Source organism: Tetrao urogallus (genome assembly GCF_951394365.1).
Source record: "Tetrao urogallus genome assembly, chromosome: 12".
NCBI classification, from domain to species: Eukaryota; Metazoa; Chordata; class Aves; order Galliformes; family Phasianidae; genus Tetrao; species Tetrao urogallus.
In genome coordinates this window covers 2,299,209-2,368,719 of record NC_136825.1, presented here as the reverse complement: position 1 = coordinate 2,368,719, position 69,511 = coordinate 2,299,209, and the positions used below count along the sequence as shown (strand labels likewise).

At 52.8% G+C, this 69,511-nt stretch overlaps 6 protein-coding genes across 6 annotated transcripts in view; 2 read left to right on the top strand and 4 right to left on the bottom strand.

Annotated features, from left to right (window-relative positions):
* Positions 1 to 17,948: 17,948 nt before the first annotated feature.
* IRF8 (interferon regulatory factor 8) lies at positions 17,949 to 23,318 on the bottom strand (the record flags this gene model as incomplete). Its single annotated transcript, XM_079541672.1, has 8 exons — positions 17,949 to 18,293; positions 18,988 to 19,103; positions 19,432 to 19,818; positions 19,941 to 19,988; positions 20,338 to 20,449; positions 20,901 to 20,989; positions 21,851 to 22,034; positions 23,145 to 23,318. The coding sequence occupies 8 exons, from the start codon at positions 23,316 to 23,318 to the stop codon at positions 18,126 to 18,128; spliced, it is 1,278 nt and encodes a 425-aa protein (XP_079397798.1). The 3' UTR covers positions 17,949 to 18,125.
* Positions 23,319 to 26,339: 3,021 nt separating this feature from the next.
* Positions 26,340 to 35,508, bottom strand: LOC306950897 (dual specificity protein phosphatase 22-A-like; the record flags this gene model as incomplete). Its single annotated transcript, XM_079541295.1, has 7 exons — positions 26,340 to 26,513; positions 28,128 to 28,299; positions 28,741 to 28,815; positions 31,319 to 31,368; positions 34,154 to 34,236; positions 34,441 to 34,474; positions 35,488 to 35,508. 7 exons carry the CDS (start codon positions 35,506 to 35,508, stop codon positions 26,340 to 26,342), a joined length of 609 nt encoding a protein of 202 aa, XP_079397421.1.
* A 2,291-nt stretch (positions 35,509 to 37,799) lies between these two features.
* On the bottom strand, positions 37,800 to 41,278 carry COX4I1 (cytochrome c oxidase subunit 4I1; the record flags this gene model as incomplete). Its single annotated transcript, XM_079541431.1, has 4 exons — positions 37,800 to 38,057; positions 38,789 to 38,920; positions 40,153 to 40,320; positions 41,200 to 41,278. The coding sequence occupies 4 exons, from the start codon at positions 41,276 to 41,278 to the stop codon at positions 37,921 to 37,923; spliced, it is 516 nt and encodes a 171-aa protein (XP_079397557.1). The 3' UTR covers positions 37,800 to 37,920.
* A 996-nt stretch (positions 41,279 to 42,274) lies between these two features.
* EMC8 (ER membrane protein complex subunit 8) lies at positions 42,275 to 48,519 on the top strand (the record flags this gene model as incomplete). The annotated part of the gene is made up of 5 exons (XM_079541408.1): positions 42,275 to 42,484; positions 46,203 to 46,279; positions 47,580 to 47,649; positions 48,148 to 48,242; positions 48,360 to 48,519. 5 exons carry the CDS (start codon positions 42,275 to 42,277, stop codon positions 48,517 to 48,519), a joined length of 612 nt encoding a protein of 203 aa, XP_079397534.1.
* A 9,766-nt stretch (positions 48,520 to 58,285) lies between these two features.
* Positions 58,286 to 61,840, top strand: GINS2 (GINS complex subunit 2; the record flags this gene model as incomplete). The annotated part of the gene is made up of 5 exons (XM_079541344.1): positions 58,286 to 58,375; positions 59,335 to 59,449; positions 60,092 to 60,191; positions 61,261 to 61,387; positions 61,715 to 61,840. 5 exons carry the CDS (start codon positions 58,286 to 58,288, stop codon positions 61,838 to 61,840), a joined length of 558 nt encoding a protein of 185 aa, XP_079397470.1.
* A 2,471-nt stretch (positions 61,841 to 64,311) lies between these two features.
* GSE1 (Gse1 coiled-coil protein) overlaps positions 64,312 to 69,511 on the bottom strand; it is a gene marked incomplete at its 3' end in the record, with an annotated part of 12,390 nt that continues 7,190 nt past the window's right edge. Inside the window, 8 exon segments of the mRNA XM_079541671.1 lie at positions 64,312 to 64,446; positions 65,493 to 65,596; positions 65,788 to 66,054; positions 66,292 to 66,642; positions 66,729 to 66,836; positions 66,957 to 67,227; positions 67,381 to 67,493; positions 68,149 to 68,728. Coding sequence (XP_079397797.1) covers positions 64,312 to 64,446; positions 65,493 to 65,596; positions 65,788 to 66,054; positions 66,292 to 66,642; positions 66,729 to 66,836; positions 66,957 to 67,227; positions 67,381 to 67,493; positions 68,149 to 68,728 — 1,929 coding nt within the window.

The window sequence follows — 69,511 nt, the reverse complement described above, 5'->3', positions numbered from 1 at the left end:
ACAGGAATATGTCCTGCTGACCCATTAGTGGCAACAAAAGGCTGAAAAAGAACCTTTCCCAGTGGGTGTTCAAATCAGCTCTGTAGCACATCCGAAAGGATGACCTTAGCTGAAAGGATTCCAGGAAATCCACTGTCAGGAGGCAACTCGTCAGTGTTTAACTGCAGGTTGGTTGTGCTGCTCTCAGTGCACAGGGGAGGACGTGTTCCCACCTGGTAATTAATCAGGGTTAATTAAGAGCAGCACATCTAGCTGATGGGTGCTTAGGGCTGCTCCTTGCCCCAGGTGGGGATGGCCCCATGCAATCAGCCATGCTCAAGAGGCAAAGCAATGACAGCTCGCTGCATGTGCTTTCTCACCACTTTATCCAGAGCTGCTTGCTATTTGCTTATTCTTCCCCCATGAATCTCCAGCTCCCAGAGTCCTGTTGTTACATCAGAATCATTCTTCCTTTTTCTGCAAAACAAGAACTTCACAGGCTCTCAAATGGAGAGACAAAGCCGAGCAGGCGATGGGTGTTTGTGCAAAGGCTGCGCCTTTCAGCATGAGCTCCATGTGTCCTCCGGGCTCTGACCTGTGTCATTCTGGGACACGATGATTTAGGAAAATTACTGACCTTGGCCGAAGCAGGATGACGTGGTGGCCAGAGAGATAAAGCAATTAGGAGGATGAATCCTGCTCTTTTTCATCCTGCCAAGATTCTTAAACCGCCTGACCTCTGCAAGGTCAGAGCCTGAAAATGAAAATAAAAGCAAAGACAAAGGTCATTTGTTAGAGGAAAAAAAAAAATGTGCTGGCCTTTCACAACCCCCCTCCCAGTAGCTGTATGAATGTCTTCTCGTGCTTGTGGGCAAATCCCACGTCCCCAGGAGACCTCCAGCAGCTGGGATGGGGCCAGACCAACTCATGGGGAGCAGGAGGGTCATGGCAGCAGCACAGGGGGGGGCAAAGATGGGTATCCCCATCCCTGCACTGCCTGGAAATGAGATTACCTTCCCAGTCCATAGCTCTGTGTAAGCTCTCCAGGTGAACAAGCAATTGCTAAGGGGAAACAAACATGACAGAGGGCTTTCACTTTCCTTTTCAGCCCTGGGACATCTCCCAGCATCAGGAGGTGACACGCGAAGGAGAGCAGCCTGAACACCGAGGACCTTCCCATTCAGCACTACATAGGACATGTCCACCTTCAAGCAGTATTTTCAGGTCAGAAGCAGCATCTCTGCCTGCTTCTTCCCCATTGCTATTGGTTTTAAATCAGAATTCCTGGAATCTCTGCTCCTGGTTCCTTCCCGTGACCTTCCCCCTCCCTAGGGGTTTGAACAGGAGTCCTCAGATTTTACCATCAATTTTTTCCCCTCGCTATTCCATTCTCTCCAATCAGCAAAACATTTTACTCTCCAGAGTGAAGTCAAGGCTAAAATCCTTAAATTGCAGGCTGCTGCATGGTCCCTATTGGAGCTGCTGACCTGGAGGCTCAGTGGCCAAGGGTACAGCTCTGTGCTTGAGGAAGGATGCCCCAAGCTGAGGGTGAGCTCTGAGCACCACATCCCTGCTGCCAATGGAGTGAACAATCTGCATGCCAAGCAGCAGGGCAACAGCACTTCTCCATTTCCAAAGCTCAGTGCTGTGCTCCTTTCAGGCTGTCACTTTCCTTCTGCACTACCTGGGGCTGGGGAGGGATTTCTTTACAAAAGAAGAGCATGCACAGCAGGAGCAACCTGCTGCAAGCAATTGGCCATCCAGCAAGGTGCTGACAACCTGCTTGGGTTGCCAGCAGATTGAATTAAGTGGCTCCACTCCCGCTTTGGGCTGCATGAGTCTCTCTTACAGGAAGCAGATTTCCTTGCAATTTCCTCGCAGTTTCCTCCTCTGCTGCTTTCTAATGGGATTTGAGGTGCAGTTTGCTCGCTCTCCCTTTCCGTGCCAGCATCCCCCCGCACGCAGCCCATGCAGGGCAGAGCCGTTTGCTCTCTTGCAAAGGCACATCGGTGCGGTTGTGTTTCCTTTTCTGGCAGAGAAAGCGAGCAGTGAGCTGATGCCAAGAGCACAGCCACTGTATTGCACAACGCCAGGACAACGCCAGCTCCAACCGTCAGGGGCTGCGTGGTGGCAGCGGCGGCAGAGGAGGGTGTGCAGTTGGTGCCTTTGCGGCCCCCGGGGTCTTTTTATACTTTTAGAGAAGTTGGGCTCATCCTAAGTTCCTCTCCCACAGATTGTTCCTGTTGTTGTCGCTGCTCCGACCCCGCAGATCATGTGGCTTGGCATGACCTGGTGCCTCACTGCACTCCTGCTAGGCCTGGGCTGGGGGGGACGGTGAGGACGGCAACTCCTATGCACCTACAGCTTTCCACCTCGCAGTCCATCTTCCTTTCAGTCCATCCCCTTAGGGAGCTCCTTTGACTTCTGACATGCAGAGAGCTCTCTGTTCCCCTGGGCAATGGCATGCACATTTGCAGCCCCAACGTGTGCAGCCATCTCCTTCCCCAAGCAAGCATAGATGGATGGCATGGTAGAGTCGCCGCAGCTTTTTTCTGCCTGACCCAAAGGTATTTGTCTATCTGAGCCCAGCCTGTCTCCCCTTTGGGTCATTTGTGCATGGAATCAGCTTTGCTCCAAGGGACCATCTCATTATCCCAAGTGCATTGGAAGGCTGTGGCTCCATAAGGAGAGCTGTGGAGAGCTCCATAAGGAGAGCTCAGGCTGTGTCTGAGGGATAAAGGAGGATAGAGCAATGGGCAGGGACCCACAGTGCCATCCTCCAGGGCATGGAAGGCACCCTCTCCACTCTCCCCCATGTTTTCCCCCTGTACCACCCGGTGCACACGTCTATTTTTTGCAGCAGTCTTCGTTGCTTCCAATGGTGGCAGAGCAGCAATGAGTTTGAGGAAGTGGTTTGCACAGCCCTCAGACTTTCTCTGAGGTGCAGAGCACCCCAAGGCCAGGCTCCTGCTGCAGGTGTGCAGGGCTCTGCCTCCAGTGGGATAACTGAGAGCGTCTCCATCCTCTCTGTTTTCATAGAGTCATGGAGTGGTTGAAGTTGGAAAAGGCCACTGAGATCATCTGGTCCAACTGTCACCACATCATCTTCCACCTTTTGCTGCTGCAGTGGCTTCTCTATCCATCTCCACGTTCCTGGGATGCCTATGAGAGAGCAAACCACTGCCTCACTGAGCTCTGTTGGCTGCAAGCAGTGCCCACACAAGGAGCAGGCAGACAGGTCCACACTAAATGCAATTTATGCAATGCTCCATCACCCAGCACCATGGAAAATCCCACCTGCAGCCCAGCGCTCTCTTTCCCCCAACCTTGCAGCACGTGGCTCTCCATGACTCAGCCCTGTGATCAGAGCAGAGCTCAGCCAACCTCTGCTTTCAGTCAACAGCTCTAATTAATGCTGCAGAGCCTTTTACTGGCTGGGGATCATGAATATTTCCATTGCTGCTCTCCAGCTGTTAATTCCAGCGAGGTCCTTTGCACAGTGATCCTCACGGATGTCTTCCTGCAGGATTTGTCCCTCCTAATTTCAGGGATGGCATTTTCTTTTTGCAAGTGATGTGGTAATATTTTGCACAAGCAGAAAAATATCATTTTTTCTTCAGTAGCAACTGCTAAAACTCATTGGCCATAAAGAAATCCATGCACTGGACAAGCTTCTTGTATTTTAGCTGCACGAACTTGCAGCTCTGTGGCTGAGCTTCATCTCATCTCAGGGGGCATTTGGTGCCAGCAGAGGCTGATGCATACTGCCTAAAAGAGCACAGACGATTTAGCAAGGACATCAACACCTGGAGGGGTTCTTGTTGCACAATGGATGCCATGCTACTGCAGCAGTGTCAGTCCCACGGCATGCACACAGGCCACAGTGGTTTGCACAGTGTCAAACTCACACTTCTGAGCAATCTGTGCAATGCTCCATCTCCAGCTTCCATGGATCTGATAGAGCCAACGCTGCGTGAAAGCGCTCAGCAGAACCAGCCCAGCTCTGCAGCTCTTGGTGCTGAGTAACCCAGCTTTCATGTGTGGGTCCTGGCCAGGAAATGATTCGGAAAATGGAAATCAAGTCACCCTCCCCAGCAAAACTACAGCAGCAGGGCTGATAATTTTGGGTGAGAGCTGCAGCGGAGCAGAACGGCGTGGGCTGTCCCCCGCCCTCATCAGCTCATGCTCTCACCCCTCGCTGCTTCCTGCCTTCCCCCAACCCTTCTGGGATGGGTTTTGCATGTTTTTCCCCGATGGGGTAGGATGAGAGGGGCCAGCGTCGCCCCCAGCATCACCCCAAGCATTGCCCCCAGCTCTGTCCATGCCCATCAGTGATGCAGGGCTGCAAAATGCACCTTTATTTCCTAGCAATCCCCTTTATCGCGATACAGAGCTTTGTTTCCCCTATGGATGCAGCTGGTTGCGTGCAAGGAGCCATATAAACCCTTTCTCAGGAAAGTGGCTCTCAGGGGGATTTTGCAGAGCCAAGCAGCTCCGCTCAGCAGAAGGGTGAAATGGGGAAACCCTCCTGCTGCGCTCGGCTGGAAGCTTTTTCGTTTCTGCACTACCTTGTGGCTTTCTGGGAACTCATGGGAGCCCTCCTGCACTGAGCGTTTTCATTAAGGAACAAGAATCCTGTTTTCTTCCAGTCTTCCTCATCACCAAACCCAATGGGGACAAGGGAACTTATCACCCAGGAGGTGCCAAAAGCCATTTTGCTAAATACGCCGCCTCCTTCTGTGCCACGCGATGGATGCAAACAGTAGGGGCAGCCCCTGTGCCCGTTTGGAAGGGACCAAACCTGCTCCTGCTCAGCTCCATCGATCCCAGAACAGACCTCTTGCGTCACAAGGAGCCCCCAACCCCTCTTTCAGTCCCTGCAAGGCGCTCCGTCGCGTTTCATAATTGCCTTTTTGCAGAGGTTCTTATTGAGTAATGCCTATTTTGTTGAAAAATTACACCGCAAACAGCCAGCGGGGAAGGATATAAATAATTGCTAATAAATGTCAAAGTAGATTAGCAAATGAGAAAGGCCAAGAAAGAACTTTGCTTTCTTTCTTTCTTTTCTTTCTTTTTTTTTTTTTTTTTTTTTTTTTTTTTTTGCCTTTTTGTCTTGGAAAATAACGATGGGGTTACTGCAGAGATTGTATGTAATGAATACCTTGCAGGGGAGTTAGTGCTTGATCATTTCCTTAGCTGGCTTAATGTTGTCTGCCTCCTCTGTGGGCTACAGCAAGCCTGGAAAATAGCCTTTTCTTCTGTAAAATGAGAAAAAGCAGACAGAACGTGGTGGGTTTCTTCTGAGCACATTGAGAGTCATGGGGTAAATGGTTCTGCCTGCTCCCATGTTGGAAAATTTGGGGTTATGGCATCCCCAGGGCTCCTGTATCAATGATATTTGATGTTGACTTCTTGAAAAGAAGCCTCTAGGCAAAGAAAAACTGGGGAAATCAGAACTGCAAATCTGAAATAAAGATCAGAATAAGCAAGAATGGTAGTAATCATCGTGAATATGACAGCGCTGTTACTTTGCTGGTGTTTGGGATTTTCAGCCCTGCACGGGGTGTCTCTGCATTTCTGAGGTTCAGACATGCCGTGCACCCACAGCCCATCCCCTTCTGGAAGGAGAAGCACAGAACCATTTGGCCAATGCACTCCTGCAGTGATGCCTTTGATTTAAGGACCCATTAAGATCAATGCGAAGCTGCGCTTCCCAGAACTGCAGCAGATTCACAGCTGAGAGCCATAAAAGTAAATGATGGAGCAGCAGAGAGGGGAAGAAGGGACACAGCCACCTCTAAATCTCTCCTGGAGCTGCCCGCACTGCGTCCCATGCGTCGCTCTGCTTCCCATGGTGACCTCAAGCCTCAGAGCTCAGAAATTCGCCCGACACGAGCTGCTTCAGCACAAATCCCTGGCACTTTTCCCTTTCCATTGCCCCCTCTTTTACTCAGTAGAAAGCCATGTTTCCTCGCTCTCGCCTTGAAGAAATAAAAACCTCAAGAGCATAGAGGATGCAGAAACAAACAGCGAGCCCTTCTCTTATTCCTCGTGGCTCCCCTGACTACTGCCAGCTCAACTTGTGGTTGAGATTACAGCCATAAATCACAAGCTGCGCTGTGAAATAACAGCTCTGATTTCACCCGGTGTGAGGAAGGAGAAGCAGCAGGGCTTGTGCAAGGAAGGGCACAGCGACCCGTGGGCTCAACCCAGGCTCAGAGGGGAGCCAACCTTCAAGCATGGCACCACCAAATGGCTGAACTTGCACGTGACTGCCAACTGGAGCATCCTCTGGGCAGGAGGGTTGGCATGGGTGTTGTCAGCTGCGTGGAATCATAGGGAGTTTTGTCACCCCAAGAGAAATTTGTGAGTATGGCACAGATTTAAGAACTCTGGTCCTCAATAAGGCAGCCCCTTGTGCTGACCATGAGCCCCAGATAGCAAACATCAGTGGTTCACAGAGGGAGAATGATCATAAAATCGTAGAATATCTTGAGGATTCCCCACTCTGCATGAGCTCCCCAGAAATAACACCGGTGATGTAGGGAGGCAGTGATAATGCCCTACTAAACCCATGTGTGAGCCTCACACAGCAAACCCTAGATGATCTTTGAGATGTGGCAGATGATCTTTCAGGACCCTTCCAACCCAAGCCACGCTAGGAACCTGTGAAATCCGTGCATGAGCCTCACATAGCAAACACTGGTGGAGCAAGGAGGTAGTGGTAAAGCACCACTAAATCACAGAATCATTCAGGCTGGAGACCTTTATGATCACCAAGCCCAACCTCGACCCATCCCACCATGACCACTGACTGTGTCCCTCAGTGTCGCATCTCCACGGTTCCCAAACACCTCCAGGGGCAGCGACTCCACCACCTCCCTGGGCTGTTCCAATGCCTGACCACTCTGCTGGAGAAGCAATATTTCTTAATATCCAACCTGTGCTACACGCATGAGTCCCACATAGCAAATACCATCGGTGCAGGGATGTAGGGAAGATGCCCCAATGAATTCACACACCTCATGCTCCTCTATTCCTCCTGCATGAGCAGCGCTCAGCCCTTAGCCACACTCAGCTCACGCAGACCAAGTTTCATCCCACATTGGGTGATCTTCTGAAACTGGCCCTATTTTTAGCCCACCCCTCAGTCCCAGCTGCAGGACCCTCGGTAGCCACACGGTATTTTTAGCCTTGTCCATCTGGGTGAAGGCGCTGTGGTTTGAGCATCTGCAGCGAGGTGGCCGGGCAGCGGGAGCGAAACGGCTCCAGGGCTTTTTGGCCGTGGCCATTGTGGGGGGAAATGTGGAAGTGGCTCCTCGATCCTGCACTCGGGGAGGGTTAAATAAAGAAAAGAGCCGGTGCGGCCGGTGGGTGCCCTTGGGTGCAGCTGAGGCCAAGCGCATCAGCAAGACATGAGCATGTAAGGCAGCAATGGAGGTGCCTCATACCCAAATCCATCCATGTAAGCCCTAAGGGCATCACCCCTGCGTCCCATCCTGCAGCACCTCCCAGGTTCCATTACAAAGACCTCAGCATTGCCCTCTGCATCACCCCAGTGCTCACCCCTCTTTGCTTTCCTGGGGGGTCATGCGGAAGGGGCCAGGGGACGCACAGCCCCAAAGAGCCAATGGCCCCCATGCTTCCCCTTTCTCAGAACAGAGCACGACGTTTCTCCAAAAACAAGAGCGACAACAACAAAAAAATAGCAACACTGGAGCTCTTACTATTTTTTTTTTTGCTCCCTTTTAGGTGAGTTTTGCTCCTTTTCGGGTGGGATTTGGGAAGTTGCCGCAGGTTTGGTAGCTTTCGACTTCGCGTTTTCACTTTTTAAAAGTCTGTTGCGGTGACTAATATCTGTCCGCCCGTATCACACTACCTTGCTCTGGAAATACCCGCCAGTACATGGAAAATATAATTCAAAAAACATTTCCAAAGGGGTCTCTCGCTTTCCTTCACGTCTCACAGAGCCCCCAGGGAACTGACACCAGTGGGGACCTTGGTGACTTTGGAACCGAGTGGTGACGTCCCCAAGCGCTCACTTGCTACAGTAGCCGTGGTCTGGAGATGCCACTTTCCCATCCCACAGCCCTCCATGGCCACACAGCACCAGGCAGATGCTGTCTGTTTGTGCCCAGCATCACCTTCACACCACCGTGACCTTATGAGGCTCTTGTTGGGATCTCCACTTCCAAACTCTTCTGAGCCTTGGTGTCTGCACCACTGCAGTGCCTCGTTGTTGGGCTGTCCTAATAGATGGCATCCCGTAATGTTCTAACAGCTGGACCAGGCTCTGAGCAACCTAATCCAGCTGCAGATGTCCCTGTTCGTTGCAGGGAGTTGGACTAGGTGGTCTTCAAAGGATCCTTCCAACACAAATGTTTCTATGATTGTATGATTCTTTGGCATCCCATAATGTCCCATGGGGCATCCAAGCCAAACTCTTCACCCAGAGCCATCCAGCCATTGCGGTACCACCTTGTAGGACTGTGATGGTGCTAATAGATGCCATCCCATAATGTCCCACGGGATGTCCACACCCGGCCCAACCCCACAGCAGCACCAGTTTTCAGACGGACGCTCTTCCCCTTGCCCTGTGCACTTCCTAGTAAAATAAGAATGTGTGTGTCTGCCTTCAAAGCAAAAGGCTCAGGATTTATAAATAAAATAAATAAATGAGGGGTTTTTTTTTTGTTTTTTTTTCTTTCTGTTCCAAATTAGCCCCGGGCAGACAATGTGTACATGCAGCAAGACTCGGTTTCCTGTCTGTTTGTCAAGGCTCCTAACAAGCTTCCTCTGTACAACAAACCCAGCCAGGGGGCGGAAAGGGTAAGGATGGAGCTGAAATGTGTGCAGTGATTGCACAACCACCCTGGCTATTAGGGGCTGTCACTGGGGGGCTTGGGGGCAGTGCAACATCCCCCCTGCGGCCACCCATGGGGATGGATGCTCGCAGTGCCCGGCGAGTTGCTGGCATAGGGCTGAGCCTTCCTCCCCTCCCAAAATAGTTCTTCAGATCCACGGATGAGTCATTTGATTTCTTGGCCAAAAATATCTTCCTGCTTGGCGCTTGGGTCTTAAAAGGATGGGAATGGGTGGTGGGGCAGTGCTGCTGCATGGGACTGCTGGTGGTAACCAGAGCAGTGTTGGAGGGATGCTGGGATGATCCATGCGGGAGTGTGGGAAGCACGGGCAGCGCTGAGAGTGATGACGCAGCGTTGTTCTTGTGGTATTTCAGGCTCAGCCAGAAGTGGGAAGTGTCAGAAATCTCATGAGATGTGGCCTGGCCTTGTGAGATTTCCAGCTGTATTGCAAAGCCCTGAGGTCTGGATTCATCTCTGACCCAGTTTTCTCGCTCTTTATTGCTTATCCCCATGGATATTGCTGCTCATAGTTCCTGCTGGGGCACTCAACTGTTATCATCTCTGAGGGCACCCCAGGGTGAGCTGCTGCCAGTGGTGCCACAGAGTCCCACAGGGTGGGGATCCACGCAGACCCCATGCAGAGAGCCTGTAGGGACAACACGTGCAGGGCTGATGCACATGGGGCCAGAGGATGCTCTTGACTTCCTGCACTGAGAGCTTGCAGGTGCTTCCTCACATATCTGCACCTGCCTCATGAACTTGTGGCTACACTGGGAGCTGCTGAAAATCAAAAATGCTAAATCGCTACAAGCAACAGCAAAAAGAGTGACCCCTCCAAAGGTGAGGGGGAATCACGTGCCCAACCCTGATGCTAGACACCTGAGAATCCACTCAGCCCTCTCTGCGTGATGTAAACGGAACCGGGGACCAAATTCAGCACACTGAGTTTCACCCTGTCACTGCTGCTGCGAGAAACTTACAGTAATGCCAGAAGGGAAAGCATGGAAGGAAATTCTGATTGAAGCAGGGGCACCCCCGGCATGGCTCACAGCAGCCCCTGCAGTATTCAGGAGGGATTTGAAGCGAGATCTCACGCACGGCATCGCAGAGCCATCCGGCTGTGTCGTGGTGTTTGCTTTCCCCCATCTCAGAGCTGCATCTCGGGCAGTCAAACACAGCTCCAAATAGCTGAGGTCCTGATAAGAGCCGTGCAGTGTGCTCACTCCTGGCACAGGTTGAAATCCAGCTCAACCCCGAGGCTTGGTTTGCCATCAAGGCGGTGAGTGTTGACGGATGATGAGGGGATGCAAGTTGGCTGGATGCAATATTCCAGGTTGGAAATGGTAGAGCGATGCCTCATTGGGTTGGTCGTTGAGTCAGCACGTGTCCCCTTCCCTACACCAGCCAACGATGGGCACCAAAATTCACCTCCTGCTTGGCACACCCATTGGAAATCGGGTGGCAGAAGACTTGGAGAAAAGGCCTTTTCACAATGATTGCCCAGTGCCATGCGAGCGACAACACACGCTTATCTCACTGGAGTCTCTCTAAGTGAAGCCGTTGCTCCGATGTGACTAAATATGGACCATCCAAACCATCAGCAGTGCACAGCAAAGAGCTGCAGAAAGAAGAGGGGCTGTAGCGTTCACCGAAGCATTTGGGGCAGCTCTTTGCAGTGAAACTCCACATTGCCAGAATACAAAACCGAGAGCAGCTCGGTGTCGGGGGGGGGGGATTTTTGTAGCTTTGTGGATTTTCGGAGCCGAAGCGCGTGTCTTCCGGAGGGCTATTTCGGAACCAGCTGAAATTACTGCACCTGCAGCTTCAGATGATGAAGGAAACAAGGGCTGGAAAGGTAACCATCTGGGGGATAATTGGGTCTGTTGTGAATACATCCTGAACAAAACCTGAATTTTAGTGCAGAGCCAGGCGTCGGGTTCAACTGTCCCTTCCAAATCGAGACATTCTGCCATCCTTTGCTGCAAAAAGATCTCTGAACAAAGCAAAAAATGCCTCTTTCTGATGGTGAGGGCCCTTCCTCTGATGCATCCAAACCCCGTGCCGAAATCTGGGGGTTGATGTGGAACAGGAACTGCCCTGCTTTTCACCCAGGGAAGTCACGCACCGTGAATCTCGCTGCCCAGCACGGTGACTTGTAAAGCCCATTAGTTTCTCACAACCTACAGCCAGGTTATAATTACCCCAGAGTTTCCAGTGGAAACTGAGAGTTTCCCACATTCACCCCAAGGGCAGAGCAGTAGCCAAGAAGCACTGCATGCTCGCTTTCCTCCTGCTTGGCCTGATACTCATCTCCTTTCCCCATACATCCATCTGAGAGAAGACAGCACTGTCACTTGTCACAGCCAGCAAAGGGGAACCAAAGCAGCACTTCCCATTGAAGTCACTCTCGGGCACATCAGAAGATCCCTGCTTTTCCATGCACGACCAGTGCCATACTCAGCCCCATGGAGACAGTTCCCTCTCTGCCCTCGCCCCTGCCCACAGCCCCTTCCTAAACATCACCATGGGGAGCTCATGGGGTTGAGGGCACTGACCAAGAAGAGCTGTGCTGGGGGCCACCATCCAACACCTTGAAGGCACAAACTGCATTCTGGGCTGCCCATGTCACATTGGGTTCAGGACAGCAGGTTGGCTGAGCTCGCGGACACCCAATATTGGCTGAGGTTGGTTATGGAACATCCAGCTGGCCTTGGTATGGAGATATTTACCCTTATCTGTTGACTTGCATCCATTATCTCCTCCTTGGCTGCCTTCTCATTGCCTGATTTCCTCCACTTTCTCCATTTCCTGCTTGATGGTGAAGACCACAGCCCATCATCACCAGCAAGCCACCCCCTTGTGGAGTGGGTCTGCTCCACGTCCTGGGGAACCCCATGGCTGGACAGGCAGCCATCCATTCATCCACCATTGGTGATGAGCACTGAGGAGCTGAGAAAACCCCGCAGCAGGAATTTGGGTAGGAGCAACAAACCAAATCAGCAAACATTAAATGTTCAGGATCTTTATAAAGGAGGTGCTGAGACTCTCCTCCCAAATGAAACCAGGGCTAAGAGTTGAGACCGTCTCCTAGCTTGCCCCTTTCCCTGTTCTATAACCATTCTCACTGGGAAGACCAACCTGCAGACACACCACCTCCAGCACCCTGCAGATGCGTCCATGAGCCAGATTTATCTCAGGGAGAAGTGGTTACTGCTCAAAAGAAATACAGAACAGAAAGATCCAGGCGAGGGAATCACTTGTTTCAAAGCCCCGTGTTGCTTCCACCTACGTGCTTCTTCCCAGTGGGGGCTGCTGTGCAAGTGCGAGGGGCTCCCCTCCACCATCCAGCATCACTCTGCAAAAATAGGGAAACGTTGATTTTGGTAGGAACCTCACTGGGGATCTTGGGCAGTTTCGAGTCGCAGAGTGGATTTAGAGCCACGCGCATGACTTTGGTCCCAAGACATGAGATTGGGCAGGGAATTGAACTGCTGGGGATGAGAAGGGCACCAGTGGCACAGCAATGGGGGCCTTGCTTATGTGCATGGAGCACTGACGTGCAGGAAATGTGAGGTTTTTTTTTTTATGGCCATGGTGAGCAAACAGATCATTAGCAAATTACAGCTCCAATTCCTGAGCTGGAGATGGTATTAAGCTGAGATCTAGATGCAATTCTCAGTCATAGCTGAGGCCTGATAGGAGACTGCTGTTAGCAGGACAGTGCTGACATCACCCTCCAGCTGGGTGATGGAAATTGCTCTGCACCCACACCCATGTACTTCTCCCTCAGTTCATAGCAATAGAAAAAAAGATTAAGATCCAGGAGACATCTATACGCCAAGGCAAGGCTCCCTTTGCAGCTCATCAGAAGTCGAAGGAAGAGCCATAACTTACTGCTAATTAATGCCATTGAGATTCATAGCTTGTTTCAAAATTCAAAATCACGTTGCAGTTTGTGGTTCCTGGCCTATAAAAGATCAAGAAAGGAAGTTTTACAACTGCCACTCATGCAAGAAGCAGGACAAACACTTTAACATCCACCTACTGTCACGCACTGTGGGAGAAATAGGGAAAATGAGTTTTTCTCCAACTTCATATTCATTGGTCTCTTAATCACCACGTTATAAAGATTTCCTTGTGCAGTGACCTGGGATATTCTTTATCTTTTTTTTTCCCTTTTCTTGAGCTGGCTCAGTTTCAGAGCTGAGTCTAAGTTCTTCTTCGTTCTCCTTTTATTCCTGCCCAGGTTCTCTGCTATCTGGGTGGGCTGGCTTGTGACTGCCTGCCTGCCTATATTTGACACTCCTGGCCATGCTGTTGCATCAGGGTGTTTGCACCGTTGGTAGCAAATTGCACCCAGCAAAAATAGAGTAGGACACAACATCTAGACACATGCAAACTCAGTGGGGAGGGAGGGTATTTCAACCTGGGCCTTGGTTTCACAGCCACGGTGTCATAATAAACCCAAGGGTCTGACAAAACAAAATATGTATCATGGTATTTCTCTGCATTTTCACAGCTGTGGCTTAGGTGGAGCTTGTTTTTATTGGTCTTATATCTGGTGTTATGGCAAAAACGATCAGAGAAATGGATTTGGAGAAATAAGTGGCTGTCGTTCTTGCTGGAGTCTGGAATCTCCCTTCCTCCATGTGAGCCCTAGTTTTTGCAGACACATTTTGCTTGGGGAACCCAGCACATTGCCTGCCCAAAGGTCTCAGAACGCAGTCCTCACCCTCAGCTCTCCCCACTGCCTCTTTGGCCCAATTCTCAGCCAACCCAAGGCTGGCAAAATGCTTTCAGAGCATCCCTCCCCTCCCATTACCTGCACAGGGTTGATTTTATGAAGGCTGTGATTTCATGCGTGAACCAAGAACCACCAGCAGGGTAGACTAGAAATCCAAATCTTTGAGCTCTGCCACAGATGACTGCAGGTGAGTTATCCCACCAAGCTTCCTTCATGAGGCATACAGAGGTTTCCTTGGCGTTAGGACTGGCCAGCTCTTTGGGGCAGGGAGATGTCCTTCAGCTGGTGACCATGCAAAGCAAGGTGCTTCCCATATTACAACATGCTCACAGGAAGAGCCTGGAGATGCTCATCGTGGACAGGCTGCTGTGCTGAAATGGGACATTGAGCAATCAAACCAGTTGGAAATCCTGGTGTCTAGAAATAAAAAGTGACTGTTTTTCTAACGCCTGTAGGGGCCGGTGGGGCCCAGGCCAAGCAGCAATGGGTTGGAGGAAGCAGCTGTAGCTGGTTTGTATTGTATTCCTGAGCAGTTTGACTGTGAGTTTGGACCTTCCATTGAGCTGTGGTTGTCTATACTTGGCCTGCAGAGGGATAGGGATGGCTTTAGAGCTCTTCCTGTTTCTACAGAATGAGACAGATAAAATCTCAGAAGTTAGCTGGATCCAGACCTCAACATCCTTCTAACCACCCAGTTACAAGTCTGTTTTTCACACAAGAGTCTTGTCACCATGGTATTCCACTAATTCTGACTTCTTACACGGTATTTCAAGCATGTCGTAGAGGTGAATAGGTACTGGTTGTACTTACAAAATTCTGCTTCTGAAGCCATGGGTGGTGGATCTGTCTGCATTTGTTGAAGGCTATGTCATGGGAATCTATGGGAACATCACACAACATTAAGGATCAAGGCTGATAACACTGCAGGATATATTTTTCTCCCAAGAAAGATTATTCCTAGTGGTACAAGAGACTTCCAGCCTGACATATCTCAAGAGACAGGTTGGCTTTGAACCCAAATAACATTCCAGGAACCATCAGCTGGGGGAGACATGGGCTGCTGTGGGGCTTGCTGATGGATGAGCTGTTGATGAAGAAGAGCCAACACAAGGCACTCAAGGCACTGAGGTTTCACTTCAGTAAGGCCATAGAGAAGAACCCAAGTGAACAGAAACCAATGAAAGTCTTTGGGCTCCAAACCACTGAGATTCAATGCAGCTGCAGCGAGCAACTCATGAGGTCAGGTGAGGTGCAGGGATGGGTATCCAGGGTGCACCTTTGGGTCAGCGTGAGATCTACAGAAACTACTTAGAGCTTGTACAGAGGCCACAGAAAGTCTGGGCCAAAACAACGTGCAGTGTGGCACAGGTACCTCGAAACCTTCCTCTGTCTGCTGCGGCTTCTGGTCCTCTGCCTGTGAGTGAGCATCAGCCTCGGATGCTTCTCTTGTGTTACATTTTGGAGACGGGCAAAGCCAGGGATGCTCACCTTACACAAGGCATCAAATGTGATCCCAAGTCCTGCCAAAGCCTTCGTCTGAAAGAGGACAAACCCTGCATCCAACCACGGACCCTACATCGTTGTTCTTACAACTGCCCTCTGCCACCCAACCCCATCCCATGGTCTCCTTCCCAGGCCTTGGCCACCCACCAGCTGTCTCCTCTTGGTCCGGATGCTGTTTGGATTGGGAGCTGTGCTGCTGGCTTGATGGAGCAAGATGCAGCAGCAGTCCTGAACCGCACTCTTGGCTCTGAGGCAGCATGGCAACACTAAAAATAAAGCACAGAGTGCTCCAAACAAAGGTACCTCTGTTCCCCTTGCTCTTCCGCGGTCTTGGGGTGGAAAATGAAAGAGCCCTGAATACATAGCAGGTGGCTCCAGGCAAGCCCAATATGGTGGTTTCTGAGGAAGGACTGGCTCTGGGACATCTGGGGAAACCGCAAGCGGTGTTTTGGTGTTCAAGCCTGCAGCCTGTCATACGTTTCACAAGTGGGCACGTGTTGTTCCATCACAGCCGCACAGACTACAGGGTCACCTCGCTCCCTCCTCCTTCAGCACCTTGCCTGCAGAAAAGATGCTTCTTCATGAGCCAGGGGGCCTAAAGGGAAAAATTGCCCCCGGTGGAGGGATGGACGATGTGGGGTGGAATGGTTGATCTAAAAGGCTTGGAAGAAAAGGGGAAAGGTTGGCCCTCTTGCTCGTGGTTTTGTTCGTTTGATATGGGCTGCAGCATGACACACACAAATGTGTCGACCCTTCAGTTCTGCAAGGGATGAAATAGGATTAATCACCACAGGGACCCTAAGGACAGGAGAAAGGCTAGAGGGGTGCATGCTGCTGGTACAGTACCTCAGCACCCACCTCTGTGATTGAGCACCTCGTAAGCCAGAGCTGTATTTGTAGCAGGAGCTGTGGAATTCACTGCACTTGGGCTCCTGACATGTGTACAGGACTCTTGGTCTGCAGTCATTTCTTCTCATAAGCTCCAAAGCCTCAGGCTGTAATGCCTGCAAGGGATGCACACAAGGGCAGACGGGACCACAGGTATCCCACTGTTACAGCTGGATCCCAAGGCGTGATTTAGTAGGATGCTCATCGCATAAATATCCATCCCGTGTAGCCCAACAGGACAGATTGCCAAAGGGGTCTCACCCCAGGACAACCAACAACGCAGGGCCATCCTTTCATCCTAGTGTAACCACTTTCCAGCTGGGTTTGCCATCTCAAAGCACTTTCTTGGCACTCTGAAGTCAGAAGCATGTGAGATAAGCAGCTCTTCAGGACACGGGAACAGAGAGGCTGCGTGCTTAGCCTGGAGGAATGCAGCAGGGTCAACTTCAAACCCCTGATGACTTTTTTAGTGGCTTTCCCCCCCACCCCTCAAGTCTCATGATCTGCTTTGACACCCAAGCAAGGGGGAGGACAGCTTTGCATCCATCTCCTCAGCATTTCCCTACAGCTGCCTGGATCTCAACGCATCCTCTGCCCAAGTACCTGTGAACCCCACCCAGTACCCTGGGCATGAGGGTCACACCACAAAGACTGTTCCTTCCCCAGCCAAAGCCTTTGGCAGGGCTGGTTCAAAGCAGTTTGTTGATGTTTGCCCTTCACACGGGCAAGGACATAGATCCAACAAGGTCTTCACAGTCTTCCAGAGCCTCCTGTATTACCCCAAAAACATGCTAGAAAGGAAGGCAGGTGAGGGGATGAATGCTCAGCCACCATTCCTGCAGTGTTGACTCGTAAACGAATACAGGCAGATGCCCCCTTTCGACCCTCACTTCTTCCCAAACCCCTCCCACAATCCCCCAACAGATCAAACCCCGAGATGGATGTGGACAAGAAGACAAGGGGCAACGAGGACCATCAAATCAACCCTTCCCATCTTGGAGCATTGTGGCTCAGGTCTGCAAGGTAAGGGCACTCAGGACAGCACCACAAAAGACAGGCAGGGACCTATCCTTATGGTCTTTTGTATAAAGGCCCAACAGATATTGCATTTTCCCCCCTCCTCCATTGCATTATTGCACATTATCCCCTGAGATGAAGCCAGTTACAGAGCAGGATCTCCACAGACCCCACGCAAGGGAAGACTTGGGCAGGAACAAACTAGGAACCCCTCCACCACGATTAGGAACCCCACTGACAGCACCAACAAAAAACACTTTGCAAGACAAATACAAAACATAGCACTTTAATTGCAGGAAGGTACAAAAAAAAAAAAAAAAAAAAAAAAAAAAAAAAAAAAAAAAAAAAAAAAAAAAAAAAAAAATTACAAAACCATTTAACAAAAAAAACTTAGGCATAAAATAAATAGGCAGCCTCACTGCATGCACATCTGCAAGGTCCTTTGGTCCACGGTGCTTTGTGGCTGCTGCAAGGCATGAGGCCATGCCCAAGGAGCTCCCCAGCACTGGGCAAACACAAAGCATGTTAATGAGGGTTGACACATGGAAGCTGCTGCCTGCTCACGCTTGGGAGAGACCAACACATGCATTTTTGGGATGGTGAAGCCAACCTATTAACACTACGCTGCTATCTTTAAAATAGAAGACATCTCTTTGTACAAACTCTGGTTTTGGGTCAGAAAAAATTAAGATCCCTATGTTCTCATAGCCAACGTTTACATATATAATTTCTGCATCGCTCTCTGAATTTCAAAATACTCCCCCCTATGACAGACAAAAAAATATAAACTTCATTGCAAAAATAAAGAGGGATTTGAGGAGGTTTTTCCCCACGGAAAGCATACCACAGACTTCAGCAGGACGGCAAATTCTTTGGGGGGGAAAAATAATTACTTCTGTTAAGGATTTACTTGAGCACTGTAAGGCCTTTCCAGGAGTCACCACCTCCTTCCAATGGTGGTTCTCAAACCAAGTGGGGCTGTTGCTTTGGATCGCTGCGTTTACACAGATTTTTGGACTGAAAACAGCAAAGATCAAGAACCAACTCGCCAAACAAAGGGAAAATTTGAGGCATTGATGAATCCCAACAGGTCTGGAGTCACCCAGACCCCTCGTTGTGCCCACGGAGGCTCACACAGCAATCTGTTGATTCTCTCTGAACACTGGCCGTTGGTGTGGCCCACAGATGTCCTGGAAGATCCTGTACACCTGCTCTTGCTGCACCTCATCAGGCAGCATGGAGCTGCTGCAGGTCTTGCCAGCCTCCTCCATCACCTGCCTGACACAGAGCTGCTCCACCTAGACCAAAGAAAAAAGAGAAAGGAGTTGTGAGGGCAGTGGGAGAAGAACAGCCATGGCCAGGCCTACCAAAGCCTGCAGGCCCAACGCCACAATGCACCATAAGGCACAGCCACAGGAGCTGTCATAGGGAGGAGAGGTCAGGCTGCCATTCTATGATTCTGTGACCCACTCAGAAAGTTGGGCAAGGATGAGCAGGACTGGGCTCTGAGCTTGGAAACCCCCTCCTTCCAGAAGCTCAGAGGTCCAGTGGGTCTTGCTTGCTGTATTGCCCACCCCACAACACAGCCTTATGCCTTCTCTGCCACCCATAAGGTGCTGTGCCTGCTGTGGACTCTTGAAATGCCCCATGCCTTGCCCCAAGGAAAGGCTGTAGGGCTGAAGAGCCAGTCAGAGGCCACCAGTTAATGCAATCATTCCAGGGACTTATCCCCTCATTTTCCACAACAGAGAGCACAGCTCCCAGAGCCAAGGAGCAGGAACAGAAGGAAGCACTGACCAAGCAGCAGAGCAAAGCAGAGGCACAGAAAACAGCTTTTCCAAACCAGCAGCAATATCTCAGGAGGCTCACACCAACCAGAGACTGGAGCCAGAGTCCCACTTTCAGGAAAAAAAATGAGCAATACAGTCCAGAGAAGAGGCACAACCCAGTGTCAGGGACCAGGAGCAGGGTAGATCATAGCAGCTGCCATACCTGGACGAGGATGAGCTTACACCGCAGCGGCACCGTGTCTGGGAACTCCTCTCCAAAGCACAACATGACCCTGCTGTCCGGGAAGCGGCCCTGGTTGTTGTAGTATTGCTGCAGCTCTGCAAGGAGAAAAGCACAGCTGGAGGCTGTCTGCAAGTTGTGATGCACAGCATGGGGTAAAAAAAAAAAAAATCAAGCACCCTGACACAAAGCAGGCTGGTGGCTCTGCCAGGAGAAAACCTGCTGCAACAAAGCCTCCAGCCATGAAGCCTCTGCTACGTGACAGTGCACTGCATCACTCCTTCCCAGATCTGATATCTGGAGTTACTCATCCACATCACTTAGGTAAACAGCAGTGATGCACAGTTATAACCCCAAAAGCGCTCCAAGAGGAAGCGGAGCAAAGTCAAGAACAACATCAACCCCTCCTACAGTGCTCATACCAACCTCTAAAGAATAAGTTGGTGTCAAATATCTTCACCACTTCGTCACGGTCCAGTTTGCTCGGCCTGTCTTTGTACACCAGCGTGTTCCCACTCCAGAAGACCCTTCCCTGGCACAACCTCTTGATGAAGATGCCCTGCTTGTTGCTGTGCAGCAGGACACCCCTCTCCAGATGCCCAAAGAGCTTCTTGGTGATCTGCTTCTGGCGGTCATTCTGGATGGCTTCAGCTGAGGGGAACCTCACGTGCTCCAGGCTATCAGGGGCGTAGAGCTTCTCACTGTGGTTAGAAGGCTGGCTGAGCGACAGCCTGCAGCCCTCAGGATATGAGGTGGTGATGTGCCCCACCAGCCTCCCGCTGTAGAAGAAGGTGATCACCATCTGGGAGTAGCCTGGGAGAAAAGGACAGGTGAGATAGAGTCACTGCCTGCCAAACAGCACACGCTCACAAGCTCCAGAGAGGAGTGTGATGGCCACAGCCCAGCGTCACACAGGGGAATGGGAGCTGCCTTACCCGAATGCTGCTGCTCGTAGCCAGTGTACCCATTCACCAGGGGCAAAGCTGTGGGCAGAAAGAGTAGAGATGTGCCCAGCTCCAGCACGCTTTCCCTTTCCCAAAGCCTATAATCCCACCCTCCCACCATCCCCATGCTCTTCCCACTCAGCAAGCACATCAGGCTTCCCATCTCCTGGATGGGAGACACCAGCAAACACTCCCAGGGTAATTAGAAGAATTGTGCAATGAACCCTGCACTGTGGGGCGCCCTATATCCACCAAAATGCTGACTTGAAGCACTAGGGAAGGTAGAATACAAGCACTGCCCAGAGGGAGCCTACACCATCCATCGTCACAGGCACTGCCCTTGGACGAACGGCTGGGTCCCATAGAACACCCCACACACACTACTCACAGGGGCTGGGCTGCTGCATCCACCAGTCTGGTATTGGGGGGTTTCTGCAGGTCTCCTGTGGGGGTGAGGGGCTTCTCTTGATGATCCCCAGGTATTCATCCACACAAGGAGGCTGGAGCAGGAAGGGATACCCATTAGATCAGCCAGGGGCAGAAAGCTGGCTAGGGCCTGAAGAGGGGCTTAAGAGGCAAAGCAAGAAGGCAAAAGGGATGCCCAAAAGGCTGATGAATGCTTTTTGGTTAGAAAGAGCAAGTTTGGGATTCCCCAGGCTATGCACCAAGATAACCTCTCAAGAGGCATGGAGCACAACAGGCCCCACACTGTGCAACCAAGAAGGGGAACAGAGGCACAAGAAGCCTGCAGCCCCCACCAAACACAAATGCAAACGAAGCATGCTCCAGCCACGAGTAACCACACCGAGACCTCAAGCTTGCTCAGATGAATGACCACAGCCAGTGCAGCTGCAAAAGCACCGTGCTCATCATGAGGCAGATGTAGCTTTAAACACGACCAGGCAACCGGACTTTGCCTCGTCAGGTCTGTGTCCACGGAAGAGGGCTCACCTCTTTCATCAGGTCATCGATGGCAGAAGGGCTGCAGTCCATGTCTCCAACATCAGCCAGGCTGCTCCCGTTCCCAACGCCGATTTTGCCTGCAGAGAGCAGTGAGGATGATGCAGCAGGGCAGCCGTGGCCTCGCCACCAGATTTCAGAAACCCCACGAAAGTTATGAAACTGAGAACCGCAGCAACCCCGCGTTCCTCTTCCCCCCCCCCCCCCCCCCCCAGCAGCTGCATTTTGGGGCCAGAAACCAGCCTGCAATAAATGGCACTGGTACACGGTGATGAGCAGTAGGGCAAACTAAATACAGCTTGGGGCTAGAGCACAGGAGAGGGGTTTTTCTGAGCACCCCAGAGACTGGTGCTGCTTCTCTTTTTTCCATGAGCCGTGCTGCCGGTGGGAACCTGCAGTGCCATTTGCATACAGGGCCCCATGTGAACACACAGAAGGAGACAAGATGCTACAGACAGATCTGCATGATATTTCTTGTTTTCTACCCCCCTCTCCTCCTTTTCTCTAAGCAAGGAAAGTAAAAAGGAAAAGCACACACCAGAACAACAGCAGAGAGATGCATATTGCAACCTGTGTCGTACCCAATACTGCAGTGACTGCTCTCTGGTGAGCTGCTGTTCCTCCAATAAGTGATAGCAAGAGGGAAAGGATTTACTGCAACTCCCTGCCAGGGTGGGTGTCAGGAGGACAAAGGGCTGGGAGGGCTCAAGCAACCCCAAAGCAGAGGAAGGATTCAGGTTTGTGCATCTTTATTTCCCAAGCAGCAGTTAAGCATGGAGGAAAGATAAAAACATTATTGCTCCTAACAGCCCAGCAGCTCCTTGCCCACCTCCCAGCACTGCAGTGACACAGGACATGTCCCCAAGCCATGGGGCCAGCCCCACACTGCTGGGTGTAGGTCAGCAGCACCCAGCACCCATGCCCTTCAATGGGGCACTCACATTTCTGCTCCTCCTCTGGCACGATCCTGTACACCTTGTAGGGCTCAGAGATGTCCAGCTGGGACCTGTCTGTCACCTCCTCAAAGTCAGGGCTCTTGTTCAAGGCACAGCGCAGCCGTGTCTTCCAGGTGGCTGGCTCTGCTTTGTCACCTTCTTTGAATTTGCCTTTGAAAACAGCCCAAGCCTACAGCAAAACAAAAAGGAAATCACCTTCCATGCAAGCTCTGCAAATCCCTTTGGACCAAAGAGCAGAAGAGCAGCACATCTTGGGCACGCTGGTGCTCAGGAATGGGACACCTCACAGAAGTCCCCAGAAGTTCAGGTATTACCACACACCCAGCTCTGCACTGGCCACATCACACCAAGCTAAGGGAGCTGGAGTTGGTTTCAAGCCCTTCACAGCACAAACCAGAGCCAAAACAGCAGTGTGCAACTTCACTTTAGCACAGACTGATGCAAGGATGCACATCCAAGCAATGATACTTGTCCTGATTCCAGAAACACCCAAACCCATGCTAAAATACACCTCATCTTCCCAGCTTCAGACCAGTAACTGACAGCTGGATTCTTTAATATCAAAATGTTATTTGTGCTTTCATGGGGAGGTGGGACAGTATATTTTGGACTCGATGATCAATAGAGGTCCCTTCCAACCCTTACAATTCTGTGATTTTAATACAGATAACAGATATGAATATATTTATATAAAGCCATCTCTACAACCCATTGCTCTGGTCAGTGCCCCGAAAGCCATCAGTCACCATGGATAGAGCAAAGTATGGGAATAGAGCAGAGGGAAGGGAATTCCTGACTTCTTGGTTCAGGACAGAATTTTCCTATTAGATCTAAAATGTAAAGTCCCTCCTCTCTGAGAAAAGCTGACACTTCCTTCCTTCCCTTTCTTTTTTTGGTAAATGCACTCTTTATCAGAAAGTGCCCAATAGGAAGCTTAGGGCAGGTCACAGAGCACATCAGGCCAAATCATACTACATATTGGGCTACAGCTTGATACATCCTCACTAGATAAAGAGGAGGTGAAGAAGGGGCAGCAGCCGCCCCTGACTCCTCACCAACGTGCCAGGAACAAACCTAAACCTGGCACCAACACTCAGCAAAAAAGGAAAAACCATCCCCAGATGATCCCAACAGGGATCCTACACGTGCTTGCAGACAGCAAGGAAATCTCCCACCAGCTGAGATCCAAACAACCCAGAAACCACTGACAGCGGGGACGGACCACCCCACCTGATAGCCCAGAAGCCATTGGTAACAGGGACAAACCATCTCACCCTACCTTGAAAATTGAAGCGTCCACTTCCTGGTTGTAATCCTGTTTCCCTGCATGCTTCCACGGGATGCGGAACATGGTTTTCTCCTCATTCTCCCAGATGAGCCCTGGGTACTGCTCGCTGTCAATCTGCTCAATCAGCCACTGCCGCAGCCGCCTCCCACCGTTGCGGTCGCACATCTTAGGCAGAAGTGGGAGCTGTCAGTCAGTCAGTCAGTCAGTCTGTCTATCTATCTATCTCGACACCCCTCTGCCCCCTACTAGCAGCATCTAGGTCTACACAGACATCTTAATGCATTCTAACAGCTGCGTTTCACTTTCAGGGCACCCGACTGGAGAGCCAGCGGATTGCAGTGATGTCTCCAAGTAGAAAAATAAAGCGATTTTAGACGCAAGCAATCGCTCTCTGCTGCACTTTATCACGTGCAGCGTTGGCAACACACTGCCTGCAAACAGCAGCAGCTGCCACGTGCCCCACCGTGCACCAAACCTCCCTTTTTTTTTAACATGGGAAAAGCCACAGCAGCGATTCTACAGCTGTCCCACATCGCTCCACCCCAGCCATGTGGGCAGGCACTGGACTGGTGCCCACACCCCATTTACTGAATATGACGAAAGCACTCGTTAGCCTATCTGCAGCCTGCGTGGAGCCCTGCTGGAAGGCACCTTTATCCTCTTGCTGCTGAGGAAAGCTCTGTCACAGCAACAGGCTGACTTGCAAACTCCTCTTTTTGGCATCAGCCCCGTAGGAACTACGCTGTCACCTAAAGAAGTGACGCTGTAGAGGCAGACAGCTCCCAGTACTATAGCAATGGGGGAGGAAGGGGGGGGTGAAATAAAAGAGGGTGAAGCCTCTTGCAGCAAGGAGCAGCGCAGGTAGCAGCAGGGTCACCGCAGGGAACAGGGCCATGCAACCACATCCTCTCCAGGACAGGACCAGGGCCCTGCTGGGGGGGAGGTCACCTCATTTCTGGTCTCAGCTCGTTTTTAGCAAAAACGGCTTAGCGGAGCAGCCACGAGAAAGCCAACTCAGCCCATCTTCTCCTAAGCTTGTTCGCATTACCTTAAAACTTCACATCCCAGCACCCAAAAGATCCTTCCCGATGCAATCCCAGCACCGTGCAGCCCTATTTCCTGCACACCCAGCTCCCTAGAAGCCACCCTACAACCCCTATCTCTTACAACCCAGCACCCTGCCTGCCCTACAGTGCACACACAGCACCCTAAAACTTCATCCCAAGAGCCCACAGCTCCCCTCCATCCACCCCCACGACCCTGCCTGCCCAGCACCCTACAACCTCCACGTTTTGAAGTCACATCCCCCAGCACTCCCAAGCCTCCATCCCAGCACCCCCAAACCCCACCTCCCGCACCCCCACCAATCCTAAAACCCCCACCCCAAACCCGCACCCTGCTCGCTCCCAGCACCCAATACAGACCAGCACCTTACAGCCTTGCCCCTGCACCACCCTCACTCTACATGCCCCGCTCCAGCACCCAACGACCCTAAAACCACGGCGACCCTAAAACCCTCCAGCCAAACACCGCACCACAGCCCTCACCCCCGACACCCCCCCCCCCAGCTCCCGCACACACCGCACCAATTACCTTCCGCACTCCCCGCTCCGCACCCCAACGCGCGCCCGCGCCCGCACCCTTATAGCGCCCCGCAGGCCGCTCCCCACGTCGCCCCGCCCCCAGCGCCGTTCAGCCAATGGCAGCCCTCTCCCTCCTCCTCTTCCCGCCCCCTTCTCCGGCTGCCCAATGAGGGGGCGCGCCAATGGGGGGCGCGCGCGCGCGCTCGGCTTGCGCGGCTTTCTCCGCAGCCCGCGCCTTTCCGGGAAATCAGCCCGGAGGCGCGGAGGCGGGAGGTGTCCGTGTGTCCAACGTCCGTCCGTCCTCCTACGGCCCATTCCACCCCATTTCCTCTATTTCTTCATCCCCACGCTGCTCCTGGTGGTGCTCGGCCAAACCCAGGGTGCTTGGCTTGTTTTCCTTGCCCGCAGGTGGCACGAGGCGGTCACCCGGGCATCCCGTGGCAATGCGATGAGCTGCAGGTGTCATAAAAATAACGAGCCACGGTGCAAAGCCTTCACTCCGATGCGTGACAAATAGCTGCTGGGAGAGCCTGCGTGAGATGTGGGGAGAGCCAAACACATCCTGATGTGATGAGGGTCACTTGTAGCGGGGGGGAGGGGGGGAGATTGCACTGCTGACCCCCTGCATGGGTGATGTGGGAGCTGGCAAAACACGGAGCAGGGCTGGAGAGGTGGTGCTGCTTTCCACCGAGGACAGAACGTGCAGTCGTGTGGGAATACAGCTGCCTGGCACCTATGTGGGGGTAGGAGGTGCTCTTTGGGCAGCAGATGCTGCCGTGATGCTGTAATCGCTTGGGGCATCCCCTGTGGTTCCCACAAGCCGGGGTGAGTTAGGGGAAACACTGCAGTCTTGGGATGCCCACAAGGCAGGGCAGACTGTGGGATGGGTGCTGAAGTGGCAGCATGAGGTTATCACACCTACTGCGCATCTAATCTCTGCTTATCACAGATCTGCGATGACTTCCTATTGACACCAGAAACCAACTTTCTTCTCTTTTTCCTGTGCACGAGTTCCATTTTTCTGCTTCCTAAAATGATAAGCGAGGCATTCGATGCAATGTCTACAAAGTTTGCTCAACTTCCCTCCAGCTCCCTTGATCATCAGCACTTATTGGCCTTTTCCCCACTGATTGCCCAGGGTGCTTTCCCAGATACTGCGGCACTTCTATATAGAATAACGCAGCCCATCCCTCCATCCCCGCAGCCATCCCCATGGTTTTGATCAGTCCCCTGTTCCTTGGCAGCTCAGCACCAGCTTTGTCCCACTCACAGGCTCCAATACCCAGAAATTTCCACTAAGGGACTTCCTAGAAATACTTGAATAAAGGATTGGATCCTCTCGTGGTGACCCTGAGAAGGGCTTTAATGCAGAGTGAGGCTCTGCCTCTCTGTTTCTCAGTAACAATTGATTTTTCCCATACGGCAGGGCTGGTGCATGAGAAGCAGCAGCAGAGCAGCCCCTGCAATAACTGCAGCTGTGGGGTCCTGCCCCAGCCTTTACCCCACCGCATCCCACTGCAGCTGCACCCCATGGGCGCTGGGCACGGCGGCTGTCACGTTTTGCAAGGCACAAAGATAGTGTCCCTCTGGGAGCAGCTGCTGCCTATCTGTCCATCCACGGGCTCCTGCTGCTGGGCAGTGGGTGGTTGGGTGCCGGGGGAGAGGTGCAGGAGCCATCCCTGCTCCCACTTTGCTCCTGCTGGGCCAACAAGCGCTGCAGCTCCTCCTGGTCCTGGAAGGGGTTCCTGCCGTAATCATGACGGATCCAGGCACGGTACTGCCAAAGCAAAGCCACAGAGGGTGCCACAGTCAGTAGGTGGACACAGTGCAAAGCCCTGAACTAACCCCACGCATGCCAAGCACAGCATAGGTACAACAGCAGCCCCATTTTGCAGGAGCTTGCATGCCACGCAATAAGAGATGCAGCATTGCGCGCAGACCAAGCGTTAGCTGCATCACCAAGACAGAGAGCAGCTTTGCTGGTTGCTCCCAGGAACCAGAGAGCTGGCAGCAGCCCCAACAGCTCTATTGACTTTATTTAATTCAACTTATTTACTTTGCCCTGCCAAGAAGCTGCTGTTGTTCCTTACAGCCACGTAACCATACGCAAAGCGTCCCCACGCTTTCTCCAATGCAGGGAAGGGCTGCACTCCCTGACCCCAGGCAGGTCAGCTCCTGTTTGCAGAGTGCTGTGCTCACCCACTCTGCTCCTGTCCCAGGGCCAGCTGGCACCCAGCAGAGAGCTGGAACCAGCCCTGTGGAAGTCATTCCCGACACTGCTGGGGCACGGCCACGCTGCGTGGGGAGAGAGCAGCAGTACTGCTGTGTGCTGCTGACACCCAGAAATGGGAAGCCAGCAAGCAAGGAGCAGCACTCAGAGCACCCAGCAAAGCAAAATGCTTGCAACGAGTTGGAGGGTGCAAAACCTGCAGGGTGCCAAGGAGCAAGCAGCAAGGATGCAGGCAGCACTGGGATGGATGCGGCTTCAGAGGGAGGAAAGGAGCTGATCTCACATCCCTGGTTTATGGGCATGGCAGATCCCTGTGCCCTGCTCTTGATGTCCCAAGATGGCCATAGGGCTCCAGCCTCCTGGGATCAGGTGAAGGCTAGGGGAAAGCCTGAGAGCAGTGCTGGTGGCAGCCCCCTCCTGCAGCTGGGGAAAGTCAGCTGGGCAGAGGGGATTTCCAGTGGGAATGTCTGCATTTCCCGTATCCACTCCCCCAGACAGGGGACTCACCCGGCAGCCGCCTGCACACAGGAAGCCCCACTGCAGGGGTGGGAGCTGTGCTGGTTTCCTTGCTAGAAAACAGGCAGTGGGAGCCAACTTTGGAGCAGTGACAGCCTGGCAGGGTCACACCCCTCCAGTGACAGCATCTGTGCCAGAGCTGACACTCTGGCCACTGTCACATGCAGAGAAATCCCATGGAGCAGCTACTTCCATGGTGACAACATGCCATATATTGGGGTTTTCCCTTGAGGGATGCTGCACGGACCAAGATTAGGGCTGTTGTGCACACATCACCCATATGCATTGCCTGGTGCCAGCTCAGTGCCATTTGTGCAGCCCCACCCCAGGATGCAAGCTGAACTCTCGAGAAAACAAGAGCCCTGGGATTTAAAACAGCTTTATTCTAAGCGCACTCACATTACGCCTAGGCACTTTTTAAGTTTTCGCATGCATGCATGCATGCAAAAAGCAAAAGCCCCTGGTAATAAATAGCATGCTCGAAGGGCAAACAGCTGGCTCACACTGTTTGCAAAATTGCTGCATGCAAAACAGGCATGCTTATTTGCAAACACCGCAGATGCATCCAAAGGGGCCCTCAGCTGCACAGCTCCCCTCCTTTGGCACTGCAGGCCAGTCACTGGCATGGATGCATGCAGGACCCACCTCCTTCAGCAAGGTCTGCTCGTATTCCTGCAGCTGCTGCTGGAAGCCGAAGTTGGGGCTGGCATAGGAGCGCACAGCCTTGGTGGCGGCCAGGCAGCGCTCCCAGCCCAGCTCTGTCACCGTCATCAGGTATGCCACCACGATGGTGGTGCTGCGGGACACCCCGGCCAGGCTGGCACGGTGTGAGTTGTCAGGATGGGGCATTGTTACCATGGGAACCCCACAGCAGGGGACAAGAAGCTGTGGGATGCAGCACTGGGGCTTTCCAGCCACGGTGGCCCCCTGTCCCATCAGTGTCCCCATGAAGGTCACACGGTTATGTCCCCTCCTCTAGCCTGTCCCCTCTGTTTAGAGCTCAGGTTTACGGGACATGGATGATCTTGTTGACCTGATGCCACTCCTCATCTCCTCCACCACTACTGATGCTCAATATTGAGGACACTTATTGGGATCCCATCCCCACTGCCCAACCACAATTTGTTGGGATCCCATCCCCACACCTCCTCTGAGCACCTGGGAGCCCCCACCTCCCCAAAGTGTCCCTTGGATGACTTTTCCCCACTTTTTAGCATCACACTGAGGAAGCCCGCAGGCTGCCAACAGAGGCTCTTACCAATGGACAAGGCAGCCTCCCCCACGGAGCCGGCACTCATGGATGAACTTGATGCTCTCCTTAAAGTGCTGCATGCTGCTTGGGAGAGAGGCAGTGAGGTGAGAGCAGAAGGAGCTGCCGCCTCCTGGAATCATCCCCAGGATTTCCCTGGGGCCAGCACAGAGATGGGTCCCCTGCCAGAGGAAGGGACTGGCCTGCATCAGCCAGGAAGGAAAAGCAGGAGAGCCTTCTGGAGAATTTCCTGCATCCCAAGGTGATGAGATGGAGCGGGCCACCAGCCCAATGGGAGGGCAAAATCCCCGTGCCCAACTCATCCCTACGTCAGAGCTCATCCTGAACCATCCATTCCTAAACAATGCCACCCCGTCCCCTCCATGGGGAGAAAGATGCAGGACAGGTCATGCCTGGGACATTTTGTTTTACACATTCCTGAAAGCTTCCTGCTAGAAACCAGCAACTGCCAGTGCAGAGGGAGTGCATTAGACCAAACCAGTGAGTTTTGCAGCAGAACGGACAGAGATGCGAGGCTTTTTGGCTGCTCAGCTGCAATGCAGCATGGTGCTTTGCTGCAGCACTCACCTTTCTGAAAGCATCAAGACACAGAGGTGGAAAAAAGGCTAAAATAACTCAGCGTAAACTCATGATCCCAAGGTCTGTAGGAGGGTTACACGTGCTCCAATGCCATCCATCTCTCCTGTTTATTGCTGTTGGACAGCAAGCATCTCCCAGAGCTCACAGAGAGCTGTTTGCTTGGCTCTTCAGCAAACATTCGCTATAATTGCTGCCCAGCCTTGCTCACCACGGGGGAGTTTTGAAGCAGAAAACCTGCTCCTGGGTAACTTGGGGCTGTGCCTAGACTGACCACGGACTCACTGACCCGAAGCCTGGCGCACAGCCCTACATTCCTCAGTGGGAGGAGGAGAGGAGGTGGCCTCACACAGCCCCGGTCCCACCGCTGGGTCCCAAGCTTCCTCTGCTCCGCGTGACCAGGCTGGGCCAGCCCCACACAGCCTTCCTGCTTTCTCAGAAGCTCAGACACATGCTGCCACAGGAATATTCCCCTCAGCATCCTCCTGAGACCCCAACCAGGGCCAGGAGATCAACCTGGGCACAAACGCCATCCCAAGATTTCCCCTCCCTTCTGTCTGCCCAGCTGGGATGCTCGGCACCCTTCTATGGAAGCATGGAGCTCAGGTGCCCCAGTCAAAGGCATATTCAGAAATAGCCATTCTGTGGGGAGTTTTAGGAGTTCTGCTGCCCAAAAGCCAAGAAGAGAAGGAGGTGCGGAGGATTCTTTGAAGCTGTAGTCATGCTAAGACTATTTTGTCTCTTGGCCCTGGATGGAGATGTCAATCCATTGCCAGCAGAGCATCTCCTGTTGGGAAACAGGGACTTTTCTATATTGCCTACACAGCCCCTAAGGCTCCAAGCTCTCCCAGTGCCACACTTCTTCTACACCCCTTCTCTGGAACCTACAGCACTGAGCCTTGGACATGAAAAAATGTGGCTGTCTCTCCTCCCATTGACCCTCACTGATCTGTCCATCCATCTTCACTTGTGGTCCTTCCCAGCCAGCTAGAGGGAACACCTCCCAGTTGCATCCCATAGGAGAGGTAACACTGAGAGCCAGCGAGGCCCTGAGTCACAAACATCTCCTCCATAGGACACCAAGTTCACCAGGATTGTGAAATCCATGACTTAAAGTGGCAAGCAGAAAAATAGTTCCTTGAATAAGTCTTCCTTCCGGCAGCCAGCCTTGTCCTTCTTTATTTTCCCCTTTCAGTAGACGTACCACAAATGCAAAGAAACAAGAGGAGAGAAAAAAAAGAAATAAACCAGAAAAAACCCTCCTTCTTGCTGAGGCAGGGCTTTCTTGTAAAGCTTCTCTTTCCGCTCAGCAGGAGCATGAGCAAGCAGAATCATGCCCACGGAGCACAGTTTCTCCCAGGGATGCTGAAAAGTGGCACCTCCACCAATGGAGCTTGGTACAGCCATTGCATGGGAAGCTTTTGCCTTTATGGGGATGGATTGGCAAGAAAAATTCCCAGCAGTCACCCATTTTTCTGGTTCTAATGAACGGTTCTTGGGTGCCTATTGCCCTAAGCAGGGGATGATGCTACATCTGCTACAATCAGCACTGCAGCCATCAGCCCCACCGTCACCTCTTCCCAAACTCATCCAGAGCATCCTCACGTGGCCAGTGTTTAAGTTCTATATGGGTGGAAAAAATATTTCGATAAATATCCAATTTCTCCTTCCAAGGAAGAAGCCTGAAAGGCCAATACTAATCACTGTCTGCACCAATGAGCCTTGCTCCAGTTTAGAGCTCTGCCTGGTAGAATAATTCCAACATTTGATGGAAAATTGAATTTACTGACCGCAAACACACAGAGAAACAGATGTCAGGCCTTGCAAACACTATTAGCTGCCTTAAAATGAGCTACAGCTTTCATCAGACACAACGACACGAAGTTTTGGCAGTGCAAAGTGAATATTCATTCTGAGAAATCCGGTGGCTGTCAGTCGATAGGAGATCAAAAAGCTACTTTGTGAGGCAAAGGGGGTGCAGATGACTTACAGGTTTTGACTGGAAGAATCAGAGGCCGAGATACAGAGATAAGTCATGTCCTGAAATAAAGAGAAAGTTGTGGTAGAAAGATATCTCCCATTTTCCCTTTTCCTTCTACATAACCCTTCCATTAGGTGCCTCTAAGGGCAAAGCTCCTCTTTAAAATGCAATTTTCCAAAGCATCTTGGCCAGAGCCAGGGTTGCTCAGACCATTTGCCACCGTTTCAATAGGATCCAGGGGCACCACAGCCCCCCATCATCTCCCTGCCCCCCCCATCATCTCCCTGCCCCCCCCATCATCTCCCTGCCCCCCCCATCATCTCCCTGCCCCCCCCCATCATCTCCCTGCCCCCCCCCATCACCTCCCTGCCCCCCCCCATCACCTCCCTGCCCCCCCCATCACCTCCCTGCCCCCCCCATCACCTCCCTGCCCCCCCCATCACCTCCCTGCCCCCCCCATCACCTCCCTGCCCCCCCCATCACCTCCCTGCCCCCCCCATCACCTCCCTGCCCCCCCCATCACCTCCCTGCCCCCCCCATCACCTCCCTGCCCCCCCCATCACCTCCCTGCCCCCCCCATCACCTCCCTGCCCCCCCCATCACCTCCCTGCCCCCCCCCATCATCTCCCTGCCCCCCCCATCACCTCCCTGCCCCCCCCATCACCTCCCTGCCCCCCCCATCACCTCCCTGCCCCCCCCATCACCTCCCTGCCCCCCCCATCACCTCCCTGCCCCCCCCATCACCTCCCTGCCCCCCCATCACCTCCCTGCCCCCCCATCACCTCCCTGCCCCCCCCATCACCTCCCTGCCCCCCCATCACCTCCCTGCCCCCCCATCACCTCCCTGCCCCCCCATCACCTCCCTGCCCCCCCCATCATCTCCCTGCCCCCCCCATCATCTCCCTGTCCATGCTGCAGTGACAGCCGTGCCCCATCAGAACGATGTGTGCGGACGCACAGCCATGAAGTCACTCATCAATGAGTTATTTCCTCCTGGTTCCTTTAATACACAAGGAATCATCCTGCCACATGTTGGCGTAGGTCAGATTACACTTTCTTTAGAGCATCGCTTCCTCGATCCTCCCTGTTCCGAGCTAAAATTAGACCCTTTTCATCTAATTTTTTTTCTTCTTAGCAAATCGGGTGGAAATCTCACCAGACAGAGCTGACACAGCCCAGCACGGCACACCAGGGGTTGCCCCATCTCCATTCATCTCCCTATAACACCGCTGCCCAAAGCTGCTCTTGCTTCCTTTCATGAAAAGGCTGGAAAAAGCCAATTATTCCAAGTGAATGTCAAAGGGAAGGAGGAGAGCTGGATGGGCATGGCCATCACAGGGACATTCCCACATTGGAAAGACCCACGTTGCTAGGAGAAGCACACGGGGTTTCCCCAAGCATCTCCCCTCCATCCCATTGCCTTTCCCTGGCCCCATCCCACACTGATCCCACAGCCCCCAGTGGGATGGGGACCATATGATGCGTTTCTAATGGAGGTGGTGGAATCACCATACCTGGAAGAGTTCAAGACCTGGCACGCAGGGACACGGTCAGCAGGCATGATGGGATGGGCTTGGAGATTAGAGGGGTCTTTATCAACCTTAAGGGTACTGTGATATGATCCTGATCCTCTCCAACCTGCTGCTTGGTGCATTTCTACACCCAGCAAGCCACAGCACTCCGGCAAGCAAGTTGCAATGGGACAACAGAGCTGGGACACAAGGACAAGCAAGATCTCGTGGGAGGATTTCCAACTGGGATGAGCTATGATGCATTGCAGTTTCCCAGCACCTGGATGAGCGAGGAAACCCACCAAGCTGGGAAAGCCAGCATGCCAATGGTAGGACTCAATACATTCAGCTGGACCCCGGGTGGCTTCCCCTTCCCCACAGGACCATGTGCCTCCATCCCAACTTGGGGGAGGGAAGCTGGGCTGCAGGCATGGGAACGCTGCTGGGGTTTGCGGTCCCCGGCCAGGGGCTGTGATTGACACATTGCTCAACCCACCATGCTTTTCCTGTTCCCCTTTCCACTGGCTCTGTGCACTGCTGCGGGCTGCAAGCTGCCTAGGCAGGCTGCTGCCTATATGGCCATGCCCCATGCCCCAGCTGCTGCACCTTCCCTGAACAAACCAGTTCTTTGACCCCATTTTCTGCACCCTCCTTCCTTCTCTCTCCTCAGTTTCATTGCTCAATGTCTTGGCAGGGAAGACCACCTCCCATGCACGGACCCATGGGCTGCTCATCCTGCGTGCACCCAGCACACTCACACCCAGCAGCTCCTTCCTACCTCAGTTCCCCTCCCTCAACTCCTTTCCCCTTCCCATAGGACAGCAGCAGGCATCCATGAGATGGGGAGAAGCCATCAGGTTGTCACTCCCAGTAGTGACAGAGCATTACACCACTTTGGGGACACGGAATAGGATACAACTGCCTCCTACGCCCCTCCTTCACTTCTTATTTTCAGGATTCCAGGATTTAAAAGCATTCCTCAATGCTCATTCCCAAACCCAACGCCAGAAAAAGGGATCAACACTGGAGGGACGGGGATTGATCTCAGGTGATTCGGTCCTGGATGGAGGGTCCCCCTCAGGGGCTGCCCGACGTGGAGGTGAGCAGGCAGAGCCCTCCCCAAGCCCCATCCTGAGCACCGGGGGTGGATGCGGATCCGGCAGTGCCGTGCGTGGGGCTCCGCTGCCCTCTCGTGGCCCCTACCAGGGGCAGCACCATGGGTCGGACACCCTCAGCCACAGCCTCCATCAGCTACAAACTCCGTGCGCCCCCCAGCTGCTCCACCCCCAGCACTGGGTGCCAACGCAGCATCCCCCCGGTGTCCCTCACTCACCTCCAGCACCGGCTTGGCCCCGTTGTGCACGGAAAGGATGTGTGTCACGCCATGCCTCCGCAGGCTGTCCCTGTCCTCTGAGTCTGCAAGCAGGAGCAGCTCCAGCAAACACTTACAGATATCCCACCCCCAACTCCATCCCACCGCCTCCCACCCCATGGGACCAAACCCGGTGGTATAAGGATGGCCAACCCCATCGGTTTGACCTCCCCTGGGATGGACAAACCCATTTTGCAGCCATCTCCAAATAAAAAGACCCCTCTGCCAGGCAGGCTTCCCACACTCACCGCGGATGTTCCCCAGGTAGAGCCCTGCGACCACCTGCAAGGTGGCAAAAAGCAGAGCTGTTCTGTTTGACACCTCATCCCCTCTGCTTCCCAAACCCCCCCCCCCCAACCCACAGATGCTTCTGCATTACTCAGGAGCATCACCTGTGTTCACAGGCTGGGGCCCCACGGAGAAAACACCCCCAGCTAAAGATGAACCAAGCAGCTAATGAACAAAGCATCTTCATTAACAAACAGCAGAGGTTGTTTCCACCCAAGACAATCTGCCAGCGCTGGATGCCAAACCAAAACCCTCCAGGAGCACAGAGCTCAGGAAAACTCAGCACATGGATGGATTGGGCCTGGCTGCTGCGCACTTGGGTGCAAGCGTGCAACCACCAACCAGAGCCCAACCTGGAGCAGCTTCCTGCTGTGTTTGGCTGTTCTATAGCAACCAGTCTTGCAAATGGTTCCAAAGGTTTCCTCTGCCAGCAGGGTGAATGCACAGCTTATCCATATGGAGTTTGCTAGGCTCTGTGCTTAATGAACCCAGTGAGCAGCACCACACCGGGGCACTCCTCACCCTGGGTGGGTAGATATCATGGAGAAGGATGTTATGCTCGTGGGGAGCCTATCCTGAGCCCAAAAGATCCCCTGCATCTAGAGCTGTGCTCCGAGATGGATGGATGGAGAGAAATCATTGCTTTATGTTACCCAGAGGAGCAATAAAAAGACTTAGAGTGGCTCTAATTTATCCCAAGTGCTGCTCTGCTGCTATCCTGGTGTCTAATTTTAACCTGGATAACGCATACACCAGTGGTTATTTAAGGATACAAACAGACATCGATCCCTCCTGCCGGCTCTGAGCACCAACCCCAGCGCAGCCCCACTGCCTGTTTACGTTACACAGACACATCCCTATGGGGGACAAACAGGGGCACAGCTCCTGGGACCCCCAGTCAGTCCAGGGAGTTTGTGCCACCACGGCTGTACCACCCAAAGGACGAGACCCAAAAGCCAGCTGTCACCTGTTGAACACCCTTAGGCACTCAGCCCTGCCCTCGGTACCTTGCTCATTCCACTCCCCATGGCTTTTCTCTCCCCAAGGTGAGGATGTAGACAGGCTCTCAGTATCCAGGGTTATCTGCAAGAAAACACTCAGAAAGCCCACAGAGAACAGTGAAAGCTGCTTTCCCCATGGGGCGCTCAGAGCCTCAGCAAACTCAGCCCGCTCACCAACTCTGTGTCATCAGGCAAAGAGGAAAGCAGCTGCTGCAGGGCTGGGCAGGATGAAATGAGGATCTGAGGCTCAGGTTTCCGCTCCAGACTCTCTGGTACAGTGGGCATTGCTCTCCTAAATCAAGGCATCACCTCACCAAAGTGGCATGGAGAGTGGGAACACCCCACTGCCTTTCTGCACTGCTTTGGGGCCAGGTTTCATGCTAGGATGCTGCTGTCTGTTGCAAGCCCAGGGCTCAGCAGGATCTCTCTCATTCATACCAGTTTCTCCCAGTCATGGGAATGAGAGCAGAATTCAAAACAAGGCACTTATCCCAGAAAAACAGAGTGGCACAGGCAATGTGCAGCATCAGGAATGAGTCCACCTCCCCCTCCTTGCAGTAAGGCAAGACGAGCTGTGGAGCAGCTCTGTCATTCCAGCACACCCTCCCAAACCTCCATTTCCAAAGCAGATCTGTCTTGCTGCTTGCCAGCCCCCTCCCAGGTCGATGCTGTTAGCCTGACACAAGGAAAGAAAGGGAGGAAAAAAATCAAAACCAACAAAGCAAACTGCTCGCATAGTGAAACCCCTGCAGTCCCCATGAATCTGGAACCCATGGCGAGGTGAAGTCAAGGTTGCCTCGAGTGCCAGAGAGCCCAGCCTGAGCCAGCAGACATCTCCCAGCAGACCAGATCATTTCCCACACTCCATTTGAGACGTTTCCTACAGGCACTGAACCAATGCTGACACGGAAAACAGCAGAGCAGCCTCAGGACGACACTTCAAGGCGCCTGAAGCTGTGTTTGTTGCCGTGCTGTTGCTGGGTTGGTTGCAGACATCGCTGTTTTGCTGTCAGATTCACCGCTGTGATGAAGCCAGCTCTGCTGCAGGCACCTCACCATCCTTTGTAACACCCTTTGCTGCACTCTGGAGGCAAACAGGAAGGGGAGCTTGTTGCTTCATGCCTGCTGAATCACCTCACCTTAAAGCCTTCCCAGAAGCTGCCTTATTGCAAGGGAAAGGCTGGCCAGCTCCTCATGAGCAGCAGCAGGGACTCCCTGGGCTTTCCAGCAGCTAAATGGATGGAAAAAAACACAACAGTCTTGGAGGCAGGAAACAAATTAATTGAAGGCAAAGCTTGTTTTAGTAGTTTGGATCTTTGGAGGGCTGCTTTAAAAGCAAAGACTGGGATTTGCCTGGAGGAAGCCTAGGACGTGCATTAGTGGATAACCCAAGGGAAAACAAAGTTTGGCAGCTACAGACAGAGCAAAGCAAATACAGAGGCGCCAGCCTTTGTAGCTCAGGCTCTGGAAACCTTAAGCCACGTCTGAGCTGTGAGCCAGAGCTTGCTCAGAACACTGCCTTTACATCTGGGCTGCTCCCACAAAGCATGGCTTCTCTTTCCCTCCCCTCAACCACAGCCACACTCTCTGAACAGCACCCAGAGACAAGAGGCAAGGCAAGAAACACCTGGATTTACATCTAAACCCTGAGCTACAATGGGCACTTCTCTCTCTTCCTCACTTGAGCCTGCACAAAACACTTCAGCAAGCTCTGCAGCCCATGCTGTTGAGATGGGAAAAGCAGTTGAGGACAAGAATGCAGAGCCAAGTCCCCTTTACAAGGACAAGGGAAGCAGCGTTCATCTCCACCACGTGCCCTCCGTGCTTTGATTCAGCACTGCCGCCTTTTGCAGAGCTATTTCTGGTGCTGAGTTATGGGACACTGAGCCTCCCCAGGAGCTGGGATCTGCTTACCTTACATGTAGTTCAGAGCACTGCCACTCCTGGCTGCGTCCCAGAAATGCAGCCTTAAAGAGGAGTTAAGAAATAAAGGTATTGCAGCTCCTGAGGAGCTATTCCTGTGCCAGGACAGTAGGGTGACTGTCCTGAACATTCAGCAATGCCCACTGCAGAGCTAGGTGGAATTTCACCCCCTTCAATTTCAAGGCAATGAATACAAAAAACACACTTTCCAAACTACATTTCATCTTACTTATCCTCCCCCCAACGAGAAATAGAAACATTTCACTCCCCTTAACTGATTAATGCTGTCTATATAACAATCACTACAAGGATATAGGGAGAAAAAACCCTGCCCATCAACCTGCACTACAAATGACCATCACAACAAACGCATCTGAAGGCCAATAAAACGAAGCTTTCAAGTTAACCAGATGTTTATTTTCATCTATTTAGGTGGAGAGATTGTTCCAGTACATAAGCAACGAGGTCACGCACAGGTGATGGAATCATTTCATATTCAAGCAGAGCTGAGTTGCTTCATTTCTTCCACTCGTTCTTCTCATAATCCCACTGGGAAGAGATGCCCTCCACGGGATTCATCCGCATGTCCAACATCCTCTTTGTCTGCATTGCCAGCCACTCATCAGAGAAGGTGTGAGGAACAGGGCTGTACACTGCAATTAAAACCACAATGACGTCACCACACTAAGTTAACAACTCAGCAACACTTGCACCTGTGTTCCCAACAGAAAGCTTTTCCCTCTGAAGCAAACACAGCTGATCACACATGCACCATCACCTATTCAAACCTAAGATCCCCAGATCAAGTTTTGGAAGCATTCAGCTCAGCAGATTCTGGGGTTGATTCTCTTGATGAGTTCAGCTCATCAGCCAAGACAACAGCCCTCTCCCAACTTCCACCACAAGTAGGTGAAGCCTCAAGATAGAGAGCAGCTCATTCAGCTGCATGCTTTGCCTCACGGCAGCTGGAGGGCTCCCCTGAGGTAGGATCTTTAGCTGGGAAGGAAGCCAAGCATGACAGAAACCCAAATGTTTACGACCAAGAAGGCAGCAAGCTTTTGCAGCAACAGGTTTCACAGCCAGGGAAAGCTCTGGGATCATCAGCACACTGCTATTCTTTCCCCTCCCCTTTCCTCCAGAACTCTCTCCAGTAACTTTACCTCTCCACAAATCAACTGCCTGACAATTTATGCTACCTACCTGCTTACATCCAGTCAGCCTCAACTCCAGAATGGAGTTTTCAGAAGCTAAGGATGCACCAGGATGGCTGTTCCACACAGCGTTTTGAAACAGAGCCATTTAGGGAGCACTTCCTGATTTCACAATCAGATCTCAACTGCTCTCTCAAATTAGGGGGGCAGGACACCACGCAGTGTTTACTTACTGTACATTTTCTGCCAGATGAGGATGAGGCCAGATACGCCAAGAAAGAAAAGCACTCCACCAAGGACGGTCTTCCACTCATTTGTTCCTTTGTTCATTTCCGCATAGCTCTCATTGAATTTGATACGGTACACTGGAGAAAGAAAACATTAAGCATCAAATAATCTCTTTTTGCTTTTGCTGCAGCTCGCAGGCAACACATCACTTGCTGGAGGCAAACCAAAGCTTCAAGCTGTATGGAAGAGATGTTAAAATATCTTCTGAATTACCTGACACCCTCCATGCCAAGATCAATGCATTTGTGCCAAAGGAAATGAGCTGCATTTCACCTCCCCCTCATGAAGAAAGAAACGTTACTCTCTATTTTATATGTGACTGTAAAGTTGTGCAAAAACTGCATAATAGAAGTAATGGAGCTTTCCTTCCCTCCCTTCAATTCCTAGTATCACTATTTACCATAAAGCTCCTTAACACAAAGGGAATGCTTATATTTAAAAGGCTTCTCACAGCTCTGCCAACAAGACCTCCATCTCATGAAGCTCAAAGCAGCATTTGATTTGGAAAGTGCCTATGAATATTTGAGAGGGCTTTACATCTTCCTGCCATGACACTGGTGGACGCTGTGCTCTTCACAGATCCCATCAAGCAGGCTCTCACTTGCACGACACGACGGCTGTTAGAAAGATGACAGTTTTATCTGCAAGGCAGAACACCTGCTTGGCATTTTAAGCAGCTGAAATTTGGGGATGCCAAGGTCAATAACAGTAAAATATACAGGGCCCAGTTTTTCACCCTTCCAGTTTCATTGGTAGGACTTGAAAGATAGCAATCTATCCCTCCAAGCCTTCAGTTTAGTTTACTAGAGCAACTAGAACACCTCTCAACAGAAGAGAGAATGGATAAGAAATCCTACCTTGCCCTCCCACAGCAGGAATAGCTGTGGGACAATCAACTTGACTAATTAGATACTGTTGATTCTAATTTGGAATACTGGTTATAACAACTGGCTTTTCTCAGAGAAGACAGGCTCTTGGCTAAGCCTGACCCACAGTTAGCTAAAAACCTTCTGTCAGATGCACTGCATGACCTCAGGCACATAACAGAGACCAACAGGCACATCTAGCTCCCTGCAACAGCAGTAAGAACACAAGCCACACAAACCACTGATCTCCACTTGTGCTCCATCATAATTAACAGAGTCCTCTCATGGCTCAAGTCTCTGCCCACAGAGCCGCTCAGTAAAGCGGGGCTTAGCAGCAGCTTAGAGCCACCTTCTTTGAATGCCTTTCTAGTAAGTCATTGGTAATGAACACACAGCAGATCAGGTCTCATTACTGCTAGCTGTAAGGTTATTCAGAGGCTTACATTCAACTTTCTCATCAACAGACAAAGCGGTCCAAGATGCCTTTTCCTTTTCTTTCAGAGCCTTCTGCTGAGCAGAGAGCTCCTTCACAAAGGCTGCTTCTGGCAGGGGAACATCACGGCGATCAACGTATGCTGGATGGCTGAAATCCTCTGCTTTGACAACACCAGCTGTGTTTGGGCACAGAAAAGACAAGAATCAAACTTCTGACTCCTGCACAAACATCTCTCACTGGTTACAATACAAACAAAAGGCCAACAGCGCAGTTAAAGCACAACAGCAGTTAAGTAAACTTAGGGGGGAAGGAAAAAGACTTCTGGCCCAAGCCTTCATCACTGAGAAAGACAAGAGAGAAAACCTACTTGAAATGAGTGCAATTTTTAGAAGAATCAAGTAGCTATGAAACTAGTCAAAAGGTAATATGCAAAATGGCTTTAAACTGTTCATCCCCAAGCCAGCTCTGTTTCTAGCTGTCATACTGATTCCCTTCTCAATACACAGAAGTCCTCTACACTTTTCCATCCCAATCCAGGCCCTCTGCTCTCCATCAGTTAACCCCAGTGCCACCTCTGCAATGCCATCTGCTGGCAAAGGTGCTGCCCAAACACTGCCTCTGCTGCCAGGCTGAGAAACCAACCTTGCCAACCCGTTGTCCTGCATCCTACCTTACCCACACATGAGCTGCAGCAGGCACACAGGAAATGGCACAGGAAGAGCATTCAAAATAGCAATTTCTGCAAGAACATGTAATGCCAAAGAGCTGTCTCCAGCAAATAACATCACAGAGTCAGAATTACTGAACTACTCTGTGCTTTATACAACTCTTTTGGACAAGTTTCATGTTATTTGTCTCCTATAGCTGTACAGGGATACATCACTAATACATCTAACAACATAATTAACCACTTGCTTCCCTTGCTATTGGGAACCAGCCTGTAGCTGGGAGAAAGCTTTCTTCCTCACTTTCAAGGATCCTAATAGTTGCATTCTGCATCCTTCCTCTCAAACACCACTTTTGTCCCCACTAAAACCAAAGCAGTGCCACCTACCATGCCCATGCGCCCTCACACAGATGGAGGTGGAAAGGGCTCTTCTCCCAATGAGGCTGAATGCTCTTGAAGCCAACATCCTGCCAGGTCAGAACAACAACAGGTAAATAAATCATTGTCAGCTGAAGACAGTAAATACATTAAACTGAAATAATATCCCTCAGTGTTATTGCCTTTGGGCTTCCTGCATCTACTCTGAAGGACAGAGCAAACTGCTCCAAGCTTTACAGTAGCATCACACCAGCAAACTGTGCAATGCATCCCATTTTCCAGCAGCCTCCAGCATCGTGCTTGGCTCAGCCATGCAAGATGCCCTCAGCAGCCCAGTGCTGGTGGCAGGGAGCCCCATGCCGGGCCTGAAAGCACCTCACAGAGCAGCGGAGCTCCAGCACCGGGCAGCAGGCGCTCAATAACGGTTTCTAAGAACGTTCCCTGCTCCAGGCTGCGGATTTCTCTCGGGTTTCAGCATAAAACCCAACACACCCCCGCAGCAGAAGTGTACCTCTGCCTTTGAGCTGTTGCTCAACCCCCCCCAGTGCGGCGGGGACACCGCGTGACATGGCGTCATATCGCCGATATGACGTCACACGGCAACACCGATAAGACCCCTTCGAGAAGCGGCGGGCGGCCCTCAGCGCGTGGTCGCCGGGACGGGGCCGACCCAGAGGCGGCGACGAGCGGTGCCCCACGTACCCCGAGCGTCCCCGCTGTCCCCTAGGCCCTCCCGCCGTCCCCCAGGCCCTCCCCCGGCTTCCCGCGGCCTCCCAGCCCGACGACCTGCCGACCGTCCTCTACGCCGGGCTTCCACCGGAAGGAGCCGCCAGCCGGAAGCGCAGCGCACGCCGGAACTCGGCACAGGAGAACGAGAGCGGCGCTGGGGGGTGTACTCTCCCTCCGCCGCGGTGGCTGATGGGATGCGGGAGGACCGTCTGTCGGGTTTTACGACAGCGCGGCGGGCGCACTTTACGGCAGGCGGCGGTCTGAGGGACGGCGGCGGGCGCGCTTTACGGCAGGCGGCGGTCTGAGGGACGGCGGCGGGCTGCGAGGAGTGGTTGCGCTTCGCGGGACCGTCGGGATGAAGCTGACCACGCAGGCTTACTGCAAGATGGTGCTGCACGGCGCCAAGTACCCGCACTGCGCCGTGAACGGGCTGCTGGTGGCCGAGAGACCGCCGGGAAGCCGGGGCCGAGAGCAGGCCGGGCCGCCTTCGCTATTCGTCGACTGCATCCCGCTGTTCCACGGCACGCTGGCGCTGGCGCCGATGCTGGAGGTGGCCCTCACGTTGGTACGGCTTCGGCTGGGGGGCCGGGAAGGGATTTCAGCCTGGGAGGGAGAAGGGTGGGGGTGAAGTGCAGCCAGGCCTATGCTGCTCATAGCTAAGTGTGGGGAGAGAGCTTGTGGAGTGGAAAGAGCCCCGAGAGCTGCACGCTGTGATCTTACATCTGCAAGGCTTCTCTGTGCACGGTGTTGGGTAGCTGTGTCTGTGTGGGGAATCTGCTGGTTTTAGTGTGGTGTCATGCTGGGAGAAATCCAGCCTGAAGGGCCGTATTGTGCAGCAGAAAGGGTTTTTCTTTCCTTACCTTGAAGCAGCATCACCTATTTGGGCATCACCTACCTTACATCGAAGTCAGAACGTGATACTTGTGCACATGTATGTGTTTTAATTCATTTTTATCAACTTCCTTCTTAATGGCAGCAGTTTGTCTAAACAGGAAAAGAAAATGAAGTCCCTTCATTCTGCACACATGGTAAAATCTCATCCTGTGTGTCACAAGCTCACTCTTCATCTCTTATCTCCCCTGGGCAAAGCTATGGCAAGTTTACCCATGTGCAGCCGCAGTCTTACAGTACTACCCCACAGCTTGCCTGCTGCTGCAGTCCCTCATAGAATCATGGAATCATTAAGCTTAAAAGATAACCAAGATCGCCAAGTCCACCCTAAGCCATCCCACAGTGCCCACTGTGTCCCTCAGTGCCACATCTCCACTGTTCTGGAACACCTCCAGGGACAGTGACCCCACCATTCCCCTGTGCCAGTGCCTCACTGCTCTTACTGAGAATGAATTATCTGTGATATCTAACCCAAACTTCCCCTGGCACAGCTCTTCCACCACATCATCAACATCAGCACTTCCCATGTTTCAGTTTTCAGCCTCAGCCTACGAGTCATGAAGACCAGGAGCTGTCCTGGATCGTTGCTCCTTTCCACTTGGCACTTTAGGACAGTTGCTTTGTCAACAGCAGGAGCCAAAGGGAATGAAATGGGCTTGGATTTCATCTGAATGGGGATTTGTGGTGGGCCAGTGCCCCGTGAAACTGGAAGCAGGGAAACAATACTGTTCTGCTGTAGGCATCATCACCACACAGCTGAGGTGTGTGCATGATTTAAGCTGCAGGCTTTCTTACCCATTTTCAGACATGCTATTAGCTGTAGAAAACTCACACCTCCCTGATACCAGTAAGTATAACGAGGTTTTGATTCACATACACTTCCTGACCTGAGCAGTTCCCTCAGTTTAACAGATTGCCTCATCAAAAGATACTTATTTGTAAACAAATTACTGCTTTCTCCAAATGCAGTTATGGCAAGGAAGCATTAATGGTAAGATGTCTTTGGATTTGACTAAATACAGCCTTGAGACACTGGAATGCAGGCATGGTCTGAGTCCTGGCCATGCTGGTTTGCCACATGGCTGTGGAGCACACCAAACCTGGCAGCCTCAAATGGATTTACACCAGTGTAACAACACAAGAGTAGCTAAAGAGCATATGCTGCTGGTGTAGTCGTTTTCTGTCTGTCTCCACTTATTATTTTCTCTCTTATTTCTGGGAAAATGCAATAATTCTGCTTATAAATGCTCTGCTATAGGGATCACCTTTACCAGAAAAGTTTGTTTGTCCTGGAGGAACGAATAATTGCTAGTTTCTAATGAGGTACTGGATAAGATACATGGTATGCTTGAAATCTGTAGAGGGTTTGTCTTTAAATCAATTCTTTCTACAGGATTTGGGGCAGTGAACTTCTACAGGCTTGTAGCAGTTGGGCAATCAGTACAGTGGGAAAGGCATTACACCAGAGATGTGGTGACGGAAAGGACCAGCAAAGGTGCTATAAAGGAAGAGGAGAAGATTGTTCACCTGTACCAGAAGATTCCAGGGTCACAGAGGAAAGCTTCACCAAGCAGGGACCTCCAGGAAAAGACCCTTCTTTAGGAGCTGTCAGCCCTTAAATGAGGTCTAAGAGAGGTGCAGCCAGGATCCACCCCTCCTGGTCCCACACGTGAATTGCCTTCACCTGTGCTGACTGGGTTCTTTCCCCAGGTGCTCAATCAGTGGTTCAGGCTTCAACAGTTCCCATACAAAGCTTTAGGCCTTCAGTGAGATATTCTGCTGTAGATCTTGCTGTAGGATCAGGTTATTAGAAAACAAATCCTGTTTCTTGCAAAGTCTGGAATATATGGCTACATCTGCAGGAACCAGCATGTGGAATCGTTATGGAACCTAAGAAATGGCGTGGCCTTAAGTGTTTGCTCATTCTTTGATACAAAAAGGCAAAGCTGGGGAACTCCCTGATATTTCCCACGTTAATTAGGACTTAATAAAACACGCTGTAGTTTGCAGTCGCATTTGATGACTTATGGTGCTTGAAACACATCATTGGAAAAGAGCCCGTGGCCTTTTGCTCCCCTTCTTTAGTTAAACAAGGGCAAAGGTGTCAATAAATGCTGGCAGGGCAGCTATAAGTGAGCTTTTATCCCTGTAATGCTGAGAAGGAGAGCTCTCTTGCCCGTCCTGTGCAACGTAACACGTGATTGCTGAATAAACCAGTGAGGTTAGCATAGCTGAAAGTCAGTGCTTGTAACTAAAGTGCCTGTGTCCCAATAGGACTGAGGAGCTGTGGCAGCTTTGGTGGGACCTGGTTCTCTTCCAGCTCAGTTGCTGCTGTTGTTTGGTCAAATCTGTGCACTGCTGATGCAGAACCAGATCCCTAAGTTTGCTCTGCTCGTATCTGACCCGAGTTATCCTGTAACACTGATGGAAGGAGCAGGCTCCAGATCTGATCTGAGCACAGCAGAACTCAGGGTATACCTGCCTGCAGACTTGGAGCTTCTGCAATTGCAAGTGCTGCTTTACAGCAGTCTGGGTACAAAGAATCAGCAAAAGTAGCTTGTATTAAACACCTGGGGTTGAGATTGGTTGGAAATTGCAGGTGGAAACACATCTGGAAATCCAGGAGGGTTGTTTTGGGGGGTTGCTTTGCTTTGGTTTGGGGTTTTATCCCTCAGAGGGAACTGAGAACTCAAAAAGCCTTATTCCGAAGGCAGCAGAAGCTAATGTAGGGCTGAGGCCTTTAGTTTTAAAACAACAAATTATTATTATGACTGTTGTTAGTTATTACATTCTCGTGTCTGGGCTTCTGGCTTTAATGCCAAGCTTTCACCAATTAAAACCATCACTCTAAACCCTCAGAATGGGTTCACGATTGAAACAGCAGTTAACCCTCAGCTGCAGCACAGCCTTGATTTTACTGTGTAAATCCATGTCATCCCTTGGAGAGGAGGGATTATTCACGTGGCTTTTTTGTTGATGCAGTCTGATACTGTAATCATTGCTAGAAATGAGATTGATTTGACTTACAGGGTCAGCATCAGATACGATTTTGGAATCCATTTTAATACAGCTGTTGAGGTTTGGGGTTGGTTTTGTTTTTGATGCACGCTCTCTAAGGACAGCAAAGGAAAATGCCAGCTGCTTTCTCTGTTTCAGATGTTACCCTGTTTCTGTGTTCTCCTGCCTCAGTATCCTCAGTTCTAAGGAAAAGCCCTGGTAGGTGAACTTCAGGTGTGCCTGTGCCTGTGTGCACACCAATACGAGTTCTGAAGCAATGGCAGAGGCACTGCAACGCTTCACTTCTTTTATTCACAGCCAGACACGGGATTTCCTTCTCATCTTCCCCCCCTCCCCTCCACCCTTAAGCTTAATTGTTCCAATTACTTTTTCAGATTGACTCTTGGTGCAAAGAGAACAGCTACGTGATAGCTGGATATTACCAGGCGAATGAACGCGTGAAAGATGCCAGGTGTGTTGGTGCAGTTTTTCCTTCTGTTTGCTCTTTTCTCTTGTACTTTGCACTCTGCCAGCAGAAATCATCCTCGTTAACCGTGCGCGTTGATTAACTTTGACAACTGTCATCTGCCTTCGTATTGTCTTCGTGCTGCTGGTGGCTGCGGCCTTTGTTCAGGTGCAGAAACCTCAGGCTTTCCAGAATCACTCTTCTGTAGGGGATGCTATAAAAGGCCAGTATTTGAATGGCTGCCAGCCAGTTTAATTACAGTTGTCAGGGATATAGCCAAAATTTGCAGGCGTGTTTGCTTGTGCTGTAAATATCTTGCAAGCTCAAGTGACTCTAAATAGCTGTTGGAAAGTCTTTTAGAAGTGCCCTAACTCTTGCTAATAAAACTGCTTAATTGTCACTGAGTTCTATGGAAGGAAATTCTGACATGGCAGAGGCTCCCTTTTGAAATGTAGGATGATGTCAGTCAAGCAGAGATCCTTTTTACTTTTTGTTTCCCCCAGGAATGGTTTCCCCCCCCCCCCCCCCCCCTTAAAAATTAGGAGATTAACAGTCAAGTGGCCACTGATGTGCACGTATATCACATATTTCTCCTTACATACATTAGGCAAATCCAGTATCAAGACTATTGAGGTTATATCATGCTTGTTTAAAGGATCAGGCTGTGTTCCAGTTACTTTGTTATCTTTCTGTCTCAAGTATATCTGTGAGTAGTACTTGTGATTGCTTGGCTCCCTAGCAGGGATGCAGGTGTTGCCTTTTCCTTATGAGGGAAACAGCTCTGCTGAAGGTATTTTAAAGAAGATGCAGCTTGTCTGTTCCAATTGTGGTTTGAAAGACTGTCGTAGGTTTGTTTCTTCCAACCCCAAGACTTCATCTCTGGCACAGCGTAGAGATTGCAAGCTTTGAAAGGGAGTAAAGGTTGTCCTTTAGAAGAAATCTGGTTCTGTGGAGCAGCTGGGCAGTGAGCGAGCTCAGAATGGGGAGCACTCAGGTGGAGTTTCTTTGTAAAAGGCCTGTCTGGGTTCTTGGTCTGGCAGAAGGAGGTAGAAGACCCCAAGGCCTTGGCTGTGCATGCAATCTGCTGCTCAGAAATGCACTGCCTGGGCACAGACCGTGTGCTGAAGGGAGAAGGTGGGGCTTTCCTGGCTTGCTGTTTTCACTCAAGTGTAACAGCAACGTGGTGCCTCCTTCTGGTTTGTAAGCAAGCTGTGTAATTTTCACAGCCCTTTAAGCACATTTCCTGTTGTTTTAAGCCGAAGAGTCACAGCTCAAATAACACAATTCTTTTTACCTTCTGCTGCAGTCCAACCCAGGTTGCTGAGAAGGTGGCTTCCCGGATTGCAGAGGGCTTTAACGATACAGCACTCATAATGGTAAATACTTCATCTTTCCTCTTTCTGCATCGTTCATCCTATGGCCATGACACCAGGCTACGTGCCATTCTCTGGATCTTTAATAGTGAGGCAACACATTTGCTCTTTCCCCAGATGCAGTGACTTGTAGCCAGTGTGGTTCCTAGGAGCTGCCTGTGGTTAGCTCTCTGTTGTCTCAGGGGAAGTGGGGACCTTCCCTGTGGGAGGTTTGAACAAAGGCAGTGCATTTGGCACGATGGACTCCTTTCCTGACTTCAGTTCTTGTCTCACGTAGAATCACAGAATGGTTTGGGTAGGAAGGGAACTTTAAGATCATATATGAAACAAATGGAGCCACCAAGAGTGCTGGTGGCTTAAACATGGAAAAGTCATCTCGTGTGAAGGCAGATCAGTGGATGAATTGGTATCAGGTGTCCTGTCAGTAATTTCTTTTTCAATTTCACCTCTTTACATGGGATTTGGAGAAGGCTGAGGTGGTGTTTTTCTATTGCACACCAGGTTGATAACACCAAGTTCACAATGGAGTGCCTGGAACCTGCCATTCACGTGTACGAGCTCCACGAGAACAAGTGGAGGTGCAAAGACCCACATGTGTGAGTAAACATCAGAGCTTGTTCCTTTGAGGGGTGGGGAGGAATGGCCCTTAGTGGAGGAGGTGAAGGAGGTTTCCTTTGTGATCGTGACTAATTAGTGGTTATCTGGCTTCCTAGTGATTTTTGTGAAGATTGGAGTGAAGCTCAGAGAATTGCTGCATCTCTTTTGGACAGCAAGTCCTATGAAACACTCGTGGATTTTGATAACCACCTGGATGACATCCGGAACGACTGGACAAACCCAGAGATCAACAAAGCTGTCCTCCACCTGTGTTAGAAGGCTTCCTACTGACTCACGTTCCCACTGCGTACTGAAGAGACAAAGATGATATTTTTGAATGTAAATAGAATAATATTCAGTACCTGGTGTGGAAAGCTGGAGGATTAAGGGTGACACATCACATTGCCAAGGGTGATGTGCCTATAAGCTGTTGAATCCTTGTCGTGAGGTTCATTGGCAGAGCTGCACACCGTCAGTTCCAGCTGTCCCCGTGGATGCCTTCCTGGTTGCAGTGAATGTTGCTATTCCTTCAAAACCAGAACGACTCCTGCTTATTTCCCCTTGTTCATATCACAGAGTTTTGACTAAGCTTTTGTACTCGAGAGAGAGAGAATAATTTTTAAAGATTTATGAAGATAGGTTTCAAAAAAAAAAAAAAAAAAAGAAAAAACCAACAAACAGCAAACAAACCAGTTTTGTCCTCAGATGAGGTATTTTGAGGTCAAATATCAAAAGTTAACTGTTTCAGGGTTGTTTTGTCTTTGGCCTGGCTGGAAATGGCCTTTTTTCACTGCAGCAAAATGCATTGTGCTGAGGATGATGTGCCATGCTCAGGTGTCACCTGATCTGCAGTGGTTTTGCATGACACAGCTACAGAAAATGCACTAGGGCTGTATTCCCAAATGCTGCAGTCATTTCTGCTGACCCTGGACATACAACCATAGTTACTGCCTGGAAAAGTTAAAACACAAAGTAAAATCGGATGCTCACCTCGTGTGATTTTTTCTGTTTGTTTTGATTTGAAGCCTGAAATGACGAGATTGAATGAAAGCTCTAAAACCCTTTTAAGACTACAAAAGGAGAGGGTGAAATACAGAATTGTTTCTATGCAGCTTTTTTTTCTGTCTGTCTTTTATGCAGTTCTGATTTTCAGCTGGCATTCATTTAAGTAAGCCTGAAACACACCTCTGAGTTGAAGGGAGATGTCTGTATCAAGCAATCCAGATTACATTTTGTTCAGCTTTTAGCTGTCTTTCTGATTCTTGCTTGTTTCTAAGGGTAAGTTCAGTGGGCAATAAGGCAGCTTTGTAGCACTGTTTCCCTCCTATTTGAGGATGAAGATTTGAACTCGGTGGCTTTGTTTGCCTGCCTGCTATGCAGCAGTAAGTTGTGATGGGCTTCACAAGAAGCACGGGCACACAGTCAGCAGCAGTCTTTCCAAATCACGAGTCTGATATGCTGGCAGGAAAGGAAGAGAATACATATCTAGCTCAGAAGCAGCAAGATGAACACGTTTTGGTGCCTTATGCTACACAGCCACAACTGTATTTCACACACTGAAACAACAAATCCTGGAAGCAGCCATGACCCAGCAGCGTAGGGCTGAAATAAGCCCTGCAGCTCACCCTGCAGGAGGAGGGCTGTTGTCTTCCTTTGCAAACACCTCAAGTTCTGCCCCGTTGTTGCAGTGGCAGGTGTTGCCTTAACAGGACACCTAGCTGTGTGAGATGGTGAACCAGTGCTGCAGTGTAAGCTGAGCCACAGGAAATCCATTTCTCATTCTCTGTAGCTAGATGTCATAAGCTTTGATTGTATAGATGCTAATACGGGCTAATCTCCCCCCCTTCACCCTCTCAAAGTGTGTCTCATCAGGCTGCAACCTGATGGAAAGGATGAATGCTGCCTGTGACCATCAAGACTCATTGCTGGAAGGGGAGCAGCTTTCACTGCTTTGTCTTCAGTTTGCTTTCATACGAGATGCTTTGAGTGTTTTGCCACCTGTAAGGACGCAGGCTAACCTCAAGCAAAAGGAACAAGCACTGCAGTGCTCAGATCTTATCACGCCTGTCCTGTTTGCATTGAAGGTTGGACCAAAAGCAGCCATTTCATAAAGGCAAGGTGGCTTGGAGCCCCAGTGGCTCTTTGTGGAAGAATGAGGAAGCTGCCAGCTTCTGAAGGCTGTGTTCTCCTTCCCTGCTGATGTCCCCAGCCTACCTGTCAGAACAAATGCTGGTCACCTGGCTGGCAGATCTACAGGATTCTTCAGAGGAACTCAAGGTAACTGCTTTTAAAACTTCTGGGGAAGGATTCTGCATCTCCACCTTGGAACCACCCTTATGTTTTGTTAGCAGTTAATGACGTGCAGGTCTAATTTGTTTTTCTTCCCTGAGAGATCTCACCCTCACTCAGAGGGTGGTGAGGCACTGGCACAGGTTGCCCAAGGAGGCTGTGGATGCCCCAGCCCTGCAAGCATTCAAGGCCAGGCTGGATGTGGCTCTGGGCAGCCTGGGCTGCTGGTTGGTGACCTGCACACAGCAGGGGTTTGGAACTGGATGAGCACTGTGCTCCTTTGCAACCCAGGCCGTTCTGTGATTCTATGATTTGCAGATGTGGTGTTTGTCCAGGCATTTAACTCCCAACTCTTCACCTCAGACCTAAGATGCTTGGAAATACGTAGATTCCAGTGTGTTTGTTGAGGTGTGTTAGAGTTGGGTTTTTTTTTTCCTGCTTTCAACGCAGTATTTCAGAGCAGTAATAGACTCTGCAAGTGCATGAAAATGCCAGCACCAAGCACTTGGGTTTCTGACTGGGAGGATGGATGTTGTTCTTTGCTGGATCCACAGGAACGCTAACCTTGAATCCTTCAGTCACAAGGGAGAGAAGCAAAAGGCTTGAGCACGCTTTTTGTAAAGCCAATTCAGTTTGAAATCAAAGATGGGATCGATCTGAGGCCCAGGAACACAAGGAGTGCCCCGAGGCAGGACACGAGCTGCTGTGTGGCCCAGGGCACTTCCAGCCTTCTGATAGCAGGTCAGAACCTCCACGCACAGCCCCAGCTCGAGGCATCCAGAAGTGAACAGAGGGCTCGGGAGCCCTGGGGTGTTATTTTCAATGAGATATCTGAGCACATCAGAACAGGGAGAGCAGTGGCTGGCTGGGGCTCAGTCTGTGCTGGGAGTGATTTCTGCTGCTGGGGAACACACTGCATCCGTGTCCTCTGTGAGCTCATTGCTGTGTGCGTGCTTAGGACCTATTTTTTAATTCAGCAAGTGAAACGGCCTGCTGCTGAAGTTTCCCTTTCCCCCTCCTGTCTGTCAGCTGTGCTGCTCATGGGAGATTCCCCCATCTCTGGCAGTGTGATAACAAGCACAGCCTTACTCCTGAGAGCCAAAGGGGCTGTGGAAGCAGAGAGCATCTCAGCTGGTGGGATGGAGAGGAGGTGAACCTCTGGGAGGTGACCCCCTGCCCCCCTCAGCTGTGTGGCAGGGATGCACACCCAGGGGAGGTGGCAGTGGCAGATGCAGGAAGCCAACTGGGGTCTCTTTGTTCCCTGGCTAGAAGCCTAATCCCTGCACTCTGCTGCTGCCATTTGTGAAATGCCTTGAGATGCTCAGATGGAGGGCATTGCTGATATGGGAAGAGCAGGCAAATGCTAATGGAAGAGGCTGTTAGCAGCATGGGCTGCAGCTTGGGAAATGTCCTCCAGGGGAAACGTGCTTAGCCTGCACTTCTGAGCTGCACCTGGGGTTTGTGCTGTAATTCAGCCCCTGGAAGAGCAGTGCTCGAGCTGCACACTGCTGCCTGCATGCTGCGGGGAGCTGGGCTGGGTTGGGTAGGCGATGCTGTGAGGTTGCTTCCTTCCCATTCTACCAGTGCTCTTTTCCTCCAGGCTTCAATTTGACTTCTCTGTCAATGCTTCGTGCTCCCGTGCTGCGTGCTGTACTGCCTGCAGCCAGCCCTCCAGGGGCAGGCAGTGATTTCACTCCACTTAAGTGTCAGCTCAGAGCTCCATTGATTTTGATTTTAATTTTTTACCACAGCTTTTAGACCACGTTTTCACCCAACCTTCCCATCCTCATCCCAAAGCAAACCCTCCCTGTGCATTTTGCCTTGGTTTTGGCTGGCACATCGTGTCCTCGGGGAGGATGGAGGCGGATTGCTGGCTGTGGGATGGAGCTTCCAATAACAGAACTGTGCAAGAGGTGAAATCGTTCCACGTTTGTGTGGCTGTGCAGAGTGCCCCAACTCAGCCCCTTGCAGCAGGGCTCGCTGCTTTCAAGTGCAGAGGGGCAGAGGGGAGCAACCCAGCACGCAGCACTGGAGCTGGGTGCAGGAGGGAGCGGTGCCAGGAATGCCCTGATCTGCACAGCAGCAGCTCGGGAAGGCTGGAGAAATAATGCAGCCCTTCCTAGAAACGCACTCCAGAGCTTAAGAGCAGACCTAATTGAAAAGAAAAAAAATGTACAGAGGGGATAAAAGGGCAAGCTGGGCTCAGATTAACCTGGAGCTCAGCGAGCTGGGAAGCGGTGGCCAGGTCTCAAAGCCAATTCCCAGCCCAGGCCCTGTGCTACCTGCTGAAGCCATGCCCAGCAGGGCAGCAGATCGCTCTGGATGTGGTTCTGGCAGCAGAGCCCAGCACGCTCCAGCCCTGTGCTTAAGGTACGTGCTCGCTTTCTGCTTCCCTTTCTGCTCTCTGCAACAGCAGCCGTGCTGCTTCCTGCCTCTCTGCCCAGGCCTGCTGCTGTTACCCCAGGGGATTTTCTTTGGGATGCTTTCTCCTTTTCCAAAATGAGCCCGGCTGGTGGCTGAACCAAAGGGAACACTGTAAACGAGCCCAGGGCTGTTTGCCCCCCCCAGCCCGTGGGGAAGGCTGCAGAAAGGTGTCTCTGTGCCTTTCAGGTGTCACCGGCCCAGCTGGAGAAGTGCTCAGCCCGCAGAGCTAACCACAGTTATTTTAGCTCGCTGCTGTTGCTGTTCACCTCCCAGCTGCAGCAAGGCAGCTCTGTCAGCTGCTCGCAAGGTCCTGTTTCAGCAACAAACACAACTGCTGCTCCTGCCCCGGTTCAATCCAGGGCTCTGGAGTTTGGGGCTTTTTGTCCCCTCCAAACAGCAGCAAGAAGGACTTGAAGAGGCATTAAATAGCAAACGGAGGGATTTTGCTGTTCAGACCGGATTGGTGCTGCTGAGTCTGGTGAGGGCAGGGGACCCCCAGGGATGCTGTGTGCATTGAGCGCCCTCTGCATCTTGGACTCTGCTGCTGGACAGGCAGAAAAGTGCATGACCCATTCATCTGTCTGTTTTTTGGGCCTCGGCCTCCAGGTGCTTCCTGAGCTCTGTCCTCTGCTCGGTTCGAGGCTTTCCCTTGGCTCCTGCCTGCAGCCAGGAAGGCTGTGAGGAGGGATTCCCTGGATGTGACGCTGCCCTGGATGTGAATCTCTGCTTTTCAGCTCTCTGAAGGGAGCATCTCCTCTTATCACTGCAAAGGAGTCGGATATGCAAAAACCTCCTCCGGCTGCTTTTAATGCAGGCAAAGGCAGAGACTGTTCACCTCAGGGTGAAAGCTGGAGCTGTCATCCTCAGAGCAGCAAGAGCCCCCCTGCATGGTCCTGCCTCTAGGCTGCTTTTTGGGGTGGGCAGGTGAGACCCCGTGGGAAACACCCTTTCTGGCCCCAAAAACTGGAGCAGGAGCATCACCACTTTCTGGGTATGGACCTCAGCATCAGCACCCACACACCAACCCCGTGCTTTTCGGATGTTTAGGTGCCCTTCCTGCCATAGGGGATGCTCAGGTTCCAGGGGCTCCAGCTCTCTATCAGCACCAGGCTGGGCTGTGCAGTGGGGTGAGAGAAAAGCACCGCTCCCCATCATCCACCCACAGCCTTGGCAGGGCTCGGATGGGACCGGAGGGGGGGGAGAGCAGGGAGGGAAGGATGGGAGGAGCTGGGACTTCACCAACCCGATTAACCAGGTTAGAAACCAACCTTGCAAAACCCACAACACGGATGGGAACAGGGCTGGAAATCCCCCTCTCAGCTCACAGTGGGAGCTGGGATGCAAGGCACGTTTGGCGGGCGCAGCGACAGGTAAGTGGCATCCCCTTCTATGTGGCCAGGGCTGAGTTTTTTTTGTCCCATTCCCCCTTTCCAACTCACCTGCTGGGACCTGGCTGTGTTCTGTGTATCCCCTCCGGGCACATCACGGAGCTTTTTCCGCGCGTGCAGCGCTGATGCTGCGTTGGTGACTCCTGCAATGAGTGTCTGTGGGTTTCTGGAGCGTGAACTCATCGGCGATGCAAACATCTCTGTGACACGGAAACGAAGTTGAAGCTCCAGCACCAGCCAGCAAAATGGTGGTGGGGGAATCGCTCTGCCTGAGCATCTCCCGGCTGTGTGAGAGCGTTCAGCCCTGGGGAAGGGGCTCAGGGAGGGAGGTGCTGCTCAGCTCCCTGCAGGCCCTGTGAGGTGAGAGCAGGAATGAGGCACCAGCCCTCTTCCCATCAGCTGTGGGCAGGAGGGATACAAATTCCTCAGTGAGGGGATGTCACTTCAAAAGAAGTGTGAAACGCTGCAGTGTGTCCTGCAGCTCTGAAATGTCAACTTCTGTCCTTGAGGTTTTACCCACCCTGATCCCTTTCATATCCCGTTTGGAAAATGCCCCTCTCATACCAGCTGCCTCCAGGAATTCTCCACCTGCATTTCTCCAAAAGCTCTTGGCACACCACAGGAACCCAGAGGGATGCTCCCAGTCCCAGTCATCCTCATCCTCCTGCAGGTTTGGCTATTTCTGCTCCCAGGTGGCACCCCAGGATGGGAGATGCTTTGCTGCGAGGTCAGACAGGTGCCTCCTATATTTCCTGCCCATGGGCTTGGGCTCCTCTTTGCAAGCATCAGTTGCTTGCACCAACCCCCATCCTGCCCTGCTCGCATCCTCCTCACCCAAACGAATTTGCAGCACAGCCACAGCAGCAGGGATGCAGGTTCCCAGCACAGGCTGCAAGGCTGGGGTGCTGAACTCTTTCTCCACCCTCCCAAAAAGTTCCTCCCCAAACTCAGCGGCTGGGATTGAGTCACCGAAACGCCGTGACATCAGCCCGTGGTTTTTCTGCATTGCTTCCTGTTGTGCCCAGGCAGCTCGCTCGGGTGCATATATATATATATATATGTGTGTATGTCTATGTATTTATATATAAACTCATAGGTGCATGCTTTTAGCCAGCAATCAAGTCCTCTCCCGTTCCTCCTGCTCGAAGCATTACCGGCGTCGCTTCCCGTCGCTGTGCTCCCCACAGCCCTCATCTCTCTCTTTAAGCAGTGAGCAGTGCTGGAGAGCCAGGAGCAGCGGCGAGGCCCCGAGAAGAGGATGAGAACATGGGGCTCAAGTTATCCTGTCTGAAAGGTGGGTCTGGGTGGGTGCCAGGGTGGTTTTGGGCAAAGGGATGCGCTGGGGACGTGGTGCTTTACTGACTCCTAAAGGTATTGCTGCTGCTTGCAGGAGGGGTTTGGCCTCTGGAGGGATGATGCTGCGGGTTAAAGGAAGGGGATGTGGGTATTTTTTCCAGCCTTATAAAATGTGGGGTAAGGTCCTGAGGTTGCTCAAGGCTTTGGAGCACCCTGGGATGCTGGCATCTGGGACGCTCAGGGAGAAAGGTGGGTACCCCAGCCCCCAAGTTCATCCCGAGCGTCTTTAATAGCATTGCCATCCCCAAACTTCAATTTTCTTAATGGAGTCGAGCAACCGCGACGTCTGCCGTGGCATAGAGAGAAAGGAAGTGGGAGCTTTTAACGCGCCGTGACGCTGAGCAGCACATCTCCCATTAGCTCTTAATGCCGCTTGGCAAAGGGTTGGGATGTGATATTGGGGGTGGGGCCGTGGCGTGGCACTGGGGGGGGGAGGCTGGAGGGATGGGGTCTCCCCCAATCCCAAAGGGATGCGATGGATTTTGTACACGTGGGAGCGCATCCATTTTTCGGATGGGCCCAAGGACAATTTGGGATGCTCTGTCCTCTTTCATGGTCAACCCAAGCACAAACGCTGCACCCGCTGTCCTGTGGAGACCTTTGTCACAAGGGATGCTTCACCCAGAGCTGAGCCCTTGGCACCGCAGGGGAGCTGCTATGCATCACCCGCGCTGAAGCATCCCCAAAGTGAGGTCAGAGCCCAGGGAGTGCAGCCCCCAGACATCCCCCCCAGCCCCTGCTCTCCTCCTGCGATGGGCTCAGAGACAGCAGTAAAATAAAACACCCCCCTGCGGCTCTCTTACATAAGGCAGGGTTTAATCCTTAATTAAAAAGAGATTAAAAATATCAGTGTCTGTCCCCTTCGGGCATTTTCCTCCTGCAGAAGAATTAAACCTCCCTGGCCGCTCGCTGTGTGTGGAGCTGGGCTTTCCTCTTGATTAAAACAGCAGATTAGAGCTCTCCGTGGCCCAGCAGGCAGGTGGGCAGCTGGGGGCTGTGGCACCCCAGTGAGAACACCGGGGATGAAAAAGGTTGTGCCGTGCCATCACGGGGCTCTGGGGATTCTCCAGTGGCTCACATAGGGTTGAGCAGAGCATCGCATCAACGTACACCCCCTATTCCCTGGCCTTTCTTTCTTTCTTTCTTTCTGTAGGTTTGAAGATGTGTGTGAGCAGCGGGAATGGCAGCACCGGGACCCCAGAGCCGGATGGGAAGCACCTCCACGTGCCTTCCATCATCGTCACACCACCCACACCCACAGGGACCATGTTGTGCAGGGACACACGGAGGGCGACGGGGGGGACGTCACCACCCTGCAGCCAGTGCTGAGCACCCAGAGGGGACACCGACAGCTTCAGTACTGCTCCAGGGCTGAATCCTGCCCTGCTGGGGGTGATGCTTCCTGGTGTGCTGCTTCGCTGGAGAGCCCCAGGAGAAGACGGCGTGCAAAAGCAGATGGAAATTTAATTTTTTAATGACAGCAGCAGATGGCAAAAGACACAAAAGTGTATTCACACCATGTCAGAGCCATTTATAAAGTGCCTGGCGGAGCTGCAGCGCGTGCTGGTGGCACCACGGGTATAGCAATGGATGGGGGATCCTCTCCTGCAACCCCCAGACCTACCCAGTGTGGGCTGATGGGTGTGGTGGGGAGCACTGGTCCTTTGGGCTCAAAACGGAGGCATGGATGGGTGGATGGATGAGTATGAGTGATTGGATGGGTGGATAGGAGACTAGGTGGATGGATGGGTGGGTGGGTGGCTGGACAAACAGAAGAATGGATGCACGGATGGATTGATGGATGCATGGATGTACGAATGGGATGTATAAATGAATGGATGGATGAATGGACAGGCACATGGGTAGACGAATGGGTGGATGGATGGAAGAGTGGATGGAGAGATGCGCGGACAAGTGGGTGGGTGGGTGGGTGGATGGATGGATGGATGGATGGATGGATGGATGGATGGATGGATGGACGGATGGACAAATGGATGGATAGATTGATGGTTGGTTGGTTGGATGGATGGGCAGATGGGTGTGAGCCTGTGCTGGCTAATGAATAGAGGGAACAGGCAGCCAGACCATGCCTGGCACATGAGCACAGCTGGCTGCCCACGGACACCCAGGCGGACGGACGGACAGACCTCCGGCCCCGCGGCCCATGGAAAGGCCGGGGCACGGGGCGCTGCTCCTCCTGACCGCCAGGGGGCAGCAGCTCCGAGCGCCGCGCACATCGGGCCCCGAGGCGCCCCGGCAACAAGTGCTGAACTCTGATTGGTCGGTGCCCCAGGAGGCATCAGGATTGGTCCCGCGGCGAGCGACACAGAACAGATAGAGGGAGGTAACCAATAGAGGTCCACGGCCGAATGAAACAACCAATCATCTCTCTCCAAGCTGCGCCGTGTCCCGCCCTCACACGGAGAGCGCGAAAACGGGCCCGACGGCGGAAAGCGGGGTGCTGTGGGCGGGGCTTCGCCGTCGGGCAGCCAATAGGGAGCGAGGGCGCTTGGCGGGCCCCATGCCGGTTCCGGTCCCCGTTCCCGTCCCAGTTCTGCGCGCGGCGCCGGTCCGGGTCTGTACGCATGGAACCGGCCGAGGCGGAGTTCCTGGCCGAGAAGGAGCTGGTGACCATCGTGCCCAGCTTCAGCATGGACCGCGTGCACCTCATCGGGGTCAGCGGGACCGGGCGGGGGGGAACGAGGCGTGGGGGGGGCTGGGGTCGGAACCTGAGGGGACGGGGGGTGAGGCCTGGGGGGCTGAGGGGACAAAGAGCGGGGAGATTGGGGGACGGGGCCTGAAGGGATTGGGATCAGAGCTGGGGGTGAGGGGGTGGGAATGGGGCTGCGGGGGTTGGTTGGCTGGGTTTGGAGATGTGGGCTCGGAGAGGTTGGGGGGTAAGGGATGGGGAGTTTGGGGGACAGGGCTTTGGTGGGTCGGGGATTTGGGATAAGGGTTGGGGCTTTGGGGGAATGGAGTTTGGGGATCTGGGGAGTGAGGGGATGGGGGATTTGGAGGGGAAAGGGGGGTTGGTTCTGTCAGTTTGGGTATCAGCTGAAGGGATCGGGGACAAGCAGGGGGGGATTGGGGGTCAGGAGCTGGGGGGATTGCGGGATAAGGGAGGGAAATCGGGGTGGGGGATTTGGGGGAATAAAGCTTGGAGGGTTTGGTTTGGGGGCTGATGGGGTTGGGAACAAGGGCCAGAGAGCTTGGGGATAAAGGATGGGGAATTTGGGATTGGAGGACAGAGGTGTGGGGTTTGGGTCAGGGGCTGGGGGGGGGGTTGGGGCTGCACACAGACAGCTGGCACCTTTGGATGTGCCTCAGCCTGAGCCCAGGGGGCCACGCTTCTATGATAAATGTAATTCCTGGCAGTAACTTCTGTGAAACACTTTGAAATAGAAAATGCACTGGGAACGTTCCTTATTGCTTCTCAAGGAGAGGAGCAAAAAGTCTGCGAGCAAGAATTATGGGAAGCCAGAGAAGGAAATTCAGATGCTACTCAATTTAGGCTTTTCAAAATCCCTTGGAAGTTCCTACCATCCAGACGTGACAGAGACCAAATGAGCAGAGAGTACTGCGGCATCCAAGCCCTTTGCAGCTGCCTTATTCTCATCTTCAGTTAATTTTCCAGGGGGATCTGGGCCCTTTCAACCCCGGTTTGCCAGTGGAAGTGCCTGTCTGGTTGGCCATCAATCTGAAGCAGAGGCAGAAGTGCCGGCTGATACCCCCAGAGTGGATGGATGTGGGTAAGGACAGCAACTTCCAAGGGTACAAAGGCAACACAGAAAAATCTCTGGTTTTCACCCTTACTGAGGAGCTTAATTGAACTGATGCAAAGCAACTGTGAGAGAAGAACCTAGTGTTTCTCCACTGGGGTTCTTCATATTTGCATGCAATGCCATCTTCCCAGTCAGGGCGTTTGACTTCTGCTCCTTTGGTGAGCAGGAGTGGGGTTGGTGGAGGAATAAGAGACCTTAAGGGAGCAGTCCTGCTCTATTCATGCAAGGGCACAAACACTCATTAGTGCGAGTGCTTTGTGGCTGAAGGGGACAAATCCTGGCAGGTGAAAGCTTTGGTCAAGCTGGTGTGGATCCAGCGTGCTGTGCCAAGCACCTGTCAGCATTTTGGCCCTGGTGAGAATCTGTTCCCCTTGGGAGCTGAGAGCTGCTGTGGCAAAGCTGCTCCTAGAGCCCAGGACAGGCATTAGGTGTAAGGGGTCTTTGATTTCATTATAGAAGCCTTTTCCTGTCTGTACAATGTCCACGTTTACACCGGCTTGAATCAGAGATTTGGTCCTACAGGAACAACGTGCTGTTTTTGCCGGGGGAGAAGTGGGTCAGAAGAGTTGGAGCTCTGCCACTGCCTGACATTCCTGTCTGTGTTTTTAGAAAAGCTGGAGGAAATTCGGGACCAAGAGCGCAAAGAGGACACCTTCACTCCGATGCCCAGCCCCTATTATATGGAACTCACAAAGCTGCTCTTAAACTAGTGAGTGGGAAATGTATTGTAACAGTTTCCACCTGACTACATGCTTGCATAGACAATTTTTCAAGCTTTCTTTGGCAGCAGCCCCAGAGGGCTGTGGGAAAGTGAGAGTTAATGGGGGTTTATTTCACAGCGTGCCAAGATCTCGCTGCAGCCGTTTTCTCATGGTAGCTTTGCATTTCAGTAACTGGGGATTGCTTGTTCTGTGCCCTGATAATTGGGGCTGCGCCGCTTTATTGAGCAGCAGCTGAGCGTAGAGGCCTCGAGTACAGACAGCACATTCCATGGCTGCAATCTGTTCAGCAGCCTGAACCCTCCAGGCTTCTTCCTTGGCTCTCCTTCAGGAGGAAAGCTCCTCTTTCCTCGGCCTGAGAAGCAAGAGAGCGGGGTTATTCCGAGTCTGACCTCGTGCCTGCTGCGGCATTTCACTTGTAAAATGTGCTGGCTGGTATTTTTCTAAGCTCAGGCTCTCCTGACTTGAAGCCCTTGATTACAGTGGGGTGGTCGTTTAAGCACTGGCTTCTCCTCTGGAGACGACGCTGCTGGCGTGCGGCGTCTTCGCTCACGCTGCAATAACCCTGACAGCTCTGTCTGTGTGAATGGATCTCATCTCTCGAGGTCCTTATGGCAGCACTGAATTGCCTTAATGGGAGGCTGAGGGCACGACTCGTGAAGTCCCTTCAGCTTAACTCTCCCCGATGGAGCCACGAGAGCACAGACCGGGCTTCGGTGGCAGCCGAGTGCTTCCAGCTCCCCTCCCGTGTGTGGCTTTGGCCACGTTATTGGCTGTGCTCGTACCTCGCACCAGCTGGGCAATTACAGAGCAGAAGGATTGCAGCGAGAAGCAGATGCTGCATCAGAGCCGAGAATTCCTGGGTAAATAAACCACCCCAAAAATCCCAGCAGCGGAAGCACCAGGCTGGATTTTAACGTCGAGTCGCGGCGTCGTCGTCGTCGTTTTTTATACAGCAAACTGCTCCGCTTCTGCCTTAGAGGGCTGAAGAGCTGCCAACATCACTTATGCCAGTGACATAACACACGAGGCTGTTCTGATCCTCTCTCTCTCTTCCAGCGCCTCTGACAACATCCCCAAAGCAGACGAGATCCGGACGTTGGTGAAGGACACGTGGGACACACGGATGGCCAAACTGAGGCTGTCTGCAGACAGCTTCGTCCGGCAGCAGGAGGCCCACGCCAAGGTGAGGTGAGATGGGATGCAGGGATGCAGGCAGGGCTGTGCTGGGAGGAGTCCAGCTGCTGTGTGTGGGCTGCTGGTTGATGAGAGCTGCTTGTGGGTGCGCTGGTTGGGTGTGTTGTTCCAGAGCCGTGGGCAATGTGGGTCAGGTGCTGAAGCCTCGTGTCGAAACCTCTCTTGATGGGCTGCTGGTGGCTCCCCGAGGAGCAGCAGTGGGCAAATAGCGCTCGGGTTGGTCTGTAGAAGCTGCAGGCTTCTCTTAGCTGCTCCCTCGGGGTGCCGCCCTCCCTTCAGCACAGCTCTGCTCTACAAGCTCTGCTTCCTCTTTCAGCTGGATAACCTGACGCTGATGGAGATCAACACCATTGGGACTTTCCTTACTCAAGCCTTAGACCACATGTACAAGCTCCGGACCAACCTGCAACCTTCTGGGAGCACGGAGTCCCAGGATTTCTGAGCTCTTCTGCTCACCCCAACCCTCCCAGCACACACACAGCCACTGTGCCAGGCTTCCACCTCTCCGTGCACATCTGCCAGAACCCTGGGAGCTTTGTGAGCCATCAGCCACGTGCAGCCCGTGCCCGGCAGCAGCTGCAGAAGCAGGGTGAGCTTCCCCTGCCTGGGGAGGGAGCAGGGCAGAGCTGGCACAGGGCATTCCCTGCACGAGAGCTCCACGAAGCCCTCGCTTCCCCTTCGCAGAACTTCACCTCTCCCTTTGGTTCAGAGGCTGCTGCCAAAGACGTGCACGGATACAGGTGGTGGCTTGCCAGCATCCAGCTAATGATGTCGGGCAGATCTCTCTGCCCTGCAGAGCGTGGGTGTACTTCATAGAGGGAACTTCTGAGGGCAGCACAGGCCACACACTGGCTTGAAAGCAATGAATTTCAAGGCAGAGCTTCGCTGCGGATTCGCTCGGAGCCTCAAAACAGGGAAAGATGTGCCGGCAGCGAGAGAGCTGGGAGGCACACATCCATCTGCTCCATGGAGAAGGACAAAAGAAAATGGCTTTTCCCTCTCTGGTTGGTGCTATTGAACCTCCCAGCACCTGGGCCATCACCAGGCTGAGCAGGGACCCCAAGGGAAGGGGGGCAGGACCCCAAAAGGGGGGGTGGCAAAGCTGGGAGCAGTGCCCTTTTCTTATTGCTGCTGGGGGAGAAAGAATCCTCCTGCCATCGTCAGGAAGATTTTATGATGATGATTTTTGTTGTTGTTCTGATGTTTTCAGAAATGACAGCCATGGAGTCATAAATACCTACTTGCTACACTCACCCGATGATCTCCTCCATCACAGTTAATTCAAACAAAGATGCTGAGAACAAGTTTAGGGTGGTTTTTTTTCTCCATCTCTTGGTGGTTTGCTCTGACAGCATCTCCCTGCCCCAGCAGCTCTGCCCTCCGCTGCCCCAACTCTTGCATGGACAAAACGTGGCCCCAAGGAAGCACTGCTGTGTCAGAACCTTGATATTATGGGCTGGCATGGGGAAGGGGGGGTGGATCTCAGCATGGAAGCGAATCTGCAAGCCAGCCCTGGCTGTGGAGCTGCAGCAATGAGGGCTGAACGGCCGACCATTTTCCATCCCTGTCTTCCTTCCTGCCCAGCACACAGGGAAGGAGAGCAGATCGTGTGTTAACATTCACCACGAGAACACAGGGAACTGAAAGCACAGGGGTCACCTTTTCGAAAGGCCGTGAGCTGATGTGGTGGCAAACAAAGAACAGCTTCCCCTGGGGGCGCAGCCATGAGCCAAGCTGTGAGGGCAGGGCAGCAGCTGGGCCGCCCCAATGGGCTCTGATGGTCTCAAGGGGCTTTGGGGCTGCTCCCCATGCCACCCCAGCCTCTGGCCCCATCAGTATGGGGCTCTCATCAGCACACGGCTGCCCCAGTGTTTGGTGGGGGGGAGGGGGGGGGGGGGGGGGGGCAAAGAGCCAGAAAGCAAAAGGCAGTGGAGAAAAGAAGATGGGGGGGGGGGTTTGGAGCCAGCCCAGGGATTCCTGGTACAAACACAGAAAGGAGAAATGAAAAGCAAACAAAAAGAGGTGCAAGGGGGGGGGGGGGGGAAGCAAAATAAAATAAAAAGCAAGTTTTTTTTTTATATATATATAACAATAATAATTAAAGCAATAAAAAACATACAAAACTTTTTTCCTTTTTAATATATATACACATGACAAGGCTGAAGCACTTTTTTTTTTTTCTTTTTTTTTTTTTTTCCTTTTTTTTTTTTTTTTTTCTCCTCTTTTTTTCAGTCTCTTCCATTGCCAAACCATCACCCCACACCCCTCCAAATGTGGGACCCTCCCTTCTTTCCACCCCCCCCCCCCCCCTCCTCCCCCCTCCCTTTTCCTCCTCCCCTTCCCCAACCTTTTCCCCCCTCTCCCCCCCCTCAGGAACGAAGCGCTGCTCCGAGGGTTCATGGACTTTATTGGTTAAAGCCAAGTGCAGTGCTGGGGGGAGCCCCAAGCTTGGGGGGGGGGGGGGGGTCGTCTGTGTGTGTTTTGGGGGGTCTGGGGGGGCTTCCCCTCACCCTGCAGGGCTCCTCCAGCCTTAGTGTTGCTGGCAGTGGAGTCTTCCATCAGAATGTATAAAATGAAATAAGAAATGAGCGATAGAAAGTGTGCGTGGGGTTGGGGGGGGGGGGAGTGAAGGAGGGATGGGAGGGGGGGGGACACAAGGTCAGAGCCCAGCCTCCCTCACATCCCCCCCCCCCCCCGCCGCCCTTTGCTTCATGCATGGCACATTCTCCGTTTGCTTTTGTTTTGTTGGTTTGCTTTTTTTTTTTTTTTTTTTTTAATTATTATTATTTTATTTATTATTATTATTATTATTTTTTTTTAGCTTCAAACCTCCCAGTGAAAAATATTAAATATTCAAGGTAATAAAATAGATTATTATTTCTAGACTATATGTTCGGCCTAGCCCAAGGAGGGTCACCTGGGATACCCCTTGAAATAACCCCTAGACCACTGCATTGCAGGCAAGGCAAGGCACTTCCGCAGGTGATCCAGCTCTGCTTGCAGTCTCTCTCGTTCTGAGACAATCTTCTGCTTCTGGGTCCTTAATTCCTGCAGGGAGGCAGCAGAAGGGCAGCGTCAGGGCAGCAGACAGGGAGTGCAGGGGATGGACAGTGCAGGGAACAGCGGGGACTTGCAGGAGTGTGGGGACACTGGAGGAAGATGTGGGGATACTGAGCGGAATGGGGACACTGCAGGAGGATGGGGGACCTTGGAGGACCAAGGGGAGATGGCAGGAGGATCGGGAGCTGCAGGAGCATTTGGGGATGCTGCAGGAGGATGGGGACCTTAGAGGGCCGTGGGGAGACTGCAGGAGCTTCGGGACATTGGAGGACAATGGGAACATTGGAGGACAATGGGGACATTGCACGAACATCAGGATGGGGAGGGGGGACTGAAGGGAATGGGGCACTGCAGGAAAGTGGGGACCTCAGAGGGAAACGGGGGGGGGGTTGCAGGAGGATAGGGGCAATGGGGACACTGCAGGAGCATGGGGACACTGCAGGGTGATAGGGCACTGTAGAGGATAAGGGGAGGTTGGAGAACAGTGGGGATGTTGGAACAGGATGGGGGGGATTGAAGAGAATTGGGGGACTGAAGGGAGTGGGGGCATTGCAGAATGGGGAACTACAGGAGAACGGGGACCTTAGAGTACAATGGGGAGATGGTAGGAGGATTGGGCACTGTATTGGGTGGGGATATTGTAGGAGGATGGGGACACTACAGCAAGATGGGGACATTGGAGGACGATGAGGACACTGCAGGGGATGGGGACGTTGCAGAAGGTGGGAGCACTGCAGGAAGATTTGGGAATACCCCAGGAAGATGGGGGGATGTTGGAGGACAGTGGGAACACTGCAGGAATACAGGGACACCGGAGGAGGTATTGAAGGGAATTGGGGTGTTGCAGGAGGACAGGGGGATTGAAGGGAACGGGGCCACTGCAGGAGGATGAGGAACTTAGAGGACAGCGGGGAAAGCGCAGGAAGATGGGGACACTGCAGGAGGATGGGGACACTGCAGGATAATGGAGACCCCCCCCCAGGAGGCCTGGATGCCCTGCAGAGGCCAGGTGCCCCCCCAGAAGCCCCACTCACCGCCATGCTGTGCGAAAGCTGCTCTGCCGTCAGGCTCAGGCTGTAGTGCTGGGCCTCCAGCCGCCGGCACTGTGTCTGCAGCACTTGGCGCTCCAGGTTTTGTTCTGCAAGGTACAGGGATTGGGGTGAGCACCTGAAAGCCCTCGCTCCCTGCCAGCTCCCAGGACAACGCAGCCCTTCACCGGCTGGATGGAAAAGGTCTGGGTGGCGGGCCTGGGGGCAGCAGGGCGTAAGGTGATGCTTGGTGACGTGACCCCACGGCTAACCAAGCCAGGCCCCAGTCCCCAGTCTCTACCTTCTATATGTTCCTGGTAAGCTTCAAAAATTGCCTCGATCCCTTGCCACTTGGGCCTGGGGCACTCCTCCTCATCCTCCTCCTCGTCTTCCTCCTCCTCATCCTCGGAGGCCGAGTCACGGCGGTCCCGTGGCAGCGGTGGGGCGAGCGCCCGGTGCCCCTCGGCCGTGCCGTTGTGTGGGGCAGGAGGGCGGCTGGAGGCCTGAAGCTCAGGGATGTTGTAGTGGATGGAGGCGTCCAGCTTGTGGTTCTGCTCCGCCGTCCCCCCTGCGGGCACACAGCGTCAGCCCTTTCCCTGCTGGCTTCATTTTTCTCAACCCCACACGTTGAAATGGATGAGTTTTGCTACAACCCAGCTGTGTTTTCCCCAGCACTTCTGGGGAACCTCTCCACAATCTTTCCCAGGGACGCTCTGGGAATGGGGTTACAAGTGCATTTCCCCATAGTGCCAACCCACAGCTCTCCTGCCCGTGCCCCCGTGAGGTTGCTGCCCCAGCACGGTACCTTTGTGCTTCTGCAACGCCTTCTGCGTGGACTGCAGCACGGACTCGTGGAACTGGTGGGCAAACTCCTCAGCAATAAAGGGCTCCCAAGGCTTGCTTTTGCCATTCATGCTGTGGGACAGCGGCACAGGGACGTCCTTGGGCAGAGGGCCCCTGACATAGCTGAGGATGCTCAGTGCCTTCTTCCCCGAGTGCCCATCGCTCAGCCGAGGCTTCTCAGCCGCCTCCTTCACCCTGGGCAGCTCTGCAGTCCTCAAAGGCTCCACTCTGCCCGGCTCTGATGGCTTCTGCACCTCGGGCACTGAGGCTACGATGCCAACGGGCTTATCCGGGTCCAGCAGCAGCGGTGGCTCTTGGGGCAGAGGAGCAGCGGTGTCGGCACAGCGGTGCCCCATCGGGCACTGGAAGTGAGGGGGAAGGAGAAGTGGAGAAGCTTACCGGCAGCGGGGCCGCTGGGGCTGTCCCGTGGAGAGCTCTTCACCACCACGGCGGCCGGCGTTGGCTTCTGCTTCATGGCCTGCAGCATCTCCACCAGCTTCTCCTTGTCTGCCGCATGGGAAGCTGAGGTTTAGTGTAGCCTCTGCTCAGCAGGGTGTGCTTGCGGCACCAGGCAGCCCCGCACTACGGGGACAGGGACCCCCACCCCAGCACGGGGCATGGCGTTACCTTTCCTCTTTTCAGCGCTGATGTGCGTGAGGTTGAAGATGGTGAGGAAGCGTTTCTTCTCCTCGAAGTTGGGGCTGTTGTTCATCTCGTCGGGGCTGTAGCGGGTGGAGAGGGGGAGGCGTGGGGAGGGCGTGCGGCGCTTGTTCTGCACCGTGGGTGGTGAGGGGCTGCGCTCCCGCAGCATCCGCCGGCGCTTGCGCCGCTTCTGGCTCAGTAATTCCTCCTTCTGCTGCTGCGTGGTGAGGCCGAAGAGCTGCAGGAACTCCAGCTTCTGGGGCCCGAGGGGGAGAACAGAGCTGGGTCAGCCCCGGAGCAGCACAGCACCTGTCCCCACCCTTCACTCCCATCTCCATCCCCATCTCTATCTCCATCCCATCCCCAATCCCAACTCGGCCCCACAGCCAGCTGAGTGCTGTGCCCATACCTCAGAGGATGTGTCCAGCTTCAGCGGGGGCTGCTCGGCCACGCACCGGAGATGTGCCCGCACCTCCTCCTCGTCACTGTCGTCGCAGGAGTCATCCAGGTCATAGTAGTAACCTGGGGATGGGGAGAGGCTGATAATCAGCCTGCGGGGGGGCATGCTGGGACCCCCATATACTGCTGGGGCCCTGGGAACCTGCTGGGACCCCCAGGAATGGCTGGGATCCTGCTGGGTAGGGATGCTCACCGCAGCATCCCAGCTCAGCTCTGTTTTGGGATGGTTTGCAGGGGGGGACTGGAGGAATTACATCTCTGCGGGCTGCTTGTAGTGGGAGGGCTGACTCTCCCCTTGCTGCTGGGGCACCAGGGAAGGAAACACCCCAGGAGCACCTCGTGCCAGGGACACTGGGGACACACTGTCTGCCTTGACAGGGGGCACCAGGCTCAGCAGGTTAATGGGGCACAAGGGGGGGATGGCAGTGCTGCCCCCACACCCCGTTCCATCTCCTCCTCGCTGCTGTTCACATCCCCGCTCGCACAGCCCTATTAATATTTAAAACCAGCTTATTAGCCTCAGTTCATCATTTATTAATTGGGCATGTCTAGAGCGGAGGATTTACCAAGCTGCTCTGATTTGGCTTTTGGGAACATTTGCATCGAATGCCTGCAGGCTGGGCTGATGGCATCACAGGGGAACCCCCTCCTGGCTGCCCCCATTGGGGCCCTGGTCCCTGGGGGGGGGGGGGGGGGGGGTCCCAAGCCCCCTCCTCACCTTTCTCCCGGGCTTCCCGTCGCCGGCGCTCCTCCAGGTCCAGCTTGCTGACCAGCCTGCGGTGCTGCTGCACGAACTCATCATAGATGTACATGGGGTCCTGTGCGCGGGGCTGGGGGGGTCTGTAGGGCGAGCTGGGCTTGGTCACCTCCCCAAAAGGGGTGGCCGGGGGTCTCTGCTGGCTCAGGATGCTTTGCGTGGATTTCTCCAGCTCGGCTAGGAATGGTGTGTGGGTGAAGCCTGTGTGCTCCGCAGCGCTGGGCTCTCGTGGCAGGGGGTATTTCTCCAGCGCATCCCTTTTCCTGGCACTGTCTTCCAGCTTCTCGGGGCAGAAGACTCTCTCCACCTTCACCAGTGGGATGCCCTGCCGGCTGGGTTCAAAGGGGGCCGGGTGGCCGTGGAGGACGTGAGGCTCAGGGAGGCGCCGGGGGGGCTCCGAGGGGCTCTCCATCAGGGAGACAGGGTTCCAGAGGGATGTGGTGATGGGGTGGTGCTGGGGTTTGGGGGAGATGAGTGGCGGCGGACCACCGAAGTGCTGCCCTGGCTCACGGATGCTCGGCTCATGGCGGCTTGGTCCCGACCTGCAGGAAGGAGAGGAGAGGGAGGGATGGAGAGGAGAAGCAAACCCTCTGTGCAGGTTGGATCTGGGGAGAAATGATCTGTTGGGTGCACAGAGGAGGGTCGGGAATGGGACACATGACAAGGGACCACTCCACGGGACTGGGATGGCACAGGCACTCAGCGCACAAAAAGAGTGACGCTGCAGTGAAACCTTCCCTAAACACCCAGGGAAGGAGCAAACCTGTTAGCAGGATAAATATTTCATGTGCCGAAGAGGAGCGTTTAACGCTTTTCCACTCGAGCGCTCCAGACCTCTGCGCAGCAGAGCAGCGAGGGCTCAGCGCTGCCAGCCGGGTGGCAGCTGCCACCGTGCCACAGAGAGCTCCTGCAGGCTGAGGGCATCACCTGCCCCGGTGGAGAGTGGGGTCCCTGTCCCTCCCCACCATCTCGGGGTCTTTAGTGGAGCTTACAAGGGGCGAAGGCAGGATGCTGCGTGAGGGACCGGGATAAGAATGAGATGAGGATAGGGATGAGAAGATGGAAATGGGATAGGAGGAAGATGAGGCTGTAAGAACACCCCCCCCTCTCCCCCTCTCCTACTTGCTGCTGTGCTCAGGGTGACCTTGATGTCTCTTCCCTGCTCTGGGGAGGGATGCACGGATGGGGGCGGGCGGCTGCAGCAGGCACTTGCCATTGTGCCGCCCCGCAATCCGCTCCTTGTTATACTCGATTAGCTGCACTAATCCCCTTGATATCCAAAAATAACAATGGGAGCCGGCAGCAGAGCCGACTGGATAAGCCC